The sequence below is a fragment of the Triticum aestivum genome, chromosome 1B (genome assembly GCF_018294505.1).
Source record: "Triticum aestivum cultivar Chinese Spring chromosome 1B, IWGSC CS RefSeq v2.1, whole genome shotgun sequence".
Classification (NCBI taxonomy): Eukaryota; Viridiplantae; Streptophyta; class Magnoliopsida; order Poales; family Poaceae; genus Triticum; species Triticum aestivum.
The window spans coordinates 337,350,491-337,421,811 of NC_057795.1; the positions used below are offsets into that span (position 1 = coordinate 337,350,491).

The 71,321-nt window shown below is 46.6% G+C and overlaps 3 protein-coding genes across 8 annotated transcripts; 1 reads left to right on the top strand and 2 right to left on the bottom strand.

Annotated features, from left to right (window-relative positions):
- Positions 1 to 15,899: 15,899 nt before the first annotated feature.
- LOC123122612 (protein FAR1-RELATED SEQUENCE 5) lies at positions 15,900 to 18,427 on the bottom strand. 2 transcript variants are annotated; one of them, XR_006460306.1, is made up of 5 exons: positions 18,137 to 18,427; positions 17,997 to 18,048; positions 16,427 to 17,900; positions 16,243 to 16,344; positions 15,900 to 16,165 (listed from the first exon to the last, which is right to left on the bottom strand). XR_006460306.1 is itself a non-coding variant. In XM_044542850.1 (4 exons), the coding sequence occupies exons 2-3, from the start codon at positions 18,011 to 18,013 to the stop codon at positions 16,454 to 16,456; spliced, it is 1,464 nt and encodes a 487-aa protein (XP_044398785.1). In that variant the 5' UTR covers positions 18,014 to 18,048; positions 18,137 to 18,427; the 3' UTR covers positions 16,183 to 16,344; positions 16,427 to 16,453. The 2 variants fall into 2 exon arrangements, 1 of the variants encoding a protein (XP_044398785.1); XM_044542850.1 differs by lacking the exon at positions 15,900 to 16,165 and having other exon boundaries at positions 16,183 to 16,344.
- A 70-nt stretch (positions 18,428 to 18,497) lies between these two features.
- LOC123122607 (FBD-associated F-box protein At3g52670) lies at positions 18,498 to 31,692 on the top strand. Its single transcript, XM_044542834.1, has 5 exons — positions 18,498 to 18,865; positions 19,390 to 19,490; positions 29,943 to 30,752; positions 30,830 to 30,967; positions 31,059 to 31,692. The coding sequence occupies exons 1-5, from the start codon at positions 18,826 to 18,828 to the stop codon at positions 31,515 to 31,517; spliced, it is 1,548 nt and encodes a 515-aa protein (XP_044398769.1). The 5' UTR covers positions 18,498 to 18,825; the 3' UTR covers positions 31,518 to 31,692.
- Positions 31,693 to 33,714: 2,022 nt separating this feature from the next.
- Positions 33,715 to 37,520, bottom strand: LOC123122618 (serine carboxypeptidase-like 51). Of its 5 annotated transcripts, XR_006460309.1 has the most exons (14): positions 37,280 to 37,520; positions 37,083 to 37,177; positions 36,875 to 36,982; positions 36,487 to 36,774; positions 36,340 to 36,407; positions 36,099 to 36,204; positions 35,797 to 36,020; positions 35,627 to 35,696; positions 35,445 to 35,495; positions 34,713 to 34,751; positions 34,567 to 34,619; positions 34,339 to 34,471; positions 34,064 to 34,248; positions 33,715 to 33,945 (listed from the first exon to the last, which is right to left on the bottom strand). XR_006460309.1 is itself a non-coding variant. In XM_044542881.1 (13 exons), exons 1-13 carry the CDS (start codon positions 37,425 to 37,427, stop codon positions 34,180 to 34,182), a joined length of 1,452 nt encoding a protein of 483 aa, XP_044398816.1. In that variant the 5' UTR covers positions 37,428 to 37,520; the 3' UTR covers positions 33,947 to 34,179. The 5 variants fall into 5 exon arrangements, 3 of the variants coding, with proteins under 3 accessions (XP_044398816.1, XP_044398832.1, XP_044398800.1); XR_006460308.1 differs by lacking the exon at positions 34,713 to 34,751 and having other exon boundaries at positions 34,567 to 34,638; XM_044542881.1 differs by lacking the exon at positions 33,715 to 33,945 and having other exon boundaries at positions 33,947 to 34,248.
- Between the last annotated feature and the right edge of the window lie 33,801 nt (positions 37,521 to 71,321).

Here is a 71,321-nt window from a genome sequence, read left to right on the forward strand (position 1 = left end):
TGACAATGAAGTTGATCTCCATGAAAACAATGTTGGTGATCTCGACAAATATCATTTGCAAGAGACAATGGACCATTCCATCCCTTTTTCCCGTGCATATGCATCAGACTCGGATGACGATGGTCCCAACGAACAAGTTGATGCGGAGGGGTTCACGGTGAAGGAGGCCGAAGCTTTCGAGAAGGTATTCGGTCGTGATCATCGGACTACATTGTTCAAGGATGTTAGTCTCGCAGATGAAGCCGTGGTAGATGGTGGCCAATGTATATCTGTTGGGGTTAGGCCAAGCTCTCACCGTGATTTGGGAGATGACAAGAACCGGATTGCAAAAGGGTCTAAGTTCGAAACCTTCTTGGAATTGAAGATGTGGCTCGACAACTACTCGGTTATGCATTATCGTCCACACAAGGTGGTGCACTCGGACGTCAATGTGCGCTACACGGTTGCATGTGCATGTGAAGATGAAATATGTCCGTGGATTGTGCGTGCAAGACCATGGAAAGGAGGTCCCACTTGGCACGTAGTGAGTTGTGTGCCAACTCACATGTGCCAAGGCAAAAGGGTGGATGGCAAGATTGTGTCCCAAGACCACAAACAACTCACGTCCGAGTTCATCACTTACAGGCTCTCCAACTCAATATCCACACTTCCAACAATGAGCGTCCAACATGTCATTGACCTTGTGAAAGCCATCTTTCATTACAAGGTGAAGTACAGTAAGGCATGGAAGGCGAAGCAAGCCGCATTTAAGATGTTGTATGGTACTTGGGAGGAAGCATACAACCGAATCCCTAGATTGTTGTTAGCCATGGCCGCAACAAACCCGGGTATGGTTCATGTGGTCAAGCCTGATGGGCACCAAACAACGGTTCATGAAGGAACGAAAGTCCGAGTATTTGGCCGTGCATTTTGGGTGTTCGAGCAATGCGTGAGGGCTTTCGAACACTGTAGGCCGGTCATCGCCATTGATGGCACATTCTTGTCCGGACAATACAAGGGCACCTTGTTGGTTGCGATAGCAAGTGATGCCAATAACCAGGTGTTGCCACTGGCATTTGCTTTGGTTGAGGTGGAGAACAATGACATCTGGGAGTGGTTTTTGCGTCTTTTGAGGACGAAGGTGTTACCTGCTTAGAGGGAAATTTGTGTCATATCGGATCGGAATCAAGGTATTCTTAACGCGGTGGAGATTGACATTCCCGGGCATGCTCCGTTGCACCATCGATGGTGCATGAGGCACTTTTGTTCGAACTTCTATAGGGCATGTGGCCCTAAGGAGTTGGCCGATGATCTTCGAGATTGTTGTCTCACTTTCTCTGACAAGCGCTTCACCACTTTGTACAACAAATTGCTTGCACACAAAAAACTCGATCTCGGGGGTCAAGACTTTCTCAATAGGCACATTCAATACCGAAACAAGTGGGCACGTGCTTTTGATGAAGATGGCCGGAGATACGGTCAAATGACAAGCAATATGGTCGAATGCTTCAATAGGGTGCTCAAAGGTGTACGTGGATTACCCGTGACGGCAATAGTTCAATACACATTTGACAAGATGAATGCGTACTTTGTAAAGTACTCGATGGAAATGGATGCACAGATAGCGGGTGAGAACCCGCGCAAGTACAAGTACAAGTTCCCACCCAAGGTTGATGAATGGTTGGTATTTCAATCATGGAAGGCGGACTCAGAAGAAGCTATATTATATGACAACGAAGAGTGGAAGTACAAAGTGAAAGAGCCAGGAGGAACCACAAATGATGGCCTCCAACATGGAAGTCGGGCTTTCAAGGTGTCGTTAACACAATGTGATTGCTCTTGCGGGAGGCCATTGTTGCTTCATCTCCCATGCTCACACTTGTATACCGCCCGTCGCATTAGGAATGTGGACATCAATCACCCACGCACCGTGAGGGAGTCGGAGTTCTCAATCATGACGGTCAAGAAAACATGGGCTCCCTGCTTTCACCCATATCTTGACCAATCACAATGGCCGGAGTACCATGGTTTTCAACTATGGCCGGATCTGGAGTTGAAGGTTGTTAAACGGGGTAGACATAATACAAAGCGTCTTAGAGGCGACATGGACGGATGGGGCCATGGTGGCCGCCGCGAAGCGGGCAATGACCAATTCCAAGAGCCTCGTGAGAGCTCCCGTTGTGGGGAGTGCAAAGGTCATGGCCACAACAAAACAAAATGTAAAACCAAGGAAAAGGTCCAAGAAAAATGATGCAAGCACAAGCCAGCAATGAGCTACAGAAGGAAGCCAACCAAGTGGTAGCCAACCAAGTGGTAGCCAACAAGTGCCAAGCCAACCAAGTGGTAGCCAACAAGTGCCAAGCCAACCAAGTGGTATCCAAAGAGGATCTAGGCAACAAAGAGGTCGGCAACTAGGACTTACAAGAGGGCGTGGTGGTGGTAGAGCTCGTGGTGGTGGTGTAGGCCGTGGTGGTGGTAGAGCTCGTGGTGGTGGTGTAGGCCGTGGTGGTGGTAGAGCTCGTGGTGGTGGTCTTGGCCATGGTGACGGTCTTGGCCGCGGTGATGGTCTTGGCCTTGGTGGTGGACTTGGCCGTGGTGATGGACAGGGACAAGGTCGTTATAGAGGAATGTTTGGATACCTCGATGGACCACGTATGTTGCTCACTAACTATAATGTTTCATATGTTTTTGTAGGATCGAAAGTATGTCTAGAGGGGGGTGATTAGACTACTTGACCAAATAAAAACTTATCCTTTTCCCAATTTTAGTCTTTGGCAGATTTTAGCTATCTTAGCACAAGTCAAGCAATAAAAAAAATCAAGCAAGCATGCAAAGAGTATATGAGCAGCGGAAAGTAAAGCATGCAACTTGCAAGAATGTAAAGGGAAGGGTTTGGAGAATTCAAACGCAATTGGAGACACGGATGTTTTTGTCGTGGTTCCGATAGGTGGTGCTATCGTACATCCACGTTGATGGAGACTTCAACCCACAAAGGGTAACGGTTGCGCGAGTCCAAGGAAGGCTCCACCCACGAAGGGTCCACGAAGAGGCAACCTTGTCTATCCCACCATGGCCGTCGCCCACGAAGGACTTGCTTCACTAGCGGTAGATCTTCATGAAGTAGGCGATCTCCTTGCCCTTACAAATTCCTTGGTTCAACTCCACAATCTTGTTGGAGGCTCCCAAGTGACACCTAGCCAATCTAGGAGACACCACTCTCCAAGAAGTAACAAATGGTGTGTTGATGATGAACTCCTTGCTCTTGTGCTTCAAATGATAGTCTCCCCAACACTCAACTCTCTCTCGCAGGATTTGGATTTGGTGGAAAGAAGGTTTGAGTGGAAAGCAACTTGGAGAAGGCTAGAGATCAATATTCATATGGTAGGAATGGAATATCTTTGCCTCAACACGTGAGTAGGTGGTTCTCTCTCAGAAACAGCAAGTTGGAAGTGTAGGTTTGTTCTGATGGCTCTCTCCATGAATGAAGAGGAGGTGGAGGGGTATTTATAGCCTCCACACAAAATCTAACCACTACACACAACTTGCCAAACTCGGTGGGACCGAATTGAGAAACTCGGTCGGACCGATTTAGCAAATCTAGTGACCGTTAGGATTTTCGGTGGGACCGACATGCAACTCGGTAGGACCGATATGGTTAGGGTTAGGGCATAACGTAATCTCGGTGAGACCGATTACACAAACTCGGTGAGACCAATTTTGGTAATAAGCTAACCAGAGAGTTGGTCAGGTAAACTCGGTGGGACCGGTTCGCTCATTTCGGTGAGACCGAAATGTTACAAAAAGGAAACAGGGAGTTTACATTGCAATCTCGATGGGACCGATCGCTCATCTTGGTGGTACCAAAATGTTACGAAGGGAAACAGAGAGATTACAATCCCATCTCGGTGAGACCGAGATCCCTATCGGTGAGACCGACTTGCCTAGGGTTTGTGGCAGTGGCTATGACATCTGAACTCGGTGGCGCCGGGTAGAAAGAATCGATAGGGCCGAGTTTGACTTTTGGTTTAGGTCATATGTGGATGTGAGAAAGTTGTTGAGGGTTTTGGAGCAAGGAACTCATTAAGCAACACCTCATCCCTCCTTGATAGTATTGGCTTTTCCTATAGACTCAATGTGATCTTGGATCACTAAAATATAAAATGTAGAGTCTTGAGCTTTTGAGCTTGAGCCAATCCTTTTATCCTTAGCATTTTGAGGGATCCACTTTTCTCATCCATGTCATGCCATTCATTAAGCTTTTCCTGAAATATTCATATTGGAATGATGTTAGCTCAATGAGCATATGTTGTTAGGAATTACCAAAACCACCTAGGGATAGTTGCACTTTCAATCTCCCCCTTTTTGGTAATTGATGACAACATATAGATCAAAGCTTCGACAAATGATAATAGGAGTGAAAAACATAGTCGCTTTGAGAGGTATGTGATAAGCAAGAGCTCCCCCTAAATTTGTGCATAGTTTAAGATTTGCTTTGGTCTGCAAATGCACAAAGAGTTAGGCTCATGGGTTACTCTTCCATGTCACATACATCTTGGTGGAGCGCTCAAAATGATAATGATTGAATACATGCACTCATCACCAAGCAAAGTGAATGACCATATAGAGATAAGTGGGATAATGTCATCCAACAAGCATAAATGTAGCATATGATCAAACACATGATCATCCAAGTATCACACAGACATAAAGTATCTCAAACAAGCGAATAAAGTTCAACCACCAAGGCAAGAGAGAATAAAAAGCAACACTCTCTCTCGAAGCCTATGATCTATGCATTTTTCTTCCCCTTTGGCAACAAGTTACCAAAAAGTTCATAGAAAATGCATAGCACTAGATCGACACTCAGGCTTGATCTTCAGGTGGTGGTGTAGAGATGGCTTCTTGGACGAAAACTTCAGTAGATGTGGATGGAGTTGGAGGTGTAGGTGCTGGAGCTGGTTGCACTGGAGCTGTAGCTGGTGCAGATGAAGTGGCTCTGGTGTCTGTCACTGGCACTGCAGCTGATCTCTGAGCTCTAGGCACTCTGGCAAATGCATCAGTAGTTTTCTTGCCCTTCCTCTCCTGCATATCATCCTGAAGCTGCTCAATAACAGACTGGATCTCAGTTACCTTCACATCCAAGTCATAGAACTTCTGCTCCATGATCCTCTCCAGGCTCTCCTGGTTTTGAGTCAAGGTGGCCAGCCCCTTCTCAATCCTCAGAGTGGATGCAATCAAGTAGCCTAGTTAATCTTGTTTGCTCTTCAAAAAGTACTGAGATGCCTCTTCCATTGTTGGCATCTTGGTAGCCTTCTCTGTCCTTGCCTTCTCCTTCTTTGCTTGAGCATGCACAGAAGATGGTTCATCTTCATCCATAACCACTTGGTTGTCCTCAAAGTCTGGATAGATAGGCATGTGATTCTTGTCCAACAAGTATGTGCCTATGCCCATCTTGGAGTTAATCAGCTCCTGGATCTGTGGGGCATACCCACAACTTCTCTTTTGGTCAGCTGTTGTCCTCTTGATAGTCTCAACTATGAGGCTCATGACCTTGAATTTCTGTGGCACATCAAATAAGTGTAGCAAGTTTATTGCATGGCCTCTGATCATGTTGTGGTCACCTGACTTAGGCAAGAGAGTATGCCTAAGGATCCAGTTGATGGTTGGCAGTCCTGACAGAAGGTAATGTACTGATCCAAATTTATGTGTCTCAACTGCAGCATCTGGGATCTCCTTGTACATATGTGCCATTGTGTTGTGATCCATCTTCTTCTTGGCATAGACATCCAAGTCATCTTCTTTCTCCTTAGGTGCATCGATCAGATTTTCCCATTCTTCAATTGTTGATTGGTACCTAGTACCTTCAGACATCCATACTATCCTGCCATCTGGATAGAAGTGTGCTGCGGAGTAGAATTGCATTATGAGTTCATCATTCCACTTTGTGAGCTTCTGCCCAACAAAGTCTGCAACTCCACAAGCACTGAAACTGTCATACCCACCAGGATAGTGTTCCTCATTCTCCTTCATGTAGGTCCAGTCCACCCACCTCATGTCACACACTATAGGCTTCTTGTCCAGCAATACTGTCTCATAGAAATCCTGCTGTTCCTTAGTATGGAACCTATAGTCAATAGCCTTCCTTCTCCTGATTGCATAAGGATCAGACAACCTCCACTGTCCGAGGCTTGCATCCTTTCTCAGCTCCATGTTCTTAGCCACAGGATGAGCATCATTATGATCTGGAATCTTTGGCTTCAACTTTCTCAAGACATGCTCTTCATCATCTTCCTCTTCAGCAATAGTCTCAGGCACTGGGGCCTTGTTCTTGTCAGCAGCAGATATGTTTCTGGTATTCCACTTTGGTGCAATCATGGGCGAGGCAGCTTTGGGTGCTTCTTTAGGCTTTGATGAAGCAGCCCCTGACCTAATAGCATCATCCATAAGCTTATGAGCCTTGGGTGCTGGAGCAGCAACCTCTTCTTCTTATTTCTCAGAGTCTCTCCTCATAGAGGGATTGCCAAGAACTTTGGCAGTAGTGGTTCTGACTCTCTTTTTCTTTTTGTCTTGACCAGCAGCTTCATCTTCTAACTCAATAGTAAACTTCATGGTTTCTCCAGTGGCAACCTTCCTGGGTTTGGAAGTGGGAATCCTTCTTGCAGGTGCCTTCTTCTGCACTCCTGGCTTAGTGGATGCAGCTGAGCCATACTCCTTTTTGAGCACTTTCTTCTTGGAAGTGGCCTCATCCTCAACTGCCACATAGTCTTCATCCTCAGATTCTGAGGTTTTCTTCTTTCTGGCCCTGGTGGCAGCTTTGGGTAAGTTGCTTGGGGTGCTCCTGCTACCATCATCAGAGGTGCTAAAGGGACTAGTGCCCACACTCATCTGAATTTGCTCCTCTTCCCTGTTCTGGCTGTCACTTTGATCAGACATGTTGCAAACACTGACTGCAGACCCTATGAATAGATATAGATGAGATAGAGTGGATGAGCATCACAAAATACAGAGGTTTTTTTTGCAAAAGAATGATTCAAAAACTTAGTTTTAGTTTTCCACAGAAAGCATTTCGGATCAACCGATTTACAAACTCGGTGATACCGAAGCAGCTTTTGGAACCTAAACTAGTGAACTCAGTCAGACCGAGTCACAGTTCGGTGGCATCGAGACTGCTAGGGTTGCACAAAGTCCTGAACTCGGTCACACTGATTTGCAATTCTCTGTCAGACCGAGAATCACTTGTGCAATGGCCTTAGCCGAATCGGTGGAACCGAGTTCTACAACTCAGTGGGTCCGAGATGGTTTCGGCGGAAACCTAACCCTAAATTTTCAATTCATCTCTAATCTATGGAGTGTTTTGACTGGATAGAATAGTTTCAATCGTGGCAAGATTCATGACGAACACAATGTGCTAGGAATCGGACGGGGATAGCACAGTGATCGAGTCCATACCCTAGTTCGGCGATGAACTCGCTACGGCGGCAACGGCGGGGATGATTTCCGTTGACGGTGGCGAAGACCGGCGACTGGAGGTGGCCGGCGACGAGGAGGATGATTCGGAGACCCTGGAGGCAGAGCGAGCTATGCGCGGGCGAAGGAGTTTGGAGAAAGTTTCCAAATTTTTGCCCGTGGGTATATATAGCCCGACCCTGTCGGTGTGACCGAGTGGAACAACTCGGTGGCACCGAGATGCATAACTGTTGACAGTTACAGCAACTCGGTATGACCGAAAAGTTCAAATCGGTTGCACCGAGATTGAAAACCTAGATCGACTTAGTGATCTTGGTATGACCGAAATGGAAGAATCGGTCGGACCGAGACACACAAAGAAGTTTTGGAAGTTTAAGTCTATGGCAAATCGGGGACTCCGAGTGCTCCTCACATAGAGTGGTTCAAATCTGACTTGATCAAATTTTGTGATGTAGCATGAATAGAGTTTGAGACAAGAAAAGCATAGATAGCTAGAGAAGGTTCTTAGGCATTCTTGTCCATCCACTTGGCAAAACAAAAAGAAACCAATCAATCAAAACAACAAGTGGATGTCCTCGAATGAGTGAAATATGCAACCAACATGCTCACACAATAAAATGCCAAATGAAATATGTGGCAAAGCATGCACAACCAATTCTAGCATCTATCAAACAATTGGCGATGACTAGGTCATCTATATATGGGTATACTGACTTAGGAGTCAAATGAGAACATTTGATCATAGGTCACACTCATCGTTTAAGCTCAAGTGGGGTTACCACTTTTACATAATGCATTGATGTGTTCACACCATTAGAGTTGGTTTGACTCAATTCTTAGAGTTAAGCTCCCCCTAGATGAGAGATCCCCCCTTAGAGGGATGAACTAACCTTGGGTTTTGTCGATGATGACTTCATGTAGGTGTTGAAGATGTGGATGCTCAATGTTGATGTAGATAATTTGGAGCAATCCTTTGGAGTGAGTTGCACTTTCAATACCTACACGGGTTAGTCCCACAAGGAACAAACAAGGATATCCATAGACATAGAGTGATGCACACACAAGATAATGTCTATGAAAGCATTAGGTTACCTTGTCCCTTGTCTTACCAACAAGAGGGTTTGTGACTCCTTGAACTAGTGCAAGATGTGGAAGTTGATTGCACTTGTTGTTGCCAAAATGATATGAGTGAAGTATGTTGGCGGAGTCACCCTCAAGGACTCTCTAGTTCTTCTTCTTCGGGATCCACATCATCTTGATGGGAATCCTTAGAGTTGTAGTTGTACTTGATGAAGTAGAGCTTGATGTAGTCTTGGGAACCCACTTGACCAAGCCCTTAGGAGCTTCTTCAAATGCATCAATCTCCTCTTGAAGCTTGTCCTTGCCTTTTTGCTTGTGGTCTTGTGGTGGAAGATCATCTTGAGCTTGTGTCCCCTTGAAGGAAGTAGGATCATACTTCTCTTGTTGAGGAACAAACTTCGTCTTGGGGTATTGATCTTCTTCCCACTCAACTCCATTGGCATTGAACTTTTGTTCAAAACCAACACCTTTGTTCTTCCGGTGCCTTCCTTGCTTGCGTACAATTTCCTCAAATTGCTTACTCCCGGCAAGGCTCTTGTAAACTCCTTTCTCTATAATTCCCTTCAATAAGCTATTTTCTTGCTCAAGTGTAACTTGGCTAAGAGAATCATTAGTGGAATCAAGAGAACTATTAGAAGCAACAACATTGGATTTAGCATGATTATTGTTACTACTAGAGGAAGAATCCTTCTTGTTCTTGTTAGTGGACTTGACTTGAGGCATGTAAGTAGATAAGAGTAAACGCTTGGGAATGTAAGAAGAACTTTTCTTACGGAGATCATCATTGATTGCCTTTAAGAACTCATGCTCTTGCTCAAGGTTGAGCTTTTCAAAGCGTAACTTCTCATGAGTCCTTAAAAGTTCTCGATGATCTTCTAAGATAGTTTCATGAGCTAACTTAAGAGTGTTTAGTTCTTTAGTTAGAAGCTCAATCTTCTCCTTATCATTGTCATTCGTCTTGTCTTGATTAGCATGATTAATTGACGTTTCATCATAGTATTCATCACTAGAGTTGTCAACAAGTAAATCATCATCACCTAGCAAGTCATCTTCATCACTATTGAAATCAACATACTCGGGGTGTGTTACCTTTGGGACTTTAGCCATGAAGCATCTTCCAAGTCCTTCGTTTGGTGAATCAAATATGTCGTAGGAGTTGGTTGACACAAGTGCTAGACCGGCAACACCTTCATCTTGAGTATATTTAGAGTCGGAGTGATAGCTTCTCTCGGAGTGATTGTCAGAGTCGGAGCCGGATACCCATTCACCAACATGATCTTGATGTCTTCGTTTTGTGTAGCTCCTTGATGACTTGTCCTTCCTTTCCGAATCCTTTCTTCTCCGAGATGTTCTTCGTTCATAACGATCATCTCTACTCCTCCTCTCTCTTGGTGGTGATTCTTCTCTTCTACTTCTCCTCTTGGGTGATTCTTCTCTTCTTTTGTAGGGTGTCGTACACTCATTGGAATAGTGTCCGGGTCTCCCACAATTGTAGCAATTGCGCTCTCGACTAGAAGATCTTTTGTCATTGTAGGACCTTGACTTGGAGCTTCTCTCTTTGCTCCTATTCTTGTAGAACTTGTTGAAGTTCTTCACCATTAAGCTCAATTCTTCATTGAAGGTTTGTTTCTCACTTGATGATGTAGGGGATTCACATGAGGCTTTGTAAGCACCACTTGACTTGTTGTGAAGTTCCTCCTTATCCTTGAGTGACATCTCACGAGCAACAATTCTTCCAATGACTTCTGTTGGCTTGAGATATTTGTAATTGGGCATCATTTGGATCAATGTGCACACGGTATCATATTTTCCGTCCAAAGCTCTTAGGATCTTCTTGATGATGAATTTGTCGGTCATCTCTTCACTTCCTAAGCCGGCAATCTCATTTGTGATAAGAGCAAGCCTAGAGTACATTTCAGCGACACCTTCACCATCCTTCATTTTGAACTTGTCAAGTTGACTTTGGAGCACATCCAACTTGGATTCCTTGACGGAGTCGGTACCTTCATGCATATCAATCAAAGTATCCCAAATTTTCTTTGCATTCTCAAGACGGCTGATTTTGTTGAATTCTTCGGGGCACAATCCATTGAAGAGGATATCACAAGCTTGAGCGTTGTATTGCAACATCTTCAACTCTTCCGTGCTAGCTTCACGGTTCGGTTCTCTCCCATCAAAGAATTCACCTTGCAAGCCAATACACACAATAGCCCAAACGGCGGGGTTATGTCCAAGAATATGCATTTTCATCTTATGCTTCCAACCAGCAAAATTAGTACCATCAAAGTAAGGACCTCTACGGTGATAATTTCCCTCGCTAGACGCCATACTCTCCTAGGTTGTGAAACCAAGGCTATGACCACCAAAAGCTATGGAAATCAAAGCAAATGGAGACCAAAGCTCTGATACCACTTGTAGGATCGAAAGTATGTCTAGAGGGGGGGGTGATTAAACTACTTGACCAAATAAAAACTTATCCTTTTCCCAATTTTAGTCTTTGGCAGATTTTAGCTATCTTAGCACAAGTCAAGCAATCTTAACATAATTCAAGCAAGCATGCAAAGAGTATATGAGCAGCGGAAAGTAAAGCATGCAACTTGCAAGAATGTAAAGGGAAGGGTTTGGAGAATTCAAACACATTTGGAGACACGGATGTTTTTGTCGTGGTTCCGATAGGTGGTGCTATCATACATCCACGTCGATGGAGACTTCAACCCACGAAGGGTAACGGTTGCGCGAGTCCACGGAGGGCTCCACCCACGAAGGGTCCACGAAGAAGCAACCTTGTCTATCCCACCATGGCCGTCGCCCACGAAGGACTTGCCTCACTAGCGGTAGATCTTCACGAAGTAGGCGATCTCCTTGCCCTTACAAACTCCTTGGTTCAACTCCACAATCTTGTCGGGGGCTCCCAAGTGACACCAAGCCAATCTAGGAGACACCACTCTCCAAGAAGTAACAAATGGTGTGTTGATGATGAACTTCTTGCTCTTGTGCTTCAAATGATAGTCTCTCCAACACTCAACTCTCTCTCACAGGATTTGGATTTGGTGGAAAGAAGGTTTGAGTGGAAAGCAACTTGGAGAAGGCTAGAGATCAAGATTCATATGGTAGGAATGGAATATCTTGGCCTCAACACATGAGTAGGTGGTTCTCTCTCAGAAACAGCAAGTTGGAAGTGTAGGTTTGTTCTGATGGCTCTCTCCATGAATGAAGAGGAGGTGGGGGGGTATTTATAGCCCCCACACAAAATCTAACCGTTACACACAACTTGCCAAACTCGGTGGGACCAAATTGAGAAACTCGGTCGGACCGATTCAGCAAATCTAGTGACCGTTAGGATTTTCGGTGGGACCGACATGCAACTCGGTAGGACCGATATGGTTAGGGTTAGGGCATAATGTAATCTCGGTGAGAGCGATTATGCAAACTCGATGAGACCGATTTTGGTAATAAGCTAACTAGAGAGTTGGTCAGGTAAACTCAGTGGGACCGGTTTGCTCATTTCGGTGAGACCGAAATGTTACGAAAATGAAACAGGGAGTTTACATTGCAATCTCGGTGGGACCGATCGCTCATCTCGGTGGTACCGAAATGTTACGAAGGGAAACAGAGAGATTACAATCCCATCTCGGTGAGACCGAGATCCCTATCGGTGAGACCGACTTGCCTAGGGTTTGTGGCAGTGGCTATGACATCTGAACTCGGTGGCGCCGGGTAGAAAGAATCGGTAGGGCCGAGTTTGACTTTTGGTTTAGGTCATATGTGGATGTGAGAAAGTTGTTGAGGGTTTTAGATCATACCACTAAGCACTGTGGAGCAAGAAACTCATTAAACAACACCTCATCCCTCCTTGATAGTATTGGCTTTTCCTATAGACTCAATGTGATCTTGGATCACTAAAATATAAAATGTAGAGTCTTGAGCTTTTGAGCTTGAGCCAATCCTTTTATCCTTAGCATTTTGAGGGATCCACTTTTATCATCCATGCCATGCCATTCATTGAGCTTTTCCTGAAATATTCATCATGGAATGATGTTAGCTCAATGAGCTATATGTTGTTAGGAATTACCAAAACCACCTAGGGATAGTTGCACTTTCAGTTTTGTTTTTCATATGTTCTTGTTGCACATGTTCTTCCATTTGTTTTTATTGTCTTTACTGACCATTATGTTTCACTCATTGTAGGTATGGCGGCTTCCCAACCCAACAAACCAACAATGAGGGAGGATGGCGAAGATGAGATGGTGGGATGGTGGGAGAAGGTTGCGAAGAAGCTTAGAGATGAGGATGAAGCTGCACTAAACAAGAAGAAGGAAGAGGAGCTTGAGAAGAAGAGGAAGGAAAGAGAGAGAGTGACACATGCGATGTGGGCTAGGGAGCAAGCGTTGGTGAGGAAATGTGAGGAGGCACAGAAGAAGCGTCAAAAGGATTTTGAAGAAAGAACCATGAAACTTTGGGCATTTGCAGCTGAAAAAGAGGAGAGGAAGAACAAGATATTCATGGAGAGGGTGGTTAAGGAGGCCCACCTCATAAGGAAAAGGGAGGAGGAAGGGGAAGAAGAGAGGAACAAGAAGAAGGGAAAGGGGCCTTGCTCTACGCAATAGAGCTATATCATCTTCAACTTCAACTTGCTTGTGGACGATGATCGTGTTATCCTCTAAACTATGCTCTTCGATTTGGTTGTGAACAACTATGTGTAATGACCTACTATGACTCCTCCTCGATTTGGTTGTGAACTAATATGAGTAATGACCTACTATGCCTCCTCCTCGATTTGGTTGTGAACTACTATGTGTCGTGAAGTACTATGTATTTCCTCCTAAATTTGGTTGTATGAACTACTCCTCAAGTTGAAGTACTATGTGTTATGAACTACTATGTGTAGTGAAGTACTTTGTGCATATGTTGTCTTCACAGTTCTTTGCTTGCTATGTATCAATACTACTTCACATCATCTTACTATGTCTGCATATGCAAAAAAATTCAACTGCCCGGACAAACCAAACTGGCGGTACACCCGATGTGGCAGGTGAAGCTCAACCGCCCAGTTGCATATGAGTGGGCACCACATATGCCAGAGATCCCTATCCCTAGTGCACATCGGATTCAGCCTGAACTCTATAGGGTTACCAAAACTCTCTCCTTTTCCATACGGCTCCCATTCCACCTGCAAAATGGGATAGAATGCAAAATTGATATCGAGTTACGATAGAAGCATGATAATCACTTATGCAATGTCGATTCACCTGCTCAGGCGTGATCGCGTCCAGCTCGCTCTTGTACAACTTGTACATGACCGACGGATCATCCGTCGTCTCATTTAACACATCCCACTTATAAGCCCAAGTGGGGTGCCGTAGTGGGTCGTGTTTGTCGTCCCAATCCTCGTACTTCACGGTCTTCGACCGTCCAACCGGCAAACGCTTCCAGCTCCATATGGAAAGTGCGAGCATACAACCACCAATACCTACAGATGGCCTACAACACCAGCTGAACATAAAAGAGAACATGCCAGTGTCACCAAACCCCAACTCCATTTGCTATCGAAGACGGTCAATGCCTTCAGCCACATCCATGGAGCATTCTTGCATGTGCCATTAGCAAACATAGTCCTGGATATCAGGTACCACATGTAGACACGAGCATATGTCTTCACCATGTCCTCATTAGCATCCTCAGGGCAAGTACCAAAGTTGGATGTAATCCACGTGAAAGGAGCACCAGCTGCGACTCTTTCCTTCTTCTTGTCTTCTGCTTTTGGTTCTCGAGGCTCCGGAGGAACCATACCGATAAGGGCATGCATCTGTGCGCACCACCCATCAGAATTGGTGTTCATACATAAAGGGTTCCCATCAATAGGAAGACCGGTGATCATAGCCATATCCTGGAACGTCACGGTCATCTCCCTGGTCCGAAGATGGAAAGTGTGTGTCTCCGGCCTCTAATGATCAATAAGCGCAGTGAGTGCCGCAGCATTGTTGGGTGGCGTCGTCCGACAGACCAACTGAATGAAAAGGAGAAGTCCTGTCTCCCTTACATACGGTGTGCACCGCTCATCATAGCGCATCCACCCAAGGGTGACCCCGTGAGACCGAAGCTTCAAAGGTGCAAGCTCCTACAAACAAACAAACAAATCATTACATATGGTGCATTTGTGTTTGAAATAAACATGAAATTCATAACACTGGCAACTTTCATTATTACCCGCTGTTCCACCGACATAGCATACGACCGGTGTTGTTTGTCCCAGTGATCATCGAGAAGCCAAACCATCCTAACAATTTTAAAAAAACTTTCTTGTCAAAACAATTATCTTTTGAATACAAATAAACTAAACTACGCCTACTAGATGCAAAATTCAAAGCATATGTATCCAAAGCATTCTTGTCAAAACAAATATAAGTTCAACACAAATAAACTAAACTAGGCCTACTTCATACAAATATATTTTCCATAGAAATAACATGTCAACCTATGTATCCAACCATATTTTTTCGAAAAAATAAACTAAACTAGGGTTCCCGAAATCAAACAAACAAGAGTTCTAATAGATGCAAGATTATAAACATGCAAGATTCTAATCTAATCAAATCAAACAAAGGTTCCCCAAATCTTCAAAATAGTATATTTTCTATGGATAGAAAGAATGGGATCGGAGGAGAGTACCTTCTAGGATGGATTGGTGACGAAATCCACGGACCAAATCGTCGGATTTGAAGGATTTGGGAGAGGGGATTGAGAGGGGGAGTGGATAGGGCCGCCACCGCGGCTTCTTTTGTTCTTCTGTAACTGCTGCAATGGGGTGGGTGGGGGAGGAGAGGGCCGCCGCGGCTGGATATAACTCACAGTGCAGCGTCCGACGGCTAGGTGCTGCACATTACATGTGTGGCGCCTAGCTCCGAGGCGTTGCACAACTGGGTGCGGGGCCCAGGGCGTGCAACGCCCGCGAGCTAGACGCTGCACCGGGTGTGGTGCCGGTGTGGCAGGCGCTACACAAAAGGGCCAGGGGAGTGAAGTAGTTTCACACCCAGTTCATTTTGTGAATTGATTTTGTCCGGAGGTCAAAATTGTCAAATTTGCCTCCACCGGCTCCCCTTGAGCCAAGCGGCTCAGATTCTCTAACTTGCTTATAGCAAGTCAGAGGCAGCTGGATGCCGTTTCTTCTCCATCATGTGTCCCCTGCTCTGTTTCATGTTTCCTTCCCTCACACAACACAGTTCAGCCAGGCCAGCCCACATAAGCGACAAGGGAGGCCCATTCGGGAGCAAACAGCCCAGCTGCAGCGACAAGTGCATCTATGGACAGTTAACTGAATGTAAACAGCAGAATAGAACAGAACATATTTAGACTGGATAGAAACCTGTAAAAATACTCCGTTTTCAACCAGAATTCAACCAAAATCAACCAGAATACAAACATTAGTCATGATACAAATAACCATAATAACCTCCAACAAAATATAGTACTAGAGCTGCAGGTTCTACACAAAAGAACACCATTTTGCGGTGTTTTTCACAAATTTCTTCAAGCTGAACATATTCAGGCCAAAAGAAGAAGATGGACTATCTTCTTCTTGTCATGAAATAGGAACCTAAAGAAGATCTCCAAAATCCATATCATCAATTCCATTAGAACCCTGCAAAGAAAGAGGATCAAAATGAAACGTTGGAATAGAATAGTAGTTTAGAGAAGATACAACAACATTTAAAGTACCATTAGCAAGTCTGTGTAGCTCCTGAATGCATTGCTGGCATTATTAGCATTTTCAGTTGTTGCTTGAGTTTCTCCACCAACTTGATTCTCTTTCTCTTGTTGCTGCACAAAGAAACCCAACAAATTTATATATGATGTAGTAATAAATAAGTACACTAAATTGCAAGAATTTTCAGCAACATACGCTAGATTCCTTTGGGTCTTTCTTTTTCTACTTGCATGTCTTCTCGATCCAAGGTTTATGTCTCTTTGAACTTTTCGGTTGAACCTCTTTTTTCTTGAGGCGTGCAGAACTAAGCAAACCCTCATCTTGTTGAACATTAGGCTGCACATTAGAGTATTCACTCAAAATACTTCTAGATATCCTCAGTTTTTCCCGTACTTGCTTGGCAAGGATGTCCAATGCATTGTCCACCAACAAGATACATTCCGGATCGCTTGCGGCTTCACTTGCAAAATCATGAAATTTGTGAGAAACAAACTTGTACCGCAACATAGCATCCAATTTTGGATCTTCAATTATATCCCTTCCTTTGGTATCTTGTATAGTTCCAGATTTTGCTTCTCGGGTCCATCTCTTTAAAAGATAATGGTTTGGCAATAACTTGATATTCATCAAGTCAAGAACTTTTAAAGCATGCGCACACAATACTCCGGTCCTTTTAAACTGAAAACAGCTACAAGAAGTCGTTTGCTCCAAAGGATCACCGACAACTATGCGCTCTAGTTCGGAACTCAAATCACCATTACCCCTCACAATTGTAACAGCATATGTATTATCTCCATCCAATGCTCTACTACATGCAGCCATGGATCTTCTATATTCAGATTTGAATGCTTCAAATATGGTCGGTGTGTAAGCTTCGCTTGTTTGCAACAACATAGGAGTCTCCATCCCTATTCTAGGCAGTTTTTTAGTAGCTTCAAATTCTGCATCTAGCTCCTTGTTTCTTTTTCCTTGCACAACCCTTTCAAAATGTTTTAAGAAGCGAATGATGTCAAAATCTGATTTGAGATGTTTTTTCAAATCACTATTGAAACTCTCACTTAATTGTGTGCTTCTCATTCCCAATGTGAAAACATCCCTCATGTAACATTCAGTCCACTTTTCTTTTAACTTGTAGATGCTATCTAGCCATGAGGCCTTCTTCTTATCCACCTTATTTCTCATGATGTCAAATGCCTCTTCAAAGGCTGCCTTGTCCTCAATATTATACATACAAGCGCTGAAATCTAAGAGGATATGAGGTTCTTCATCTTCCTCTTTTTTTGATTCTTCAACTTTGCTATTGCACAAGTGCTTGACGGCATTTTGCATGATGTGGTAGGTGCACAAGCCATGCCATGCTTGGGTGAAAACATCTCCAACAGCCAATCCCATTGCCGTGTCTTGATCGGTAAATATAGCTCTAGGTTGCTTTCCGTTGTGTGCCTCTACAAAAGCCTCAAATAACCATTTGAAAGAGCCACGTGTTTCATCAAACAAAAGAGCAGCACCAAAAATAACGGTCTCTCTAAAATGATTGAATCCGACGAAAACACCAAAAGACCTATATTCTTTGTTTGTGCCTCCATAGTTAACCCAAAATGACCATGCCTCAGCCAAGTCTGTGAATTTCTGACCAACTTGAGGTAAGGATGTACGAATCACATTCTCCCTGCACCAAAATAAATATATAGGTAATTCCAATGTAAGCCTAACTTGCTATAGATCTAGATGTCAGCAAAGGAATTCCAGTGTAAGCCTAACTTACTTGTTGGTTTCTGCCATTATCTCTTAATTTGAAGACGTGAACTCAATAATTACTGCAGGAATCATGAACAAATACAAGTAAGAAAATTTCCAATTTGTGAAGAAAATACAAGACTAAGAGGGGAGATTTGTGGTTGCTACCTGTAATCTAGAAGGAGGAGGAGGAGGAACGATGGCTGGAATCGATCGCCAGAAGTTTTCCTCGATCGGCCAGCTGATTTCTTTGGAGTTGCCGCAACGATCGTCCAAAGCTGAGACAGCGCGCGACAGAGCAGCGCAGCACACGTTTCCCCGCCAAAATCCTCTAGTGCTCCCGCCTGAAGTTTTGTTTTCCTGTTGAAGTAGGCCTTTAGGTGGGCTATGAAATCTGGGCTGGGCTGCTTATTTTAGGCTGAGTGAGGGATCGAAAGAAGCAGCCGACCGATCGAGAACGAGCGGCATCTGGCGTGCGCTGGGCTGCCTCTGACTTGCTATAAGCAAGTTAGAGAATCTGAGCCGTGAGCCAAGCCCCGCCGCCTTCCCTCGGGTCTCCACCCAGCAACCGTCGCGGTAGAGGACGCCGGAGGTGCGGAGGAGCTTCGCGCGGGGCTCAGCAGGATTTCTCTGGAATTTTGCGGGGATCGGATGGGCAAGAAATCACAAGGAAATTGAGCAGATTTTGATTCGGTAGGACAGTTCGGTACAAACTCGTTCGAGTTTGGGACGGGAGGACGGACGAAGACGGACTATATATACAGAAGAAGAGGAAGTAGATCGGAGAGAGAGAACGGATCGGAAGTTATTTCTTGGCAAGAAGACCCCTTGGGGGTGAGATACCGACGTCTACTACCATGGGGCAGAAGGGGCGTCGCCGCCAAAACCTAGCCCAGAGTAAGCCTCAACTCGCTCGCCCTCTCTCTGATTCGTTTCACTCAGTTGCTGTTTTCTTCAGTCATGAAAAATGGCTCTTTTTATCTGTAGTAAGTTCGGTAATCGATTGTTTAGATTAGTGTCAGATGGATACTATGTACTCCCTCCGTCCAGAATTACTTGTCGCAGAAATGAATAAAAATAGATGAATGTAGAACTAAAGTATGTCTAGATACATTCATTTCTTCGACTAGTAAATCCGGACGGAGAGAGTACATTTTAATTCGTTTGAGATTGAACTGTTGTTTGGGTAGGTTAGGTCCTAATCGAGTTCCTTTTAACCCATATCCATGTTTGTTTGTTAAAAAGAGCTCTAAAACACTTTCTTTTCCCTACGGCATACTAGGTGAGTCCACACACTTTCGCACTAAAAATTCGGTTATGGGAGGAGATTTCAAGAGATTGTTGCCTGTTTATGCTCTCTCTCTCCCTCTCTCTTATGTTAGATGCACTATTAAGTATTAACCATGCTTGTTGGGTTGCAGATGGGGTGAATAGAAGAAAGGACTCTCTCTATCAACAAGTTGGCGATGGCGATTCTCAAAATGGCGAAACATTGACATATTCAATGCCATACCTTCCAGAGGTACTGCAGCATAAAATTCTGATGATGTCTTATATTGCAAGTTTAATTTCGCTGCGACTGCTGTAACCACACTAATTCATAGGACACTGGTAGCTGCGTATTACTCCCTCTGTATCAAAATATAAGACGTTTTTAAGTCTAAATCTAGACCAAAAAACGTCTTATATTTTGATACCGAGGAAGTATTTATCTTTTACTTTGTGCTTCATTCAATTGGTCACGGTCATACGCCCCTAGTGACTTACGCCCTCCAATTATCAAGTTCGGACATCAGATCTGTAGTGCGTGCGTGCATTGGCATGTTGTCCTAACGTCATACAATGACGACTGGAGAGAGTGGTAGCTTTGCTTTGTTCTAACTTCTCTGTTCAAAGGCTGGTAATCACCATCACATTAATAATATCTATGCACATTCTGTTTTATCATCTATGAAGGGTATATTACCTCAATGTCCAACTTCTCAGATCAATACTCATTCCATTCTTCTCTTACTTGTCCTGCCATACCGAGACAGAGCATATGTACTAAGAGCATCTACAATCGGACCCCCATACTAAAAAAGGCTTTCACCCGCTTTATATATAAAGCAATACGACCGAACCGATACAAAGTGGTGAGAGAACCCTCTTACAAAGCAGATCATCAAAGATAAACATACAAACAGGAGTAGCCACACCCCAACAAGAAGCACTCCAGACTATTGACTAGACGAGGAACCGCGCGCCTCCACAAGAAACCACCGGACATCCGTTGCAACGCACACACCAAGCTGTCACTTGAGAGAGCCCCCTGCCGTCTCACTCCGGGTTGTGGAGCGCCGATCCTGCCAGCAGACACCAAGGACCGAAAACGATGCCAACGAAGTCACGTGTAAAAGATACGATGCAGCGAGACCACCCCACACCAGAGGCGAAGGAACTTCAAGCCGGGATCCAAGCTTGCCCATCGATGACGACGTGCCATGACCAGAGAGAACCCGAGCTCCACGATGACACCCCCAGGAGGGTGACGACACAATGCGCTGCTGCCGTCAAGACCGAAGGAATTGTCAAAGATTTTCACCCGGAGCCCTGGCGCAGGAAAGGGACCTTGACGACGCCCCCAAGAGGGACATGACACCCACATGCATCGTCGTCGCCGGCGCCGAAGCGCTGAACTTTCGCCCGGACCTCACCCACGCCACATCGAGGTGCCCTAGTCAACAAGTCCGCCAACACCAAATCAAGCCTCCACATCGCGATCAGGAGACGTCACTGCTGAAGCATCGCCATCACCAAGATCCCCCGCCGCCCCACTCCACACCTTCCACACAACCACAGAGAGAAGCCACCACCACTGCAACGCCGCCTGCCGCAAAGCCAAATGTGCAGTCCACCTTCTAGGGCCGCCGCCCTGGCATCTAAGTGCTCGCATACCGGCACCACCATCAGCAGCACGCCGGCAAGGGAATCAACCACCAGACGGTGATGGAAAGACACCTCTTACACATCCAGAGGGCCCTCGGCCACCCCACCATGCCACGCCAAGCCCCCAATCGAACTTGCCAGAGCCAAGGGCCAGCCACCAGCCAGCCCACGCAGCGGCGCACTGGCACCACAGGCCGCTCCGGACGTCTCCTGCCACCCTGGGTGATCTGCAGAAAGGCAAGAGCAGCGGATCTGCACCGGAGGGCAGCAGAGCGCCAACACGCGCCAGATCTGGTATGAGGGCTACCCGACCTGGCCGCCATCCACCGGAGAAGGAGCAGCCGGGAGGCCTCCCGCCGGTGGCATACCCAGAGCAGGGGATTTGGTAGGGCGCCGTTGCATGCCGGCAACAGCACCCCATGAACCGAGGATGAGGCGCGACGGGGACGCGAGCAGGCCGGATCCCGCCGGTGGCGGCGTAGGATGGACATCGGGACGCGAGCCGCGACCGAGGGGAAAGGGAGTGGGCGCCGGGCCCAGGCGAGGCACGAGCATCCGTCGTCGCCGACAACCACCAGGTGCTTTCCCCTGGTGATGCCGTCCGGCGGCGGCGAGGGGAGGAGGGTGGAGAAGGGAGGGCTAGCGGAGCGGCGGTGGGGTCGCCGCCCGAGTAACCCGTGGGGCGACGCGGGAGCACCTAGGATTGGAGTCGCGCGTGGGTTCTCCCGTGAGGAGCCCCGCAGGTTGTTATGGAATGGTCGATTATGCACAACCGACCCCCCATACCCGCCCAAACACTCGGGCGGGCTGCCCGGTCACTGCCCAGACGCAAAAGCTCCACCCAGCGTGCCGCTTCAATCCGGCCCAAACGCTTGGACTGACTGGTAGTCCCGATCAGGCCCATATCTGGGGCAGATATGGGGAGGCCTGGACGCGCCTGGGTAGAGCCGCCATGTCAGACCAGCCCGCTGTGGCTGCCCCCACCACCGCCCCAACAAAAACCCCACCCGATCGGACGAACCCTAGTCACTCTCAGTCCTCTTGCCTTTTCCGCTCCCCTCCTGTCTCTCCACTTCCTCTCCCAATCTCCCTTCCTCCTCTGCCATGGCCAAGTCCGACCATGACTCCGGCAGCGAGATGATCCCATGGACTGGGACAGCCTCATGAAGGAGGCGGACGTCGGCTCCGGTAGCGACGCCGCTGGACGATGAGGAGCTCGCGTTCCGCATCACCATCCAGCGCTCGTGGCTGGACACCGGCGACACCTTGAGCTCCGTCGCGTCTGCCGCCAGCTCCTCCGGGTCCTGCTGCCACAAAGCGCCAATGCGGGCCGCGGTTGCCCCACCTGCTGTACTCCACTCCAGATCCGGAGCAGGGCGGCCGTCTCTCCTCCTCCGGCACAAGCACCGCCCGGGCAGCGCTGGGTGCTCGTGCCCGCGGCTGCCATGCGGATGCGCATGCAGGAGTTGGATGCGAAGGCGGCCCGGTGCTAGCGGCAGCGGGCCGCGGCGGAGCCCGACTCTTCCTGCCAACGCGCATGCTCCGTCCCCGTTGACTTGGAGGTGCTCCTCCGCGAGGTCATGCGGTGCTCGTTGACCACGGTACGTGGAGTCCAATGCTAGGCGCCTCCGGTGCAAAAACAAGAAGGCGCTCCGCTCAGGCTCGAAGCTTTCGAGCGGCTCACGAGGGAGAAGGAGAGCGCCAAGGTGAAGGCGGCATGGCACGCGGGGGAGCGGGCCCACGCCATCTGCCGCCTGTCTGGCTACATCTCCTCGGCGTTGGAGAGTGGCACCACCAGCACGGATGACGACGACGACCCTCCCGCCGCGGACGCGAACACGGAGGAGATTGACCGCCGCACCGCCAACCGCAAGGGCAAGGGTCTGGACAAGAAGTGGTGAACTCCGGCCGCCCCCCATTGCTATGTTTATATTTTAGTTATTTTTATTTTCGTTTCAGGTTGAATCTGAACTCCCCTGGCCCTTTTGGATGAACTAATGCGATGTCCGATGTCCGAATTGCTAAGTTTTAATGCTATCTCCTATGATCTACGTACTTGTTATGGCGCTGCTAGAAGGAGGGCGTGAGAGGGCCGGCCGGGGGCCTTTTTGCCCACGGCCGGGCAAGAGGGAAGGGATTTCCTTCTTAATTCTTGCTTGATTAGATTGATACATCTCCTCTCCTTAAATAGAGGGGTTTACTTGACTCCTAAGCAAACGACCCTAATAACGATAAGATAATCGGGCTAAGCCCCTAATAACGATAAGATAACTTGGGCCACAACCCACTGGGCTAAGCCCCTAATATGCCGGTCATAACACTTCTCCCCGCCTGCACAAACAGCTCATCCTCGAGCTGTAAGGTGGGGAAGCGCTTGCTGAACTCCCCGAGGTGATCAACCAGCATCAAACACCTTCGCAACAGCTGGGCCGGCCAGGTCGGCGGCAACGACATCCTCCTCGATGTAGTCTGCAGCCTCCAGGTAGAAGAGTCGCGGGCAGACGTGGCCGGGCGTGTAGGGCTCGTTGCAGTTGAAGCACAACCCTTGGCGGCGATGCTCGAGTAGCTCGGCCGAGGTGAGCCGGCGGAACGGGCGCGCCGCGGTCGCGGCGAGGGGTGCCACGGAAGCCTGAGCAGGCTGACCCTGCACGGGAACCTCCGGCCAGGGTAGCGGCCCAGCGGCCCGGGACGGTGAGCCTATTGGATGGCCACCTGGCGGCGCTAGAACGCACGGGCGTAGTACATGGCCGTTTGGAGATCCTGGGGTCCCCGAAGCTCCACGTCCACGCGGATGTGATTCGGAAGTCCACCGAAGAAGAGGTCGGCCCGCTGCCGCGCCGTCACGCCCGACGCGTGGCATGCCAGGGCCTGGAAACGGTCGGAAGTCCTGAACCGTGGAGGTGAAGGGAAGGTGACCTAGCTCTGCCAGGCGGCTCCCGCGGATCGGTGGCCCAAAGCGAAGGAGGCAGAGCTCGCGGAAGCGCTCCCAAGGGGTCATGCTGCCCTCGTCCTGCTCGAAGGCGTAGTACCAGGTCTGTGCCGCGCCGCGGAGGTGGTAAGAGGCGAGCCAGGTATGCTCCGAGGCGAGGGTGCGCTGCCCGTGAAAGAACTGCTCGCACTGGTTGAGCCAGTTTAGGGGGTCCTCCGTGCCGTCGTAAGCGGCGAAGTCCAGTTTGGCAAACCGCGGCGGTGTCTGAGTCGGAGCGCCGTGTCCAACTGGCTCGGAGGTGCGAAGCAGCGAGGATTGGGGCACCCGGTCAGCATGGCCACGGCCCGTGGAGTGCCCCACCGAGCCGGAGGGATCGCCGAACTGCAGAGTGGGTGCCGGCGGGTCTCCAACCGACGTGTAGACGGGTGGCGGCGGTGATCCGGTCAGCCAGGCCTGTATTGGGGATGGTGACGGCGGGAAGCGCACTTGCTGGATCGATACGCCTCCCTGCGTGGGTGACCCGGGCCCCGTGCTGGGCGGTGGTGGGGCCAGCAGCTGCGGCGGCACGGACCCGGGTGGCGTGGCCGGTGCAACGAGGGCCAGGGCCTTCCACTGTGGCCATTGAGGCGCGGCAGCGGGCGTCGGTGGGGCCGGCAGCTGGGGCTGCGGCTGCCCGGACCCGGAAGGCGTCGGGGGCGCGGTGATTGCCGGGGCCGGCCACTACGGCCAGTGGGAGGCGGCGGCTGACCGGGCCAGTGGTGGTGTAGAGGCCCGATCGGCGCTGTGGTGGCCGCCCACCAGGGCAGAGCGGCTGGCCTGGTCGTGGCAGCCGGCAGCAAGGGCGGCGGCTGCCTGTAAGGCCCGGCTAGGTAGAGGTAGATGCCCTGGACGGCGGTGACGAGGCCATTAAGGACTCCGGTGATCTCCGTCGGGGAGTAGATGGCGGCCTACGGTGCGGGAAGAGGCGGCGACTGGCCGGTGGAGGCACCCGTGGTGGAGTCGAGCGCCGCGGTGGAAAGCGGTAGCGGCGCGGTGGAGAGCGGCGCTGTGGAGAGGGCGGCGGTGGTGGACAGCGGCGCGGTGGGCAGCGGCGGGGTGGGTGGTGGAGCAGACATGATCGGACCCAAGCTACCTGATACCAAATTGGTAGAAACTAGGATCCTACCGGGTCTAGGGCGTAGGTTGTAGGGGAAGGAGGAGGCTGGACGTGGGCGATCTCGCGGTCGCCGGTGGCTGGGCGCCGTGGCGCGATGAAGAAGAGGCGGCGGCGGCGCAAGAGGTGGCTAGGGTTAGGTCTCCCGGCTCCCTTTGGGAAGCCGAGCAAATAATGGTTGCTTCTTGCTTGATTAGATTGATACATCTCCTCTCTTGATATAGAGAGGTTTACTTGACTCCCAAGCAAGGCTTACTTGACCCCTAAGCAAGCGAGCCCTATCTCTAATTAACCCTAAGACTAACGGGCCCATTAGGCTACGTACTCTAACACTACACCCCACCTAGACATGCAGCTTGTCCTCGAGCTGCAGCCTAACCAACTTATAACCATGACTCGACGCAACACAAACCTAACACCTAAAAACAAGCCTTTTACATCTCGGCTTGTGTTATTACTCTCAACCTGAAATAGACTGGGACGCTTTATTTTGGACGTGCACGTGTACAGCCACCTGGATCCCATGGACACCACCTGGACGAAAGGAGTGCATGTGTATGGCTGTTGGTCTGCACCGCACAGGGAAGAGTGGAGGGCTTGCGATGGAGAATGACGAGGAGGGGTGCGCCCCCCCAACCACTGATGTCGCAGACTTTGGTGTCGCCGCCCACAGGGAAAACAGCATGCCCGCCGCTCGTGGGGGAAACCGCATGCCCAAGATCCCCGACGCAGCGGATGAGATCGAGGTCCTTTGTGCAGCGAAGGGCAACTTGGAGGAGCGGCAGCTGCAGACCACGCATCTCCTGCACACGCTGACGCGCTAGGAGGCCGCGGGCAGCAGCCTGCGGCCTCACCGCCGCCGACACGTGGCGGGTAGCGATCCAAGACGGAAGCGGTGACGGCGACGGCGGGGACTTGATCTGCTGGATGTGGACGCCCTGGGACGGCGGCGGCGCTGATGGGAACGAGGTCGTCGCAGTCCCGTCGTAGGGCATCCCATACTGGGCGGCAGAGCTGACCGGCGGTGGCTGCTGCAGTTGCAGCGGCTGCTGTGGTGTCGCGCCGGGCAGGGCGGAGGCCGCCAGGAGCGGCGGCTGCCACTGCAGCCAGCACGGGGCGGTGGTGGCGGTGGATGGCAGCTGCAGCGGCCCGGCGGAGGCCGCCTGATGCGGCAGCTGCCACGGCAGCCACGGCGGCGCGGTGGCGGCAAATGGGCGGCGCAGCCGGTTGCGGCCCGTTGGAGCTGACCGACGGTGGCTGTTGCAGCGGAGCGCCGGGTGCGGCGGAGGTCGCCACGAGCGGTGGCTGCCACTGCAGCCAGGGCTGGGCGGTGGTGGCGATGAATGGCAGCTGTAGCGGCGCGCCGAGCGCAGCAGAGGCCGCCTGGTGCGGCGGCTGCCACGGCAGCCATAGCGGCGCGGAGGCGGCGATGGGCGGCGCAGCCGGGTGCGGCCCGTAGGACCCGGCCAAGAACATGCGGATCTCCTGGACCGCCTGGGTTAGGTCCCGCAGCACCCTGGACACCTCCTCCAGGGTGAGGACGGCGGGGGCGGGCGCGATGGAGGATCCCGGCGCGGGCAGGAGCGGGGCGACGGTCGTGGTGGTCGCCGGAGGCGACGAGGTGCCCGGCAGCGGGAGAGACGGGCAGACATGATCGAACCGAAACTAGCTGATACAAAACTGTTATGGCGCTGCTAGAAGGAGGGCGCGAGAGGGCCGGCCGGGGCCCTTTTTGCCCACGGCCGGGCAAGAGGGAAGGGATTTCCTTCTTAATTCTTGCTTGGTTAGATTGATACATCTCCTCTCCTTAAATAGAGGGGTTTACTTGACTCCTAAGCAAACGACTCTAATAACGATAAGATAATTGGGCTAAGCCCCTAATAATGATAAGATAACTTGGGCCACAACCCACTGGGCTAAGCCCCTAATATGCCGGTCATAACAGTACTATCCATGGGTTTGTATGAAATAGGGTTCCGACTTTTGTGGTTTGTGGTTATGGAGGGAGCAAAATGGGTTCTGTCTGGGCACTGCCAGCGGACACGCCCAGATGCGCCTGCGGGTGTATAGGGCAGCAAAATAGGTAATCGTGGTTGTAGATGCTCTAACAATGACACATATGACTGCTTATGCTGTTTGATAGTAGTTGGTAAAGGTGCTGTATCTGATAAAGCATACAATATAATTATAACAGCCTATGATCTTATGTGAGCTGTCCAGCCTTGAACTAACAGCCCCACCACTCTTTCTGAAGTCAGTTATATAGCACTTGTTCTTGAACATATTGAGATTGCATTTGTCTTCTCCCCGTAAATATGCATTTAACATATATCTTTAAGCATAGAGTATGTCAAATTATTGTCAGCTGCTTCTGTATTGATGCACTTACCATTAAATCTAGCTTCCTTAAAAAATACAGCCTAGCAAGATGGTTGCACTTTTATGTTCGGCAATGGCCATAAGGCATGGCAGGCATCAATAAATTCCATTTCCCTCTTAAGTCCAACAACTGTAACATGTGATCCCTGATACAACAATTGGGAGCCATGCCAAGTATGGATGATTAGAACATAAGATTGAGCAGTCCTAATCATGTTAACCATGCATATTTGTTTGATAAGAGTATGAAAAATGGTCAGTCTTAATAGCTTAAGTATGACTAGCACATATGCCTGTGCGTTGCAATGGGACAAAAAGATTGAGGTATATTCAAATTTAAGAAAATATGTATTACACATGTGCTTCACTACGGAGCAAATGCCATTTTCTATCTACCAAAACACCCATCATGGGAACGTCCACAAGAACACCAACGACACAGCAATGGAGAACTAGAGCTGCATGCTATGGCGTGAACTAAGCTACGTCGATGTGAGATCAAGGAGAGGTGAGACGACGTCGGGGTTGGAATGAACGGAAGCATGGAGGAGGGAGCTTGCGGGGGTGTGAGCACGACTGCCTTGCAGGGCTACTGGAGGACGGCTTCCACCGCAGCCACACACTCTGCTGATCACACGGATCTACGGAACAAAGCCAGTTGCCATCTATCAGAACGCCGACCAGAGCACCTGCGACCCAGCAACGATGAAATTCACAGATGAAACATGCATCAAATTCAGAAATGCCACATGAAGTAGCGCATAATATACCCGTTGATCTTTGATGCTGCCCTGTATATTGTAGCAAAAGCAGGAGCCAACTCAAGTTGTGATCTACAGCTCATGCAATATCCAGGATTCATCTTCAAGTCAACAACATTTCTGGAAAACAATATCCCAATTTCTCAGTATCCTCATCAACCTTGGATACATGCTGAACAAAAAGAATTTCAGGTTGATGCCACCAAACTAACTAATTAGAAAATTTTGGGTTAAAACGTTGGACTTATCGGTTAATTAGTATTCTGCTCACCACTCACGTCCTAATCAAACACCAAACTGCACCACTTATGCAGTGGCCACAAATGCAAAGTATGATCTGTTAAATTGGCCTCTCTGCAATTTGGATGATGTTCGCCACATAAAGTCATATATAGTTTATAGTTGCTGAATCAACAACTTTAATTCCCTCTATTCTATCCAAAACAGGCTTCAAAATTAAAAAGAGGATGCAACTAAACACATAACAATATGCACAAGATATATGAATTTAGGTTAATAAGATAAGAGAAGAGTTATTTTGCACCTATATTAAACCAGCAAGACAACTCCAGATTCGAGGTACAAATCTTGACTGACGACTTAAGAGCACACAATAATTTTCTTTATCGATGAACAACATAATCACAACCTGCAATGCAACAAAGGGGTTACCAAACAGTGAATACAGTATTCTATTAGGTTTGGAAGCCTGCAGTAACAGCATGTTTCAGCAAGTCATAGTAATTGTTATGTATGTATTGTCACCTGCTTCCGTCTGAACCAAACTCGATGCGGGATCTCCTTGAGGCCTACATCTTGTGATAGATTCTACATAGGGGAGAGGGCCGGCTGTTCAGCCACTGCCAGCTGACAACCGCGGAAACGGCCGCCCCACGTGTTTAGGCAAGGGATCCTTACGCCGGCCGCCGCTGGTCAGAACTTGGCGTCCACCTCGCCGCTAGGAACTACCGGAGACTCATCTTTGCGGCCGACCCAAACGCCCTGTGCAACATGTCGCCCCGCCAAGCTCCAGTCCGCCGCTCGGAAATCGGCCTCCACCAAACACTCCCCTGCTGCTTCTGGCCCCTGCGAGCCCCTCGCCTTCTTCATCATGGGCTTTTCGGTATTGGGGGGGAGGGGTCCTTGAGGTAGCGGAGTCGGAGGCGCTCATGGCGGGTTGGGGCCGTGAGGGCAGCGGAGGCTTGGCAGGAGGAATGGTAAGCGGTGGTGGAGAGGGCGGCGCGGAGGACACGGAGGCGGGGAGGGGAGGGGTGGGAGAGGAGGCACCACACCGCCCGGCAGTGGCCATCTCCATTGCGGTGGGCGGGTGACGTACGGGAGGGATTGGGATCTGCTGAAGTTTTTCGTTGAACCGTTTTTGACTTAGGGGTGGCACAGGTGGTACTTGTCAGTATTATGTGATTTGGTGGAAGGGTAAAACGGTATTTTCGTGACGGACGAACAAGAAACCTTACTGCTTTTATTATTATAAGGTATAGATGATGTGTTAGTGCTGTGATGCTGAAATGTTGTGCTGTAACAAAGTTCCTGTGAACATTATTTGGCATATTAAGTCTAGATAGAAAATTTTATTCTTTGGATTCAGTATTCGTGCTAGGACATTGATTAACAAATGACTCTTTGAATTATGTGTTATTTCATGAAGTCCTTTTCTATTTAATCGTATTTAGCAAAACTTCTTGATTCTCTTTCATGGGATTCTGTTGGTTTAGGTGTTCTATTTGTACCCAATGCAGAAGTTGCATAGTTCCTCTATTTCTACTGTTTTTCTTTCTCTGATGATTGGAGTTCCATTGCATGCAGGACATCTGGCATCGTATACATTCCCTAATGCCAATGCGTGATGCTGCTCGTGCTGCTTGCCTTTCTCGCGCCTTTCTACATTCCTGGAGGTGTCATCCCAACCTCGCCTTGGACTGGCAAACGCTTTGCTCCAAGTCCAAGGGAGGTGGAGCAAATTTTAGCCGCAAAATTGACAGCATAATTAGAAACCACTCAGGATTTGGCTTGAAGAGATTGAAGCTTGATATATTTGATGATGACCGTACCTTGCCTTATATCGACAGTTGGCTCCAGTTTGCTGTCACACCAGGGATTGAGGAGCTCACCCTTGTACTATATAAAAAGTACAACTTCCCATGCTCACTTCTATCTGATGGAGTTAGAAACTCAATTCGGTATCTTGAACTTCGCCGTAGTGCCTTCCGTCCCATGGCTGAACTTGGCCCCTTGAGAAGCCTAACAAGTCTGCATCTGTGTTCCGTGCGTATTACTGGGGATGAAGTAGGGTGCTTTCTTTCCAACTCCCCTGCTTTGGAGCAGTTGGAACTTTATGATTGCAAGGAGATAATTTTTCTGAAGATACCTTGCATGCTGCAGCGGCTCAGGTGCCTGAGTGTTTTTTCATGCTGGATGCTTCAATTGATAGAGTGCAAAGCTCCAAATCTCTCCAGTATTTACGCTAGTGGAGAAAATATAAAACTCTCACTCTCAGAAGCATTGTGCATGAAGGAGTTGTGCATGTGCTTTCCCAACGTCATCAGTTATGCTCTTGCTGAGCTGCCGTCCATTATGCCAAATCTTGAGACTCTTGAAATAGGTTCAGAGGATGAGGTAATACTACTCATAAGACTTTATTTCAAATGAAATAATTGTTAATAATCTGAAGATGCCATATATTTGTTGTGCAGGTGGTTAATACACCAATGCTGCCTACCAAATTCATCCACCTCAAGCACCTGAATATTCAAATTACAGAATCCGATGATTATTTTCACCTGGCTTCTTTCTTGGATGCATCTCCTTCCTTGGAGACTTTGTTCTTGGATGTAAGTCACTGTTCGTTCATTCTGTTGGGTTGGTTACTCAGCTGGGTCCGTCCATCGATTCAATTTCCTTTTTTTTTCCATCTTCATTCAGGTATCTAAGGATAAGGAATATGTGGATCGTGAATCAGTTTTTGGAGGTTCCTCACTACATTTGAGGCAGCTGCCCGAAGACCGCCATGTCTGCCTCAAACTCAAACGTGTGGAGATCATAGGGTTCAGCTCTGCAAAGAGCTTGATTGAGCTCACACGTTGCATTGTCAAGAAGGCAGTCTCACTTGAGCTGCTTGTGTTGGACACCCTTGATGGTAGTGATAGGTGTTGTGGTGAATATAAGTGTAGGCCCATTGGCAAGACTGTTCTCGAGGAAAATAAGTGTAGGCCCATTAGCGAGACTGTTTTCAAGGAAGCCTCTAGAGCGGTCGTGGCTGTAAGAAGGTTCATTGAGGATCAAGTCCCGCCTACAGCTAAGCTGAGTGTCCTGGAGCCATGCACACGGTGTCATTCGAGTCATGAGCTTGCAGCCGGTGATATGGCGGTGGAGGGTGGTTGATAGATGTCATAAGTTATCTTATTATAATTGCGCCGTGTATGATCATTTATTGAATTCGATTTGATTTGATACCATGCTTTGTTTCTTGGATTATCGGATAAGTTATTTTGAAGGCGAAATGTGTTGTCACTTTAATCTAATTATATTACTATTATAAATGAACCATGTTTTTCTTTGATGAATTGTTCAACTTTTTTTGCACTTGGAGGGTGCGTGGATGTTAGTTTCTATAAATAGATGAAGATGATTTTCGTTCTGTTTATAAAAGAGGATCTTTTCTGTTTGTTGTTGGCTACTCAATTCAACGGATTCGTCGTTTAGACTGACGGATACAAAACAAAATTTAATTTTTTATTATTGATGCCACCAGTGCCAGAAAATAAGTTCAAGTTTCCTGCTGCCTGCGTGCCTCAGGAACCCGCTGCAGCGTCTCGGGCTATGGGCATGCAAGAAGCTGCGCCGACCGAGGAGGCGAGGAGTACTAGCCGGCCGCGCTAGTACAGCGCTGACCGAGCCGGCGAGGAGCGCTGGGCGGGCCGCGACCGCGCGCATCTCCAGCGCGGCAGAATTTTCCACAACCTTGACGAGCACGCGGTGGCGGCAGGACGTGGTGACGGCCAGTAGGCAGCGGTTCGAGGAGCGCCGGCGGGAGCGGTTCCGTGTTGAAGTTGGAGCGGCGGCGGTGGGCATGGCCAGAATCGACCTTAGCCGGTAACGGCGGCGATGAGGAAGGGAGGCATTGTAGCTGAAAGTTCCTTCCCGCCAATCATTTTTCTAGTTAAGGGAAACCATAAAATTTGCCCTCGAAACCTTAGATACGACAGGTTGCACGCTCAATTTAAGGCGCCGCCGACCCAGTTTACGGGATCTGAAATGGACATTCTTTTCCGAAATAATGTAAACTAGCGGTCATTTTAAGGTTTTGCATGTTTTAAGGGATCCGCTAGAGATGCTTTTATTTTTTGAACTTGATTTTTTTTTTTGAGTACAAAAGCTGGGGGAAGGTGTTTTAGTTTCAAAGAAAGCTGGTTTTTTCTATGTTGTATGAAAACTGATTTCTGTACAAAAACTGGGGTAGGTGATTTAGTTTCTAAGAAAGCTGTTTTTTTTCTATGGTCTATAAAAACTGTTTTCTGTACAAAAGCTGGGGGGAGGTGTTTTAGTTTCTAAGAAAGCTGGTTTTTTTTATGGTCTATAAAAACTGATTTCTGTACAAAAGCTAGGGGAAGGTGTTTGGATCCCATGACCGGCACATACGGAAACTTCCACGGCCTCCCGCCGTTGCAAACCCTCCTACGTTGCCGTTGTCCCAGCGAATCCGGTCGGATCTGGCCATCACCGCCGTCTTGCACCATCTCGCTGTCTGGATCCGCCACCCCTCTGCCTGGATCCGCCGTCTTGCACCATCCGGTCGCTTCAACGTTGAGTTTCAGTGTGATGGAGGACGGTACTTGCTCGACACCTTCGAGACAACAACATGGCCGCACGAGCCTACGCCATTGCCACATGGAGGCTCAGCCAGGTGGTGGCGAGGAGAGGGTCCTGCGACGAGGGTTCCGACATTGACTGGGATGACCTTGCGCGTGAGAGTGGTGGCGAGGAGAGTGACGAGTCCCACAACATTGACTGGGAGGTTGTCCGTAGGAGTCGATCGTGGTAATGTTTAGGGTGATCTAGTAGTTTGGATGTTCAAAACTTTGAATGTTTGAACGTTGAAGTGAATTCTACAATGTTTGAATGTTCAAAAGAAATTATTTCACTGAGCTCACTCGGGCCTCACTAGGTGGGCCAGAGTGGGTGCAAGCTGGAATTGTCATAGCTTATGGTTAGAGCAATAGGAAAGGGCCCAACAGAGAGAACAATGAGTATAAAGAGCGTGGAGCCCACTTGGCAGGCGGCAGGAGCAGCGGGCAAATGCTTGCTTGGTAGGCCGACAACCTTGTGAACCATGCGGGGCACTCGACGAAAGGGGGGCACGCTGAGCAAGTACGCAAAATTGGCCCCGCGGAGCCGAGCTATCCCCAGCCGGAGGGGCGGTGTTGACCCCCTGCCCAACTTTTCCGCGATTTTGTGATTTCATTAGACTAACGTATGACGCCTTGGAGGTTCTCTCCTCCGAACGCGAAGGACTTTCATTTTCCGGCTCCGTTCCTCCCAGGGGAGCACAACGCTCCCCCAAGAAGGCCTCTACCATTTGTAGTATAAACATTGCATGTTTGAAGTGTCCTATTTTAGGGCAGTTGTTGGAGATGAACATTTTCGAATGCCCTAAAATTCACCTTTTGGTGCCTCTAAATTTTACTGCAACAGCTTTTTGGTGCCCTAAAATAGGGCTGTTGTTGGAGATGTTCTTTCCATTTTGATGTTATACCTTTTCGCCTTTTGTACCGCTGTGTGAGATGTTTGAACATCGCATTTCTACAAATGTCTGCCAAAAAACGAAACATAAATTTCATACTAAAACCGTGAAAGAAGCTCTAAAAGGTGTAATCTTTATTCGGAGAATAAAACGGACGAGCTTTAACCCCACTCACACACCAACGCACCTTACAATCAATTTCATCGCCCTTTAAAGTACACACAACCTTTCTTTCTATACTTCTATCTTCAGTTTCCTTTTCCTACCCGGCAGACAGGATCTGATCCGGGTCCTCCTCCTCACCTAGCCGGCTGGAGAGTGGGTTATGCCAGCGATCATGCTCAGCGCAATGCAAGGCTGGTCGGCAGGCACCTGCAAAGCACCACAGATCACACGAGAAATGAGCAAAACACATTCTGTTCGCCAGCAGCGGCGAGTGGCATGTGTTGTGCCGCGACTTACGAAGTGGCCAGCGCCGAGGATCCAGTAGAAATGCAGGTTCTTGTAGGACCTGACGAAGGCCTTGGTGACCTTGGATGATCCGCAGGACAGAGGCTGCCGCGGCAGGCTCAGGAAGTTCTTCAGCCCGTCCCATCTAAAAAGTAGGACATTGTATAATTTAGAGGCACAAGCCGAGTCTAAATATTGCAAGAATCTAGAGAAAGTGGTCAGGGAGAAAGGCTTGATTACTTGAGCTTTTGCACCCATGCCTCCGCGCCCTTGGTCGAGCAAATCACGTCGAGCTTCATAAAGTTGGGTCATCTATTTTAGAATGGAGGGAGTACAATACAAGTAAAGAAAATAAAATTCCACTAAGCTCAGTCTGAAGAACATACAACATTAAGAGCGCCCTCTAACCACACACAGACGATGCCCTAAGTAAATTATATGTGTGTTAAAGCTATATACAGTGGAATAAATAAATAAAATAAAATAGCTGAAAAGAGCATCTGCAGTTTAAGCAACATGCACGTTTCAGCTGAAGTGGCTTGCTTCACTCCACTGTGTTGTTGACCATGTACATGTGAGACGAGTAGATCGATGGCCGATCGCTGATGCGATCTGAGCATCTGACGATCTGTTCCGACCAATACAATCTGGGGAAAGACAGAGTTGTCACTTGCGCGACAAACTGTATACTATTCTGAACTTTTGGAGTTCTTTTGGCATGGACCCGCGGGAGTGGTTGTCATTCAGCTTAAAAAATGGAAGGTTCTCTCAAGGACGGCGGTTTTTCTGAACAACAGCCTGTCCGCGTCGTCACTAACACGAATTTGTTCTCTCCTAATCGCGGTTGCTTACTCCTCACGGTGCTTCCGTTTGCAGATGTGTTTCAGAGTAGGGCTATTCTAGTAAGCATGAGTGCATGTGGATACGCCCATTAGTCGTTAGGACTTGTGCCAAACAACCAGTGAGCTCATTATGGCATTCTAAATGTGTTTCTAGTAAGTATCCTAAGCAACTGTCGAGGCTTTTTATGAGCTGGAAAAGAGTAAAAACAACGATGCAGATCGATGCAGTGGAAGAGAGTAAAAGCAATGCAGATTGCAGAGAAGCAGTCACCTCACCTGGCCATTATAAACCGTGACATCTACACCGTAAGACAGCAGCTCGTCAACCTGGATGATCAAGCAGAAAGCAGAGAGTAAATCAGTCACAACCCAGAAGCCATCGTTTGCATCGATATGTACAGTTTAACATCTTGAAGATCCATCCATCCTTTCATGGGATCCCGCGCTGGATCACTCGCCTCGTCGATCCGTGGCTTCATGAAGTCGTTGACCAGCGCGTTGTAGACGGGATCGGACAGCTCGTGCCACCTGCAGTTTGGGACAGGGACGTCACATCATATCATGTGCTGGGTGTAACTGTAAACTAGAGCATGAAAGCGAGCTGTTGCTAATGGCGACGCAGGCTCACTCGTGGTCTTTGGGGATGATCTTGAGCTTCTCCTTGATGACCCCGTTCATGATGCCGCCGAGGGTGTTGGTGGTGTTGGAGCCGGCTTCCTCATGGCTGCCGCCGAGGTACGTCGAGTACTTCATCACTTGCGCGTTGCTCGACGTCGTCGGAGCCGACGAGGTCGCCGGTAGGTCCGCCGCCACCGGGTCCATGCCGGCGTCGAGCAGGAAATTGTACATGTCCTGCAAATTGAAATTGCATTATTGCTATCCGTCAGCAAAGGAAATGACAAGCACAAGGGTCAAAGAGTCAACACTCACGACGCTGGCGCTCTTGGAGTCAATGAAATCCAACAGCTCCGACCACGACCCCTGCGAGTCGGCCAGCCGCCCGGCCGCGATTTGCTCCTTCACCGTCGCCGCCTTCCTGAGGCCACAATTCGCGCGCGCATGTGACCGGGCAGTTTGTTTTCAATTTAATTTTTTCTTCCGAAAAGAAAGCCCCGGGAAGCATGCAATGCAACAACTGAGAAATTTAAGAGGACGGTGCAGTCGTGTTTACTTCTTGGCGGCGTCGCCGGCGTTGTCGTCGAGCCTCGAAACCTCCAGGAGCAGCGGCGCGTAAGCGAGCTGCACCGATCCAATTAAACCACCAATCAGTTCCACACACTAGATCGTGCGCTCTCCAGCAAATGACCGATTTGCTCACCGTGAAATCCTCCGGCGAGACCCAGCTATCCCCGAGCGCGACGCCTGCGAGCTTGATCTTGAGGTCGCCGGCACGGACGGCCCTTGCGACGGAGACGCCGAGTGTGGCCGCGTACTTTCCGCCGTAGGACTCGGCGACAAGGAAGAGGGGGCTCCCCTGCTGCAGGGTGGGCAGCTCCTTGACGAGCGCCTTGAGCAGCGTGGTGGCGTCCGTGGCCGCCTGCCAGTCAGTCGTCACCAGCAGGCTGTCGTCCTCAACGTAACTGTACCCGACCCCCACAGGGTTGTCCTGCCATTGACGCACGTACTCGGTTGGTAAGGTATCGCAGCCAAAAAACAGCGAGGCGAGAGAAAGAAGACGAGGGCGTCAAGGTGTGTGGTAGGGATACCACGAAGATGAGGTCGGCCTTCTGCAGCCACGTCGAGTTTCGAGGCTTCAGGTTGACGTCGAGGGGCCCGATCTCCATGAAGTTGCCGATGCCCACCCCCGACGCTCCCTGAGACCAATAATAAGATGAAAGACCGAGATGATTAGCTCTTGCTGAAGCCAGAATTCTTGCATGAGAAGCTGGCAGAGGGGAGGAAGATGGACCGTACGGGACCGCCCTGTAGCCAGAGGACGGTCGGCCATGGCCTGGACGGCGTCGACACCCTCTGGGGGCTCTTGTAGTACCACCAGAACAGGTGGGCCTCTGCAGCGCAGAAACAGAGTTTCAGAAGAATTCTCGCGTAAAAGATGAGAGAAAATTGGGATCGAGATGCTGCAAAATGCAAGCGACAGAGTAGGCCGTTACTTGGTCGGACTTCGACGAATCCCCAGAGCTCCGTGCCGTCGGGGTTGCCGGCGGTGACGGAAGCCGCCGAGCTGGCCCGGAGCAGGGAGATGCAGAGGAGTAGCGAAAGCAGAGCAAGCAGAGGTCGACCGTGCTTGTCCATTTCCATGTGGCGAGTGGCTTGTGGTTTCTGAGTGCGAGTGGCACGTACTGTGGCCAGCAACAGTCTAAATAGGCGGCGCCTCACCGTCCCATCCCGTTATCCCACGCGTGGGCGACGAGGTATACCCGTATAGACAACCCACTGTTGTATGGAATATCAACGAATCATTGATCTCGTGTTGTTTCTCACTGTGATTTTTTACATTTGCTGTTCATCACCCAGCTAGTGGCAACATTCCAGCACGTTTGTCGATTGGTTATCGCATGAAGGACTGGTCTTTATATATATATATATATATATATATATATATATATATATATATATATATATATATATATATATATTCCAGCACGTTTGTCAATTCATCAAACATCATGGCAATATAAAGAATACCGAAAATACAATAAATTACATTTATATCCATAGACCACCTACCGATGACTACAAGCACTCGAGCCAGATAAAGTCACGTTGCCGTCGTCGCCCCTCCCTTATTGGAGCCGGGCAAACCTTGTTTTAGTAGACACTCGGAAAGTTGTCGTGCTAAGGTCCAAAGGACCAGCGCACTAGAACAACAACCGGCACCGATGAAGAGAAGCGAGATCAAAAGGATCAAACATATAGACACAAGTACGCAGACGAACAAAAATCAGACCAAAGCAGATCCATCGAAGACAAACACCAAGTAATTTTCGTGAGATCCACCGAAGACACACCTCCACACACTTTCTGATGATGCTAGACGCTCCATCGGAACGGCTAGGCGGGGAGAATCTCATTCCATTTTCAGTGAGCCGCCATCGTCTTGCTTTCCTGAGCAGGACACAAACCCTAGATAAACTAAAAAAAACTAAAAAAGATCAGGAGGCCTACCGCCGGCAAGGGACGCGATCCACCACACCTTCATGGCCCAAAACCACAGAAGACGAGACGGATCGGCGACGGCGCCAAGAAGAGGTGGGAAATCCTAATTGGAACCACTCTAGTACATGAGGTATTTCGGGACAGACTCTATGAATGGTTATCGGAGGCACAAAAGACCAGCCGCCCCCAGGGCGCCTTTTTTTTTCCGCCGGGCGAACGAAAATCTCCCAGCCGCGCCCCTAAATCCTCGTTTTCCGCCGGATCGGGCCGAAATTATATCCGGCGAACCCAAGCTGAAACCAACGCATCGGCGGGTGCCTGGCTGAAGCGAAAAGGCACGTTGACCCGCACTGTCGGCGACACCGTTCGATTTTCCCGCCGTTTTTTCACCTTTCCCTCCTTTTTCGTCCCACCAACCCCCATCTCCCCCGCAGCTCCCGCCATTCTCCCCAGATCTGCTCGCCATGCTGCCGAAGAAGTACGCGATCCCTCGCCTAGCCACCGATCCCACCCAGCCAAAGCCGACGAACGCCCAGTAGGGTGCCGACGTTGATCGCCGGGCGATGGTCGCCAACGATCGGCAAAACAGGCTCAACATGAAGAAGGCCAGGGACGTGGCGGCGGAACGAGAGGAGGCGTCTCGCGTGGCCATGGTGAACGAGAGCCAACAACTTCTGCCTCAACAGGCAGGCCAGTACACACAAGGAGCGTGGGGTAGCCTGCAGAGCGTTGCGTCGCCGGACAACCGATGTCTACTACGCAATCTTCTTCTTATAGACTGTTGTTGGGCTCAAAGCGCAGAGTTTTGTAGGAAAGTTAGCAATTATCCCTTAGGTGGATGACCTAAGGTTTATCAATCCTTGGGAGGCATAGGATGAAGATGGTCTCTCTGGAACAACCCTGCAACCAAATACAAGAAATCTCTTGTGTCCTCAACACACCCAATACAATGGCAAATTGTATAGGTGCACTAGTTCGGCGAAGAGATGGTGATACAAGTGTAGTATGGATAGTAGACATAGGTTTTTGTAATCTGAAAATATAAAAACAGCAAGGCTAGTAACAAAAGTGAGCAAAAACGGTATTGCAATGCTTGAAAACAGGGTCTAGGGTTCATACTTTCACTAGTGCAAAATCTCTCAACAGGATAACATAATTGGATCATATAACAATCCCTCAACGTGCAATAAAGAATCACTCCAAAGTTTCTATCGGAGAACATAGGACGAAAATGTGCATCAACCCCAATGCATAGATTACCCCAATGTCACCTCGGGAATCCGAGAGTTGAGTGCCAAAACATACATCAAGTGAATCAATAGAACATCCCACTGTCACCCCAGATATCCCATCGCAAGACATACATCAAGTGTTCCCAAATCCAATACTCAATCCAACATAAGAAACCTCAAAGAGCAAGACTCAATTCATCACAAGAAGGTAGAGAGGGAAAAACACCATAAGATCCAAATATATTAACAAAGCTCACGGTACATAGAGATCGTGCCAAATCAAGAACACGAGAGGCAGAGAGACCAAACACATAGATACTGGTACATACCCTCAGCCACGAGGGTGAACTACTCCCTCCTCGTCATGAAGACCGCCGGGATGATGAAGATGGCCTCCGGTGAAGATTTCCCCCTCCGGCAGGGTGCCAGAACGGGCTCCCGATTGGTTTTTCGTGGCTGCGGAGGCTTGCGGCGGCGGAACTTCCAATCTAGGGTTGTTTTTGGAGGTTTCTATATTTATAAGAATTTTTGGCGTTGGAAACAAGTCAGGGGGGTGCCCGAGGGGCCCACAAGCTTGGGAGGCGCGCCCCCAGGCTTGTGGCCTCCTGGTCACTTCCTGGCCCAGTTCTGGTACTTCGGGGGCCTCTTTTGGTCCATAAAAAATCAACGTAAATTTTCAGCCCATTCCTAAAACTTTTATTTTTGCACAAAAAACGACACCATGGTAGTTCTGCTGAAAACAACGTTAGTCCGGGTTAGTTCTAATAAAATCATACCAAAACCATATAAAATTGTTGCAAACATGGCATGAATACTTCATAAATTATAGATACATTGGAGACGTATCAGCATCCCCAAGCTTAATTCCTGCTCGTCCTTGAGTAGGTAAATGATAAAAGAAAGAATTTATGAAGTGTGAATGCTACCTAACATATTTATCAATGTAATCTTCTTTATTGTGGCATGCATGTTGAGATCCATAAGATTCAAAACAAAAGTTTAATATTGACATAAAACCAATCATACTTCAAGCATACTAATAAAGCAATCATGTCTTCTCAAAATATCATGGCCAAAGAAAGTTATCCCTACAAAATTATATAGTCTGGCTATGCTCTATCTTCATGACACAAAATATCTCATCATGCACAACCCTGATGACAAGCCAAGCAATTGTTTTATACTTTTAATATTCTCAAGCCTTTTCAACTTTCACGCAATACACGAGTGTGAGCCATGGATATAACACTATAGGTGGAATAGAGTATGGTGGTTATGGAGAAGACAAAAAGAAGGAGAAAGTCTCACATCAACTAGGCAAATTAATGAGCTATGGAGATGCTCGTCAACCGATATCGATGCAAGTGAGTAGGGATTGCCATGCAACGGATGCACTAGAGCTATAAGTGTATGAAAGCTCAAAACAAAACTAAGTGGGTGTGCATCCAACTTGCTTCCTCACGAAGACCTAGGGCAATTTGAGGAAGCCCATCATTGGAATATACAAGCCAAGTTCTATAATGAAAAATTCTCAGTAGTAATATATGAAAGTGACAACATAGGAGACTCTCTATCATGAAGAACATGGTGGTACTTTGAAGCACAAGTGTGGAAAAATGATAGTAGCATTGCCCCTTCTCTCTTTTTCTCTCATTTTTTTGTTTTCTCTTCTTTTGGGGCTCTTTGGCCACTTTTTTTAATTTTGGGCTCTTTGGCCTCCTTTTATTTATTAAATCTTGAGTCTCATCCCGACTTGTGGGGGAATCATTCTCCATCATCCTTTCCTCCCATGGGACAATGCTCTAATAGTGATGATCATCACACTTTTATTTACTTACAAGTCAATACTAGAACAAAATATGACTCTATATGAATGCCTCTGGCGGTGTACCGGGATGTGCAATGATCAAGAGTGACATGTATAAAAAATATGAACGTTGGCTTTGCCACAAATACTATGCCATACATGGTCATGCAAAGCAATATGACAATGATGGTGTATGTCATAATAAACGGAACGGTGGAAGTTGCATGACAGTATATCTCGGAATGGCTACAGAAATGCCATAATAGGTAGGTATGGTGGCTATTTTGAGGAATGACATATGGTGGGTTTAATGCAACATCGAAAGATGCGCGGTACTAGAGAGGCTAGCAATGGTGGAAGGGTGAGAGTGCGTATAATCCATGGACTCAACATTAGTCATAAAGAACTCACATACTTATTGCAAAAATTTATTAGCCATCAAAGCAAAGTACTACATGCATGCTCCTAGGGGGATAGATTGGTAGGAAAAGATCATCGCTCGTCCCCGATAGCCAGTCATAAGGAAGACAATCAAAAAATAAATCATGCTCCGACTTCAGCACATAACGGTTCACCATACGTGCATGCTATGGGAATCACAAACTTTAACACAAGTATTTCTATCAATCCACAATTACCCACTAGCATGATTCTAATATCACCATATTTATATCTCAAAACAAATGCAAGGAATCAAACTTCTCATAATATTCAATGCTCTTATATGAAAGTTTTTATTATATCCCTCTTGGATGCCCATCATAATAGGACTAAATTCGTAACCTAAGCAAATTACCATGCTGTTTAAAGACTCTCAAAATAATATAAGTGAAGCATGAGAGTTCATCAATTTCTATAAAATAAAACCACTGCCGTGCTCTAAAAAGATATAAGTGAAGCACTAAAGCAACTACCTAGCTCAAAAGATATAAGTGAAGCACATAGCGTATTCTAATAAATTCACGATTAATGTGTGTCACTCTCAAAAGGTGTGTACAGCAAGGATGATTGTGGAAAACTAAAAAGAAAAGACTCATATCTTACAATACGCTCCAAGCAAAACACATATCATGTGGTGAATAAAAATATAGTCTCAAGTAAATTTATCGATGGATTGAAGACAAAAGAGGGGATGCCATCCGGGGCATCCTCAAGCTTAGATGCTTGGTTGTCCTTGAATATTACCTTGGGGTTCCTTGGGCATCCCCAAGCTTAGGCACTTGTCACTCCTTATCATGTAGTCCATCGAAACTTCACCTAAAACTTGAAAACTTCACAACACAAAACTCAATAGAAAACTCATAAGCTCCGTTAGTACAATAAACCAAATCACCACTTAGGTACTGTTGTGAACTCATCCTAAATTTATATTGGTGTTATATCTACTGTATTCCAACTTCTCCATGATACATACCCTTCGATACTACTCATAGATTCATCAAAATAAGCAAACAACACATAAAAAACAGAACAGTCTGTAGTAATCTGGAATTTTCGTATACTTCTGTAACTCTTAAAATTCTGAAAATTTAGGACAACGTAGGGAATTTGTATATCAATATTCAAGGAGACTCAAGCGTCTAAGCTTGGGGATGCCCCGGAAGGCATCCCCTCTTTCTTCAACAAGTATCGGTATGTTTTCGGATTCGTTTTGTTCATGCGATATGTGCAAGTCTTGGAGCGTCTTTTGCATTTAGTTTTCACTTTTCTTTTATGCACCATGCTGGTATGAGATAGTCCTTGGTTGATTTATAGAATGCTCATTGCACTTCACTTATTATATCTTTTGAGTATGAATTTATAGAATGCTTCATGTGCTTCACTTATATCATTTGAAGTTTGGATTGCCTGTTTCTCTTCACATAGAAAACCGCCATTTGTAGAATGCTCTTTTGCTTCACTTATATTTGTTAGAGCGCATGCATATCTTTTGTAGAAAGAATTAAGCTCTCTTGCTTCACTTATATCTATTTAGATAGATGACAGGAATTGGTCATTCACATGGTTAGTCATAAAATCCTACATAAACTTGAAGATCGCTGAATATGATATGTTTGATTCCTGCAATAGTTTTGCGGTATAAAGATGGTGATATTAGAGTCATGCTAGTGGGTAGTTGTGGATTGTAGAAATACTTGTGTTGAAGTTTGTGATTCCCGTAGCATGCACGTATGGTGAACCGTTGTGTAACGAAGTTGGAGCATGAGGTATTTATTGATTGTCTTCCATATGAGTGGCGGTCGGGGACGAGCGATGGTCTTTTCCTACCAATCTATCCCCCTAGGAGCATGCGCGTAGTACTTTGTTTCGATGACTAATAGTTTTTTGCAATAAGTATGTGAGTTCTTTATGACTAATGTTGAGTCCATGGATTATACGCACTCTCACGCTACCATCATTGCTAGCCTCTTCGGTACCGTGCATTGCCCTTTCTCACCTCAAGAGTTGGTGCAAACTTCGCCGGTGCATCCAAACCTCGTGATATGATACGCTCTATCACACATAAGCCTCCTTATATCTTCCTCAAAACAGCCACCATACCTACCTATTATGGTATTTCCATAGCCATTCCGAGATATATTGCCATGCAACTTCCATCATCATATACATGAGTTGAGCATTCATTGTCATATTGCCTTGCATGATCGTAAGATAGCTAGCATGATGTTTTCATCGCTTGTCCGTTTTTTGATATCTTTGCTATGCTAGATCATTGCACATCCCGGTACACCGCCGGATGCATTCATATAGAGTCATATCTTTGTTCCAGTATCGAGTTGTAAGTAAATAAAAGTGTGATGATCATCATTATAGAGCATTGCCCCATAAAAAAAGGAGAGGCCAAAGAAGCCTAAATAAAAAAGGGGGCCAAAGAAGCCCGCCCAAAAAAAGAAAAAAAGGGCAATGTTACTATCCTTTTACCACACTTGTGCTTCAAAGTGGCACCATGTTCTTCATATACATAGTCTCTTGAGTTATCACTTTCATATACTAGTGGGAATTTTCATTATAGAACTTGGCTTGTATATTCCAACGATGGGCTTCCTCAAATGCCCTAGGTCCTGATGAGCAAGCAAGTTGGATGCACACCCACTTAGTTTCTAGTTTGAGCTTTCATACACTTATAGCTCATAGTGCATCCGTTGCATGGCAATCCCTACTCCTCGCATTGACACCAATTGATGGGCATCTCCATACCCCGTTGCTATGTCTTGAGCTTGCGTTGGTTTTCCCTGAAGAGGAAAGGGTGATGCAGCAATAGTAGCGTAAGTATTTCCCTCAGTTTTTGAGAACCAAGGTATCAATCCAGTAGGAGGCTCCTCAAAAGTCCCACACACCTACACAAACAAACAAAGAACTCGCAATCAACACAATAAAGGGGTTGTCAATCCCTTCACGACCACTTGTGAAAGTGAGATCTGATAGAGATAGTATGATAAGATAAATATATTTTTGGTATTTTATAATATAGTTTGGAAAAGTAAAGATGCAAATAAAAGTAAATTGAAAGCTTATATGATAAAAGATAGACCCGGGGGCCATAGGTTTCACTAGTGGCTTCTCTCAAGATAGCATAAGTATTACGGTGGGTGAACAAATTACTGTCGAGCAATTGATAGAAAAGCAAATAATTATGAGATTATCTAGGCATGATCATGTATATAGGCATCACGTCCGTGACAAGTAGACCGACTCCTGCCTGCATCTACTACTATTACTCCACACATCGACCGCTATTCAGCATGCATCTAGAGTATTAAGTTCATAAGAACAGAGTAACGCATTAAGAAAGATGATATGATGTAGAGGGATAAACTCATGCAATATGATATAAACCCCATCTTTTTATCCTCGATGGCAACAATACAATACGTGCCTTGCAACCCTTATTGTCATTGGGTAAGGATACCGCAAGATTGAACCCAAAGCTAAGCACTTCTCCCATTGCAAGAAAGATCAATCTAGTAGGCCAAACCAAACTGATAATTCGAAGAGACTTGCAAAGATAACTCAATCATACATAAAAGAATTCAGAGGAGATTCAAATATTTCTCATAGATAAACTTGATCATAAACCCACAATTCATCGGATCTCGAAAAACAAACCGCAAAAAGAGTTACATCAAATAGATCTCCACAAGAGAGGGGGAGAACATGGTATTGAGATCCAAAAAGAGAGAAGAAGCCATCTAGCTAATAACTATGGACCCGAAGGTCTGTGGTAAACTACTCACAACTCATCGGAGGGGCTATGGTGTTGATGTAGAAGCCCTCTGTGGTCGATTCCCCCTCCAGTGGAGCGCCGTCGAAGGCTCCAAGATGGGATCTCGCGGATACAGAAGGTTACGGCAGTGGAAATTGTTTTTCGTTGGATCCCTGGATGTTTTCGGGGTACGTGGGTATATATAGGAGGAAGAAGTAGGTCGGTGGTTGCCCGAGGGGCCCATGAGATAGGGGGGCGCGCCCTGTAGGGGTGGGCGCACCCTCCACCCTCGTGGCCGCCTCAGCTACTTCTTGGCTTGAACTCCAAGTCCTCTGGATCACGTTCGTTCCAAAAATCACGCTCCCAAAGGTTTCATTCCGTTTGGACTCCGTTTGATATTCCTTTTCTTTGAAATACTAAAATAGGCAAAAAAAACAGCAATATAGGCTGGGCCTCATGTTAGTAGGTTAGTCCCAAAAATGATATAAATGTGTAAAATAAAGACCATAAACATCTAAAAGGGGCAATATAATAGCATGGAACAATCAAAAATTATAGATACGTTGGAGACGTATCAAGCATCCCCAAGCTTAATTCCTGCTTGTCCCCGAGTAGGTAAATGATGAAAACAGAATTTTTGATGTGGAATGCTACCTAGCATAATTCTCAATGTAATTTTCTTTATTGTGGAATGAATGTTCAGATCCAAATGATTCAAAATAAAAGTTCATATTGACATAAGAAATAGTAATACTTCAAGCATACTAATAAAAGCAATCATGTCTTCTCAAAATAACATGGCTAAAGAAAGTTCATCCCTACAAAATCATATATTTAGGCTATGCTTCATTTTCGTCACACAAAAATGTTCCCAAATTCTACACCCCCGATGACAAGCCAAGCAATTGTTTCGTACTTAAATAATCTCAAACTTTTTCAACTTTCATGCAATACATGAGCGTGAGCCATGGATATAGCACTATGGGTGGAATAGAATATGATGATGGGGATTGTGTGGAGAAGACAAAAAAGGAGAAAGCCTCACATTGACGAGGATAATCAACGGGCTATGGAGATGCCCATCAATTGATGTCAACATGAGAAGTAGGGATTGCAATGCAACGAATGCACTAGAGCTATAAATGAATGAAAGCTCAACAAAAGAAAACTAGTGGGTGTGCATCCAACTTGCTTGCTCACGAAGACCTAGGGCATTTGAGGAAGCCCATCGTAGGAATATACAAGCCAAGTTCTATAATGAAAAATTCCCACTAGTATATGAAAGCGACAACATATGAGACTCTCTATATGAAGAACATGGTGCTACTTTGAAGCACAATATATGGGACTCGCTATATGAAGGACATGGTGCTACTTTGAATCACAAGTGTGGAAAAAGAGATAGTAACATTGCCCCTTTTATTTTCTTTTTTTTCTTTTTTTCTTTTTTCTTCTTTTTTGGGCCTTTTTTCTTTTGGCCTTTCTTTCTTTTTTTCTTTGGCCTTTCTTTTTTCTTTTTATTTTTGGGGACAATGCTCTAATAATGATGATCATCACACTTTTATTGATTCACAACACATGAATTACAACTCAAAACTAGAACAAGATATGGCTCTATATGAATGCCTCCGGCGATGTACCGGGATGGTGCAATGAATCAGGTGACATGTATGAAAAATTATGCATGGTGGTTTAGCCACAAATATGATGTCAACTACATGATCATGCAATGGCAATATGACAATAGTAATGCGTGTCATGATGATAAACGGAACGGTGGAAAGTTGCATGGCAATATATCTCGGAATGGCTATGGAAATGCCATAATAGGTAGGTATGGTGGCTGTTTTGAGGAAGATATAAGGAGGTTTATGTGTGATAGAGTGTATCATATCACGGGGTTTGGATGCATCGGCGAAGTTTGCACCAACTCTCAAGGTGAGAAAGGGAAATGCACGGTACCAAAGAGGCTAGCAATGATGGAAATGTAAAAGTGCGTATAATCCATGGACTCAACATTAGTTAAAAGAACTCATATACTTATTACAAAAATTTAGAAGTCATCAAAAACCAAGCACTACGCGCATGCTCCTAGAGGGATAGATTGGTAGGAAAAGACCATCGCTCGTCCCCGACCGCCACTCATAAGGATGCACAATCCAAGGACACTTCATGTTTCAAATTTGTTACACAACTTTAACCATACGTGCATGCCACGGGACTTGCTAACTTCAACACAAGCATTCTTTAAATTCATAATCACCCAACTAGCATGACTTTAATATCACTACCTCCATATCGCAAAACAATTATCAAGTATCTAATTGATCATAGCATCCAGTTCACTTCATATGATAGTTTTTATTATACCCAACTTGGATGCCTACCATTCTAGGACCAATTTTATAACCATAGAAAATACGATGCTGTTCTAAGAGACTCTCAAAATAATATAAGTGAAGCATGAGAGACTAGCAATTTCTACAAAATTAAGCCATCGCCGTGCTCTAAAAGATATAAGTGAAGCACTAGAGCAAAAACTATCTAGCTCAAAAGATATAAGTGAAGCACATAGAGTATTCTAATAAATTTCAATCAAGTAGGTTTCTCCCAAAAGGTGTGTACAGCAAGGATGACTGTGGTAAACTAAAAAGCAAATACTAATATCATACACGACGCTCCAAGCAAAACACATATCATGTGGTGAATAAAAATATAGCTCCAAGTAAAGTTACCAATGAACAAAGACGAAAGAGGGGATGCCTTCCCGGGGCATCCCCAAGCTTAGGCTTTTGGCTATTCTTGAATATCTTGGGGTGCCATGGGCATCCCCAAGCTTAGGCTTTTTCCACTCCTTATTCCATAGTCCATCAAATTTTTACCCAAAACTTGAAAACTTCACAACACAAAACTCAACAGGGAATCTCATAAGCTCCATTAGAGAAAGAAAGCAAAACCACCACATAAGGTACTGTAATGAACTCATTCTTTATTTATATTGGTGTTAAACCTACTGTATTTCAAGTTCTCTATAGTTCATACCACTTAATACTAGCCATAGATGCATCAAAATAAGCAAACAACACACGAAAAACAGAATCTGTCAAAAATAGAACAGTCTGTAGCAATATGTAACTAATGCAGACTTGTGGAATTCTAAAAATCCTACCAAACTAGTAAGTCCTGGACAATTTGTCTATTGATCTACAGCAAAAATAATCAACGCAAAAGCACGTTTCCGTGATTTAACAAAACTAATTTTGTGCGCGCAAAGTTTCTGTTTTTCAGCAGAATCAAATCAACTATCACCATAGGTTATCCTACAGGTTCTACTTGGCACAAACACTAATTAAAACATAAAAACACATCTAAACAGAAGGTAGATGCAAAATTTATTACTAAACATAAACGAAAACAAAAAACACAAATAAAATTGGGTTGCCTCGCAACTAACGCTATCGTTTAACGCCCCTAGCTAGGCATAAAAGCGAAGATAGATCTAAGTAGTGCCATCTTTGGCACTCAATTCATAAGTAGCTCGCATAATTGATTCATCAGGTAATTTATTTTTCTTTCTTGGAAAGTGCTCCATGCCTTTCCTTAATGGAAATTGGAATCTAATATTCCCTTCCTTCATATCAATATTCGCACCAATCGTTCTAAGGAAAGGTCTACCAAGAATAATAGGGCAAGAAAGATTGTAATCTATATCAAGAACGATAAAATCTACGGGCACCAAATTTCTATTTGCAACAATGAGAACATCATTGATCCTTCCCATTGGCTTTTTAATGGTGGAATCCGCAAGGTGCAAATTTAAAGAGCAATCATCAAAATCATGGAAACCTAGAATATCACATAAAGTTTTCGGAATCGTGGAAACACTAGCACTCAAATCACAAAAGCAAAACACTCATGATCTTTAATTTTAATCTTTATAGTAGGTTCCCACTCATCTTTAAGTTTTCTAGGTATAGAAACTTCCAAATTAAGTTTTTCATCATAAGATTGTGTCAAGGCATCAACGATATGTTTGGTAAAAGCTTTATTTTGACTATAAGCATGAGGAGAATTAACAAAGGATTGTAACAAGGAAATACAACCTTCTAAAGAACAATTATCATAATCAAATTCCTTGAAATCCGAGATAGTGGGTTCAATGCTATTTAAAGTCATGACCTCTCCAATCCTACTTTTACCAAATTTAGCATCAAGATCTAAAAACTCCAAATTATTGGGACACCTTCTATCTAAAGTTGACTCATCTCTAGTCCCATTATTATTAAGATTCATATTGCAAAACAAAGATATAATAGGGGACACAACAATAACTTTAAGATCTTCATCATTATTTTCACGAAAACTAGAAGAACACGCCTTTACAAAGCAATCTTTCTTAGCATGCAATCTAGCGGTTCTTTCCTTGCACTCATCAATGGAAATTATCATGGCTTTAAGAGACTCATTGATATCATGCTTAGGAGGAGTAGATCTAAGTTTAAGAGAATCAACATCAAGCGAAAGTCTATCAACGTTCCTAGCCAAATTCATCAACTTTGAGCAATTTTTCTTCAAGCAAAGCATTAAAATTCTTTTGAGAGATCATAAATTCTTTCACACTATTCTAAAAATCAGAGGGCATCTTATTGAAATTACCATAAGGATTATTGTAGGAATTTCCATAATTACTAGAGGAATTACTAGGGAACGGTCTAGGATTAAAGTTTCCTCTATAAGCATTGTTTCCAAAACTATTCCTACCAACAAAATTCACATCCATAGATTCATTATTATTCTCAATCAAAGTAGACAAAGGCATATCATTGGGATCAAGAGGAGCATTCTTAGTAGCAAACAATTTCATAAGTTCATCCATCTTTCCACTCAAAACATTAATTTCTTCTATAGCATGCACTTTTTTACTAGTAGATCTTTCGGTGTGCCATTGAGAATAATTAGCCATAATATTATCAAGAAGTTTTGTAGCATCTCCTAACGTGATTTCCATAAATGTGCCTCCCGCGGCGGAATCTAAAAGATTTCTAGAAGCAAAGTTCAATCCGGCATAAAAATTTTGTATGATCATCCATAAATTCAAACCATGAGTAGGGCAATTGTGAATCATCAATTTCATTCTTTCCCAAGATTGGGCAACATGCTCATGATCTAGTTGTTTAAAATTCACGATATCGTTCCTAAGAGTGATGATCTTAGCAGGAGGAAAATAATTAGAGATAAAAGCATCTTTGCACTTATTCCAAGAATCAATACTATTTTTAGGCAAAGACGAAAACCAAACTTTAGCACGATCTCTAAGTGAAAACGGAAATAACTTCAATTTAACAATATCGTTATCCATATCTTTCTTCTTTTGCATATCACACAAATCAACAAAGTTGTTTAGATGGGTAGTGGCATCTTCACTTGGAAGGCCGGTGAATTGATCTTCCATAACAAGATTCAGCAAAGCAGTATTGATTTCACAAGACTCAACATCATTCAGAGGAGCAATCGGAGTACTAAGGAAATCATTATTATTGGTATTGGAGAAATCACACAATTTGGTATTATCTTGCGCCATGGCGACAAGTAATCCAACACACCAGCAAACAGAAAAAGGCAAGCGAAAAAGAGAGGAGAAGTTGGGAAAGAGAGGGCGAATAAAACGGCAAGGGTGAAGTGGGGGAGAGGAAAACGAGAGGCAAATGGCAAATAATGTAAATGCGAGGGAGATGAGTTTGTGATGGGTACTTGGTATGTCTTGACTTGAACGAAGACCTCCCCGGCAACGGCGCCAGAAATCCTTCTTGCTACGTCTTGAGCTTGCGTTGGTTTTCCTTGAAGAGGAAAGGGTGATGCAACAATAGTAGCGTAAGTATTTCCCTCAGTTTTTGAGAACCAAGGTACCAATCCAGTAGGAGGCTCCTCAAAAGTCCCACGCACCTACACAAACAAACAAACAACTCGCAACCAACGCAATAAAGGGGTTGTCAATCCCTTCACGGCCACTTGCGAAAGTGAGATCTGATAGAGATAGTATGATAAGATAAATATATTTTTGGTATTTTATAATATAGATTGGAAAAGTAAAGATGCAAATAAAAGTAAGCTGAAAGCTTATATGATAAAAGATATACCCGGGGGCCATATGTTTCACTAGTGGCTTCTCTCAAGATAGCATAAGTATTACAGTGGGTGAACAAGTTACTGTCGAACAATTGATAGAAAAGCGAATAATTATGAGATTATCTAGGCATGATCATGTATATAGGCATCACGTCCGTGACAAGTAGACCGACTCCTGCCTGCATCTACTACTATTACTCCACACATCGACCGCTATCCAGCATGCATCTAGAGTATTAAGTTCATAAGAACAGAGTAACGCATTAAGAAAGATGACATGATGTAGAGGGATAAACTCATGCAATATGCTATAAACCCCATCTTTTTATCCTCGATGGCAACAATACAATACGTGCCTTGCAACCCTTATTGTCACTGGGTAAGGACACCAGAAGATTGAACCCAAAGCTAAGCACTTCTCCCATTGCAAGAAAGATCAATCTAGTAGGCCAAACCAAACTGATAATTCGAAGAGACTTGCAAAGATAACTCAATCATACATAAAAGAATTCAGAGGAGATTCAAATATTTCTCATAGATAAACTTGATCATAAACCCACAATTCATCGGATCTCGACAAACACACCGCAAAAAGAGTTACATCAAATAGATCTCCACAAGAGAGAGGGAGAACATGGTATTGAGATCCAAAAAGAGAGAAGAAGCCATCTAGCTAATAACTATGGACCTGAAGGTCTGTGGTAAACTACTCACAACTCATCGAAGGGGCTATGGTGTTGATGTAGAAGCCCTCCGTGGTCGATTCCCCCCTCCGGCGGAGCGTCGGCGAAGGCTCCAAGATGGGATCTCGCGGATACAGAAGGTTACGGCGGTGGAAATTGTTTTTCGTTGGCTCCCTGGATGTTTTCAGGGTACGTGGGTATATATAGAAGGAAGAAGTAGGTCGGTGTCCGCTCGAGGGGCCCACGAGATAGGGGGGGCGCGCCCTGTAGGGGTGGGCGCGCCTTCCACCCTCGTGGCCGCCTCAGCTACTTCTTGGCTTGCACTCCAAGTCCTCTAGATCACGTTCATTCCAAAAATCACGCCCCCGAAGGTTTCATTCCATTTGGACTCCGTTTGATATTCCTTTTCTTCGAAATACTGAAATAGGCAAAAAACCAGCAATACGGGCTGGGCCTCCGGTTAGTAGGTTTGTCCCAACAATGATATTAATGTGTAAAATAAAGCCCATAAACATCCAAAAGGGGTAATATAATAGCATGGAACAATCAAAAATTATAGATGCGTTGGAGACGTATCACCCGTTGATTAGCCGCATTGATGTGAGACTTTCTCCCTTTTTGTCTTCTCCACACAACCTCCACCATCATACTCTATTCCACCTATAGTGCTATACCCATGGCTCATGCTCATGTATTGCGTGAAAGTTGAAAAGGTTTGAGAACGTCAAAAGTATGAAACAATTGCTTGGCTTGTCATCGGGGTTGTGCATGATTTGAATATTTTGTGTGATGAAGATGGAGCATAGCCAGACTATATGACTTTGTAGGGATAACTTTCTTTGGCCATGTCATTTTGAAAAGACATGATCGCTTTATTAGTACGCTTGAAGTATTATTGTTCTTATGTCAAATGATAGACTATTGCTTTGAATCACCCGTGTCTTAATATTCATGCCATGATTAGACATATGATCAAGATTATGCTAGGTAGCATTCCACATCAAAAATTATCTTTTTATCATTTACCTACTCAAGGACGAGCAGGAATTAAGCTTGGGGATGCTGGTATGTCTCCGTCGTATCTATAATTTTTGATTGTTCCATGCCAATATTCTACAACTTTCATATACTTTTGGCAACTTTTTATATTATTGTTGGGACTAACATATTGATCCAGTGCCCAGTGCCAGTTCCTGTTTGTTGCATGTTTTATGTTTCACAGAAACCCAATATGAAACGGAGTCCAAACGGGATAAAAACGGACGGAGATCATTTTTGGAATATTTATGATTTTTGGGAAGAAAAACCAACGCGAGACGAAGCCCAAGGGGGCCACGAGGCAGGGGGCGTGCCCCAGGGGGGCAGGTGCGCCCCTTACCCTCGTGGGCACCCCATAAGGCGGTTGACACTCTTCTTTTGCCGCAAGAAAGCTAATTTTCGGAGAAAAATCTGGGCGAAAGTTTCAATCCAATCGGAGCTACGGATCTCTGGATATATATGAAACGGTGAAAGGGCAGAATCGGAGAACACAAAAACAGAGAGAGACAGATCCAATCTCGGAGGGGCTCTCGCCCCTGCCAAGCCATGGAGGCCATGGACCAGAGGGGAAACCCTTCTCCCATCTAGGGAGAAGGTCAAGGAAGAAGAAGAAGAAGGGGGGCTCTCTCCCCCTTGCTTCCGGTGGCGCCGGAACGCCGCCGGGGGCCATCATCATCACCGCGATCTACACCAACAACTTCACCGCCCTCATCACCAACTCTTCCCCCCTCTATGCAGCGGTGTAACCTCTCTTTTACCTGTTGTAATCTCCACTTAAACATGGTGCTCAATGCTATATATTATTTCCCAATGATGTATGGCTATCCTATGATGTTTGAGTAGATCCGTTTTGTCCTATGGGTTAATTGATGATCGTGATTGGTTTGAGTTGTATGTTTTATTATTGGTGCGGTCCTATTGTGCCCTCCGTGTCGCGCAAGCTTGAGGGATTCTCGGTGTAGGGTGTTGCAATATGTTCGTGATTCGCTTATAGTGGGTTGCTTGAGTGACAAAAGCATAAACCCGAGTAAGGGGGTTGTGGCGTATGGGATAAAGGGGACTTGATGCTTTAGTGCTATGGTTGGGTTTTACCTTAATGATCTTTTGTAGTTGCGGATGCTTGCTAGAGTTCCAATCATAAGTGCATATGAGCCAATAAGAGAAAGTATGTTAGCTTATGCCTCTCCCTCAAATAAAATTGCAATAGTGATTACCGGTCTAGTTATCGATTGCCTAGGGACAAATAACTTTCTCGTGACAAAAAGCTCTCTACTAAAACTAACTTAGTTGTGTCTTCATCTAAACAGCCCCTACTTTTTATTTACATGCTCTTTATTATATTGCAAACCTATCCAACAACACCTACAAAGTCCTTCTAGTTTCATACCTGTTTTAGGTAAAGCGAACGTTAAGCGTGCGTAGAGTTGTATCGGTGGTCGATAGAACTTCAAGGAATATTTGTTCTACCTTTAGCTCCTCGTTGGGTTCGACACTCTTACTTATCGAAAGAGGCTACAATTGACCCCCTATACTTGTGGGTTATCAAACACCGATGCTTTTCAGAAGTTTAGCACTAAATATGGACTTGACTCTGAGATAGTAGCCTCTTTCTGTGAATCATTTGCTACTCATGTTGATCTCCCTAAGGATAAGTGGTTTAAATATCACCCACCTATTAAAGAATAAATTAAAGAACCGGTCATAGTTAAAGATGAAACTATTATTTACAATGTTGACCCAGTTGTTCCTACTGCCTATATTGAAAACCGCATTTCCCTATTAGGATAAATGAACATGCTAAGGTTTCAACTGTGGTTCACAAAAGTAATATTAAAGCACCTAAACCTTCTGAGCAAATTAAAGTAGAACCTAGTGTTGCTATGGTTAATGACCTCCTGGTAGAAAATATTGATGGGCATGTTATTTACTTCTGTGATGAAGCTGCTAGATTGTTAAGCCGGATGAAAAATATAAACATAGACCTGTTGTTGGCATGCCCGTTGTCTTAGTTAAAATAGGAGATCATTATTATAATGGCTTATGTGATCTATGTGCTTGCGTGAGTGCTATTCCTTTTACCTTGTACCAAGAAATTATGGATGACATAACACCCGCTGAAATAGAAGACATAGATGTTACTATTAAACTTGCAAATAGGGACACCATCACACCACTTCGGATTGTTAGAGATGTTGAAGTCTTGTGTGGGAAAATAAAATACCCTACTGATTTTCTAGTTCTTGGTTCCCCACAAGATGACGTTTGTCCCGTTATCTTTGGTAGACCTTTCTTGAACATTGTCAATGCTACTATAGATTGTCAAAAACGAACTGCTAGTGTTCGCTTTGGTGATGAGTCTCATGAATTTAATTTTTTTTCAAGTTTAATAGACAACCTCATAAGAAATAATTACCTAGTAGGTATGAAATAATTGGTCTTTCTTCTATTGTCGTGCTTCCTATAGATCCACTACAACAATATTTGCTAGACCATGAAAATGATGTGCATATGCATGAAAGAAATGAAATAGAAAAAAATTCTTTGAACAACGATCTTTTATCAAACACAATTTGCTTATTGAAACTCTTGGAGGTCCTCCTCCACCTAAAGGCGATCCTGTGTTTGAATTAAAGCAATTGCCTGATACTTTGAAATATGCTTATCTTGATGAGAAAAAGATATATCCTGTTGTTATTAGTGCTAACCTTTCAGAACATGAAGAAGAAAGATTATAAAAAACTCTGAGGAAGCACCGTGCTGCTATTGGATATACTCTTGATGATCTTAAGGGCATTGGTCCCGCTCTCTGTCAGCAGAAGATTAATATGGAACCTGATGCTAAACTCGTTGTTGATCATCAATGACGTTTTAATCCTAAGATGAAAGAAGTGGTAAGAATTGAAATATTAAAGCTTCTGGAAGCAGGTATAATCTATACCATAGCTGATAGTAGATGGGTAAGTCCCGTTCATTGTGTCCCTAAGATGGGAGGTATTACTGTTGTTCCTGATGATAAAAAATGAACTTATCCTATAAAGAATTGTTACTGGCTATAGAATGGTAATTGATGTTAGAAAGCTAAATAAAGCAACTAGAAAAGATAATTACCCTTTACCTTTTATTGATCAAATGTTGGAAAGATTATCTAAGAACACACACTTTTGCTTTCTCGATGGATATTCAGGTTTCTCTCAAATACCTATTTCACAACCTGATCAAGAGAAAACCACCTTTACTTGCCCTTTTGATACTTATGCTTATAGATGTATGCCTTTTGGTTTATGCAATGCACCTGCTACCTTTCAAAGATGTATGACTGCTATATTCTTTGATTTTTGTGAAAAGATTGTTGAGGTTTTCATGGATGATTTTTCTGTTTATGGAACTTCTTTTGACGATTGCTTAAGCAACCTTGATCGAGTTTTGCAGAGATGTGAGCAAACTTATCCTTTCTTGAATTGGGAGAAGTGCCACTTTATGGTTAATGAAGGTATTGTCTTGGGGCATAAAATTTCTGAACAAGGTATTGAGGTGGATAAAGCCAAAGTTGATGCAATTGAGAAAATGCCATGTCTTAGAGATATTAAAGGTATTCATAGCTTCCTTGGTCATGCTGGTTTCTATAGGAGGTTTATTAAAGACTTCTCTAAAATTTCTAGGCCTCTTACAAATCTTTTACAAAAGGATGTTCCATTTATTTTTGATGATGACTGTGTAGAAGCCTTTGAAACACTTAAGAAAGCCTTAACTTCTGCACCCATTGTTCAACCACTTGATTGGAACTTGCCTTTCAAAATCTTGTGTGATTCTAGTGATTATGCTGTTGGTGTTGTTCTAGGACAAAGAGTTGATAAGAAATTGAATGTTATTCATTATGCTAGCAAAACTCTAGACAATGCTCAAAGATATTATGCTACTACTGAAAAGGAATTTTTAGCAATTGTGTTTGCTTGTGATAAATTCAAATCTTACATTGTTGATTCCGAAGTAATTGTTCACACTGATCATGCTGCTATAAAATATCTTATGGATAAGAAAGATGTAAACCTAGACTCATTAGGTGGGTACTCTTGCTACAAGAATTATATTTACATATCACTGATAGGAAAGGAGCTGAGAACCCCGTAGTTGATAACTTGTCTATGTTAGAGAATATTCTTGATGACCCACTACCTATTGATGAGCTTTCCTAATGAACAACTAGCTACAATAAACGTTTCTCATAATACTCCTTGGTATGCTCATTATGCTAATTATATTGTTGCTAAATGCATACCACCTAGTTTCACATACCAACAAAAGAAAAAAAATCTTCTATGATTTAAGACATTACTTTTGGGATGACCCACATCTTTATAAAGAAGGAGTTGATGGTATTATTAGACGTTGTGTACCTGAGCATGAACAGGAACAAATCCTATGGAAATGTCACTCCAAAGCATATGGAGGGCATCATTCGGGAGATAGAACTGGTCACAAGGTATTGCAATCTAGTTTTTATTGGCCTACTCTCTTCAAGGATGCCCGTAAGTTTGTTTTATCTTGTGATGAATGTCAAAGAATTGGTAATATTGGTAAGCGTCAAGATATGCCTATGAATTATTCACTTGCTATTGAACCATTTGATGTTTGGGGTTTTGATTATATGGGACTTTTTCCTTCCTCTAATGGGTATACACATATTTTGGTTGTTGTTGATTATGTTACTAAGTTGGTAGAAGCTATTCCAACTAGTAGTGCCAATCATAACACTTCCATTAAAATGCTCAAAGAAGTTATTTTCCCAAGGTTTGGAGTCCCTAGATATTTAATGACTGATGGTGGTTCACACTTTATTCATGGTGCTTTCGTAAAATGCTTGCTAAATATGATGCTAACCATAGGATTGCATCACCCTATCATCCTCTATCCAGTGGTCAAGTTGAACTTAGCAATAGAGAAATAAAACTAATATTACAAAAAACTGTTAATAGGTCCCAAAAGAATTGGTCTAAGAAATTGGACGATGCACTTTGGGCCTACAGAACAGCTTATAAAAATCCTATGGGTATGTCTCCCTATAAAATGGTTTATGGAAAAGCTTGTCATTTGCCTCTTGAGTTAGAACATAAAGCATACTGGGCAATTAAAGAACTTAACTATGATTTCAAACTTGCCGGTGAAAAGAGGTTATTTGATATTAGCTCATTAGATGAATGGAGAACCCAAGCTTGCGAAAATGCAGAATTATTGAAATAAGAAGTTAAAAGATGGCATGAAGAATCCAAAAGCGGGAATTCAAAGTGGGAGAATATGTTCTCTTGTACAACTCTCATTTTAGATTCTTTGTAGGAAAAATTCTCTTTAAATGGGAAGGACCATATATCATCGAGGAGATTTATCGCTCTGGAGCTATCAAGATGAATAATGCCGAAGGTACTAACCCGAAGGTGGTCAATGGGTAAAGAAGTAAACACTATATCTTAGGTACGCCTATTAATGTTGAAAGCAATATTATTCAAACCATGACACCAGAGGAACACATAAAGGAAACCTTCTGGAACACGCTAGAATACGAAAAAAGGAGGAGGTACGTGATACGGTAAGTAAACCGACTCCAAAAATTCCGCAAAAATATTTTCGGTCAGTTTTGGATTATTACAAACAACAAGAAAATAAGAAACAACCATGATGGCAACCGAGGAGGGCACAAGACACCAGGGTGCGCCTGCCTTGCCTGGCGCACCCAGGTGGGTTGTGCCCACCTCGGGAACCTTACCGATTCTGTTTTCCTCCCATTTTCTTGTTTCCTTAGATAAAAATCTTTATATATGTGACGCCCCCAATTCAATCGTACACTAATCATGCACGCAAACGTGTACGACCAAGATCAGGGACTCATGGGAAGATATCACAACACAACTCTAAAAACATAAATAAGTCATACAAGCATCATATTACAAGCCAGGGGCCTCGAGGGCTCGAATACAAGTGCTTGATCATAGACGAGTCAGCGGAAGCAACAATATCTGAGTACAAACATAAGTTAAACAAGTTGCCATAAGATGGCTAGCACAAACCGAGATACAGATCGAAAGAGGCGTAGCCTCCTGATGGAGTCATGTACCTAGGGTAGGGTCACAGACCTGATCTAAGTACCCTGCCCAAGGACACCCTTAGAAGAAATCACCTTGCAGTCGACCTACGAGGGACTCACTCGACTGACTTGAAGGACTCGACCACGAAGACTCACTCGACCACCAGAAGGTCAAGAGGCACTCGCACTGCAACGGTCTGTAATTAAGTAGACTTTATGATAGTAAAGACACTTTATGTGGGGCGTTACCAGTAACGCACCGGACTTAATGTACCTTAAACCCTTCATTACGTGGGCTGGCTGGGGTCCTGGCGCACTCTATATAAGCCACCCCCCTCCACAGGCAGAAGGGTTCGGCACCCTGTAACTCATATACACGTAATCCACTCGACCGCTTCCGGGCTCCGAGACGTAGGGCTTTTACTTCCTCCGAGAAGGGCCTGAACTCGTACATCTCTTGTGTTTACAACCTCTCCATAGCTAGGACCTTGCCTCTCCATACCTACCCCCCACTCTACTGTCAGACTTAGATCCACGACAGTTGGCGCCCACCGTGGGGCAGGTGTTTTAGCGATTTTGTGGAGAAGTTGCTATTCTTCCGAGTACTTTCATCATGGTGGCTGTTGGAGTTTTGGTCGAGGGTCGAGAGATCCGTCTCGGTGCTCTCACCTTCGTCGCCGACGACTCCGCCTGGCTCCAGGAGGCTCCACTCGACGTCGATGCGCTCCCCGTCCGCGGTGCGACGCATTTTCGCACATGTGTCCGCGGCGTTCTGCTGCGGCAACCGTCGGCCCCGTATCGGTCGACTCCCCCATCGGCCACCCTCCCGGTCTCCCGCCAGCGCAAGCGCTTGGGCCGGTCGAGGCTTCAGCGGTGGGTGAGGCACGCGGTGGCTCGCCAGACGGCCACCACCCAAGTTGCGGCAATCGAGCCCGACGAATCCCTCTACGGCCTGTTCGATCTGTCGACTGGCTCCGTAGAGACTGCATCCGAGTGCGATAGCAGTGATCCAGCGGCGGAAATCCTGATGGTCGACGGGCCCCGCAGTCCCCCTGGCTTCGCCCGTGATGGTGGGGCAGGCGACGGAGGCGACCCCGCACGAGACCACGAAGAGTACCAGCCCGAGCCACTCGACTCTCTGCAAAGAGAGGAACTTCGCCGCAGGAACGCGGATGCCCTGCATACTCCCATCGCAGGAGAAACCCCCGAGGCTTGCGCCTTGGAGGAGGCACGTTTGGCCAACTTGGCCGAACGCACTCGCCTGGAGAATCTTCAGCGAGCACTCGACGAGCGCGCGCGGCAACGAGTTCCCGACACCAGTCGACGTCAACTCTTCCCGCCGACTCAGGTATATCGAACCCCAATCCAGAATTTAGCAGCTGCGACCCGTATTGCAGAGTCCATCCAGCCCTCTCAGTCGGAAGCTGGCAGAGGCTTGATGCAGATCAGGGATCTGCTCCGGGCAGCAGGTGATCAGAATTCGGCCGTGTCGCAGTCGCGCAACAGAATTCACAGTCGATCCGTCGCTGCGAATACGGTTCAGTCGGCTCACAGCCCCAGATCGCCTCCGCGGCGTGAAGGGCGCGAGAATCGGCGAGACCAATATGGAGACCGACACGACCGAGATGATAGGCGTCGAGTGCCCAATTCCCCTCCGAGGGGTGGGTCTTACGCTCCTCGGCAGCAAGATGACAGACGTCAGCTCAGTGCGGGGCGAAGAGTTCCAGTCGACCCCAGAGAACCAGGCTTCGACGCGCGATCCATTATCGTGCAAGGCTTGGTCGACCGGAACAGAGCCCATCGAGGTGGACTCGACAGAGATGCGCCCACGAGCAGTCGAGTGCATGTTTCTGGTCCGGAATGTTTCAGCAGAGCTATCAGAGCCGCAGTGATCCCTCCCAATTTCAGGTTGGCAACAGGAGTCAGCAAGTTCACTGGTGAGTCTAAGCCTGAAACTTGGCTTGAGGACTACCGAGTGGCGGTTCAGATTGGTGGTGGGAATGACGAGGTGGCCATGAAACATCTGCCCCTCATGTTGGAAGGTTCTGCCAGAGCATGGTTGACTCAGTTACCTCCTAGCAGCATTTACACTTGGGAAGATCTGTCCCGAGTGTTCGTCAGAACGTTTGAAGGAACTTGCAAGCGACCGGCTGGATTGACGGAGCTGCAAGTCTGCGTGCAGAAGACCAATGAGACTCTCAGGGAGTATATTCAGAGGTGGATCACTTTGCACCATACTGTGGAGAATGTGTCTGATCATCAGGCAGTCTGCGCCTTCAAGGATGGTGTCAAGAACAGAGAATTGAGTTTGAAATTTGGTCGAACCGGTGACATGACCTTGAGTCGGATGATGGAAATTGCTACCAAGTACGCCAACGGCGAAGAAGAAGACCGACTCCGAAGCGGCAAGCACAAGCCGAGTCAGTCGGAGAAGGGAAACACCAGTCGGAAACAGAAGCGGAAGGCTGAACCGGCAGCTCCTGGAGAGGCTCTGGCCGTGACTCAGGGAAAGTTTAAAGGGAAACCAAAAGGATCCTGGAACCCTAAGAAGGTAAAGGATAAAGAAGGGAATGACGTGATGGATATGCCGTGTCACATCCACACGAAGAAAGACGAAGAGGGGAATATCATTTACCCAAAGCATACCACTCGCCAATGTCGACTCCTGATCCAGCAGTTTCAAGGAAAACAGTCTAAAGACAAGGAAAAGGAGTCGGACAAGGCCGAAGACAAGGAGGACAGTGAGGAAGGATATCCGCATATCAACTCCACTCTGATGATCTTTGCAGATGCGGAAAGCAAGAGTCGATTGAAAGTCATTAACCGTGAGGTGAACATGGTTACCCCAGCAAAAGCAAATTATTTGAGATGGTCCCAAACACCCATCACATTCGACCAATCTGATCACCCGACTCATATTGCCACCCCTGGGAGGCAAGCTTTGGTGGTCGATCCAGTTGTCGAAGGCACTCGACTGACAAAAGTGCTGATGGACGGTGGTAGTGGGCTGAATTTGTTGTATGCAGACACACTGAAAGGAATGGGCATTCCGATGTCCCGACTGAGCACCAGTAACATGAGCTTTCATGGAGTTATACCAGGGAAGAAAGCCGAGTCACTCGGCCAAATAGCTCTGGACGTGGTGTTTGGTGATTCGAAACATTTTCGCAAAGAGAAGTTGACGTTTGAGGTCGTGGATTTTCAGAGTGCATATCATGCCATTTTGGGGAGACCAGCTTATGCACGGTTCATGGCTCGACCATGTTACGTGTACCTCAAATTGAAGATGCCCGGCCCCAAAGGAGTGATCACTGTCACCGGTGATCGGAAAAAGGCAGAAGAGTGCTTTCAGAAGGGCTCAAAGATTGCCGATTCCCAGGTGACAGCGGTCGAGTTCGAAGAATACAAGCAAAATGCAGATCCGAGTGATTTGCTGCGATCCAAGAAACCCGCCACAGAATCTGCATTTCAGTCGTCCGGTGAGACGAAGCCTGTTCACATTCACCCGACCGACCCCGATGCAGCTCCGACCCACATCTCCACAACACTCGACCCGAAATAGGAAGAAGCGCTCATCCAGTTCCTCCGTGAGAACTGGGACATTTTTGCATGGAAGCCCGCTGACATGCCAGGTGTTCCCAGGGGACTGGCTGAGCATCGCCTAAGAGTCGACTCATCAGCAAAACCAGTCAAAGAGCATCTTCGGCGGTCCGCCGTCCAGAAGAGAAAAGCCATTGGTGAGGAAGTGGCTCGACTGTTGGCGGCAGGATTTATCCGAGAGATATACCACTCCGAGTGGCTCGCTAATGTCGTCATGGTTCCTAAGAAGGACAAATCACTCCGAATGTGCATTGATTTCAAGCACATCAACCGGGCCTGCCCGAAAGATCATTTTCCTCTCCCTCGCATAGATCAAATTGTTGACTCGACCGCGGGATGCGAGAGATTGTCTTTTCTAGACGCCTACTCCGGGTACCACCAGATCCGTCTGTACGGACCCGACGAGGTAAAAACAGCTTTCATCACTCCATTCGGGTGCTTCTGCTATATCACCATGCCATTCGGCCTCAAGAATGCCGGAGCCACATTTATGCGAATGATTCAGAAGTGTCTACTCACTCAAATCAGTCGGAATGTGGAAGCGTATATGGATGATATCGTCGTCAAGTCACGAAAAGGTTCCGACCTGCTCGCTGACCTCGCCGAAACATTTGCCAACCTCAGAAGGTATGATATCAAGCTCAATCCATCAAAGTGCACATTCGGAGTTCCTGGTGGCAAGTTACTCGGTTTTCTCGTTTCCGAGCGAGGGATCGACGCTAATCCAGAGAAGATCGGCACTATTCTCCGAATGAAACGCCCTGTGCGAGTGCACGATGTCCAGAAGCTTACTGGATGCTTGGCCGCATTAAGTCGATTCATCTCACGACTCGGTGAAAAGGCATTGCCTCTTTACCGACTGATGAAGAAGGCAGACAAGTTCGAGTGGACTCCAGAAGCTGATGCAGCGTTTGCCGAGCTAAAAGCTCTGCTCTCCACCCAGCCGGTGCTTGCTGCTCCAATCAGCAAAGAGCCTCTGTTGCTTTATATCGCAGCCACAGGACAAGTCGTCAGTACTGTGCTTACGGTCGAGCGGGAAGAAGAAGGAAAAGCTTTCAAAGTTCAGCGCCCAGTGTATTATTTGTCTGAAGTCTTGACTCCATCCAAGCAAAGATATCCTCATTATCAGAAGCTTGTGTATGGAATATACATGACCACAAAGAAGGTTGCTCATTATTTCTCTGATCATTCCATCACAGTCGTCAGCGACGCTCCACTATCAGAGATTTTGCACAACAGAGATGCAACTGGTCGAGTGGCTAAATGGGCGATTGAACTTCTTCCCCTTGATATCAAGTTTGAGGCAAAGAAAGCCATTAAGTCCCAGGCAATAGCAGATTTCCTCGCCGAGTGGATTGAACAGCAGCAGCCGACTGAAGTTCACTCGGAGCATTGGACCATGTTTTTTGATGGCTCTAAGATGTTGAATGGTTCCGGTGCTGGGGTTGTCCTGGTTTCCCCCAGAGGAGATAAGCTCAGATATGTGCTCCAGATTCACTTTGATTCCTCCAACAATGAGGCAGAGTATGAGGCCCTCTTATACGGATTGCGCATGGCCATTTCACTCGGCGTCCGTCGCCTGATGGTCTATGGCGACTCAGATTTAGTGGTCAACCAAGTGATGAAGGAGTGAGACGTGAGAAGCCCAGCCATGACTGGATACTGCAGTGCAGTGAGGAAGCTGGAAAAGAAGTTCGAGGGGTTGGAGCTCCATCATATACCCCGACTGAAAAATCAAGCAGCTGATGATCTAGCAAAGATAGGTTCCAAGAGAGGAGCCATTCCGAGTGGTGTGTTCTTGGAGCATATACACACTCCGTCAGTCAAAGAAGATCCTTTCACCGAAGAAGCTCCACAGCCCAAGAGTGCCACAGATCCGACTGAGGTTGAAGTCCCAGCAGTGGTCGACTTGGTCATGGAGGTCTTGGTAGTCATTCCCGACTGGACAGTTCCGTATGTCGCGTATATCCTGAGAAAAGAGCTTCCGGAGGATGAGGAAGAGGCTCGACAGATCGTCCGTCGATCTAAAGCCTTTACCGTAATCAAAGGACAGTTATATAGAGAAAGCGCGACTGGAGTTGGTCAGAAGTGCATAACACCAGAAGAAGGTCGAATCATCCTCAATGATATCCACTCGGGAACCTGTGGTCATCATGCGTCCTCTCGGACCATCGTGGCCAAAGCATACCGAGCCGGATTTTACTGGCCAAAGGCGAATGAGATGGCAAAGGAAATAGTGGATAAGTGCGAGGGATGTCAGTTCTACTCGAATATGTCGCACAAGCCTGCATCAGCTCTGAAGACCATTCCACTCGTCTGGCCTTTCGCAGTATGGGGGTTGGACATGGTCGGTCCTTTGAGAACAGGGCGAAGTGGCTTCACGCATGTACTGGTGGCAGTCGACAAGTTCACCAAGTGGATTGAGGCTAAACCAATCAAGAACCTTGACGCCGGTGCTGCTGTTAGCTTCATCAGGGAACTGATATTCAGATATGGAGTCCCGCACAGCATCATTACGGATAATGGGTCGAACTTTGACTCGGAGGAATTCAGGGATTTCTGCAACTCTCAAGGCACACGAGTCGACTACGCTTCAGTCGCCCATCCGCAGTCGAATGGACAAGCAGAGCGAGCCAATGGTCTGATTCTCAAGGGATTGAAACCCCGACTGATGCGTGATCTCAAGCATGCAGCTGGAGCTTGGGTCGACGAACTTCCCTCGGTGCTTTGGGGACTGCGGACCACACCTAATCGGTCGACCGGAAGAACTCCATTCTTCTTGGTCTACGGAGCTGAAGCAGTCTTGCCGAGTGATCTTCTCCACAATGCTCCTCGAGTTGAGATCTACAACGAAGCAGAAGCTGAACAAGCGCGGCAGGACGCAGTCGACCTTTTAGAGGAAGAAAGGGAGATGGCTCTGATCCGATCGACCATCTACCAACAAGATTTGCGTCGTTTCCACGCCAGAAATGTGAGGGGTCGAGCCTTCCAGGAAGGAGATTTAGTTCTCCGAGTGGATCAGAAGAAACCACACAAGCTTGCTCCTTCTTGGGAAGGACCCTTCATCGTCACCAAAGTTCTCCACAACGGGGCGTACCGTCTTTACAACGTCGAACATAATATCGACGAGCCCCGAGCTTGGAACGCGGAACTACTCCGCCCATTTTACACTTAAGTTTATCACTCGGATGAGTTGCAATGAAGTACTTCTGTAGTTCATGGATCTCAAAATAATAGTGTCATAGTTCCTCCATAATTTTTGTCACTTTTTATTTTTGTCCAATAAAATTTTCCCCCTCAGTGGGTGACTTAGCCGCGAATCCGTTTCGCCTAAGTTTGTAAAAATCCTACCGAGTGGTGAGCCAGACTCCCACTCGGAGGCTTAGCTGCGAATCCGTTTCGCCTAACATTAAATAAAATCCTACCGAGTGGTAAGCCAGACTTCCACTCGGGGGCTTAGCTGCAGTCCAAGGACTCGCCTAAGTTACCAAAATCCTACCGAGTGGTAAGCCAGACTTCCACTCGGAGGCTTAGCTGCAGTCCAAGTACTCGCCTAAGATTAAATAAAATCCTACCGAGTGGTAAGCCAGACTTCCACTCGGGGGCTTAGCTGCAGTCCAAGTACTCGCCTAAGTTATAAAAATCCTACCGAGTGGTAAGCCAGACTTCCACTCGGAGGCTTAGCTGCAGTCCAAGTACTCGCCTAAGTCATCAAAATCCTACCGAGTGAAGAGCAAACCTCTCACTCGGGGGCTTAGCTGCAGCCCAGTGCTCGCCTAAGTTATCAAAATCCTACCGAGTGAAGAGCAAACCTCTCACTCGGGGGCTTAGCTGCAGCCCAGTGCTCGCCTAAGTTATCAAAATCCTACCGAGTGAAGAGCAAACCTCTCACTCGGGGGCTTAGCTGCAGCCCAGTGCTCGCCTAAGTTATCAAAATCCTACCGAGTGAAGAGCAAACCTCTCACTCGGGAGCTTAGCTGCAGCCCAGTGCTCGCCTAAGTTATCAAAATCCTACCGAGTGAAGAGCAAACCTCTCACTCGGGGGCTTAGCTGCAGCCCAGTGCTCGCCTAAGTTATCAAAGTCCTACCGAGTGAAGAGCAAACCTCTCACTCGGGGGCTTAGCTGCAGCCCAGTGCTCGCCTAAGTTATCAAAATCCTACCGAGTGAAGAGCAAACCTCTCACTCGGGGGCTTAGCTGCAGCCCAGTGCTCGCCTAAGTTATCAAAATCCTACCGAGTGAAGAGCAAACCTCTCACTCGGGGGCTTAGCTGCAGCCCAGCGCTCGCCTAAGTTATCAAAATCCTACCGAGTGAAGAGCAAACCTCTCACTCGGGAGGCTTAGCTGCAGCCCATCGCTCGCCTAAGTGGATTAAGGAATAAGTCGACTGCAGTGAGCGTCTTGCTTTGAACCTGCAAAAGACATTTCGAGCCGAAAGCAATCATACTCAAACACCAAATTCAAGTTCAGATCGATACCTAAAGGAACCCAAAGTGCTCAGGCGCTAAACCTGTTAAGGTTTATCAGTTACAACTCCACTCGGCATACCGAGGCAAATTTAAAGCGTCGAGCTTAGAAGAAGTTTTTTACCCCTCCTGTGGAGGGCTGGAAGGTGCAACAAACTCATCAAGATCAATTCCATCTGCGATCCGAGTGGCAGCAGCAAGGAAAGTTTCCATAAAGGACCTGAAGTCGTGTTTCTTGGTGTTGGCCACTCGAAGGGCAGCCAGCTTGTCTTCTCGCGCATCTTTGCAGTGGACTCGGGCCAGACACAGAGCAACATCTGCACCACACCGAGCCGAGGACTTTTTCCACTCCTGCACTCGACCAGGGACAGCGGTCAAACGAGCCATCAGCGACTCGAGGTCGTTCTGGAGTGTCTCCCCGGGCCTGAGCATTGAGTCGATGCGAGATGTGGCGACCTTCAGCCTTGCAAGATAGTCCACGACAGCTGCAACACGGGACTCCAGTCGGAAAACATTCATGGCAACTTCGTCGTTCACCGGAGAATTGACGGGGTCAAGGTTTGGTTCCAGCCGGCTAGTCTCTTCTTCAAAGTTTTGACAAAATTCTGCAAGGATGATCATCGAGTCAAAGCAATGGTCGAATGAAAAAACCACAGTTGAAAATGATTGTTGAAGGTTTACCTTCAAGCATAAGAAACAGCTTCTTGGCAAGACCACTCAGGAAGGCCTCCAGATCATTTTTCTTCTCAAGAGCAGCTTTCAGATTGGTATTTTCTTGTTCAAGCTTGGTAACTGAAGCTAACTTCTCGTCGGCAAGCTTGATCCTCTCAGCTAGTTCAAGGTCTTTTTTCCTTTGGGCCTCCCTCACCTTACCTGCAAGTTACAGCAAGATCAGATTTTGAAACAAATGAAGGGAAAAAGCAGTCGTCGAGGTCTCACCAAACATACCTTCGGTCTCCTCCTTTGCCTTCGTCAGATTCTCCTGAACCAGCTTCAAATTCAGCTCGAGCTGAATGTGCTTGTTTTCTAGTTCAGTGTAGCGAGCCGCAAGGTCACAGGAGTTCTGCGAAGAACCAATCGACTAAATGTCAAAGATAATTCACTTCCGAGTGGAAAAGGAAAAATCACGCGTTTCTAAGACTACAGCCGAATCCAAGCATTCGACCGTAGTCTCGGGGACTACACCCAGTGGGTGCACTCAGCGTGCCCCCACTAATTCTATTGAAGACAGAGTCGACCAGTCGACCGGTTTGCGAAATCCAGTCGCCATAGTCGAATGACGGAAAGACTGAAATTATAAAGCCTAAGGCCGACTGCCAGCAGTCGACCTTAGCCTTGGGGACTACACCCAGTGGGTGCACTCAGCGTGCCCCCACTAATCCTATTGAAGACAGAGTCGACCAGTCGACCTCAAAAAAAAACAAGATGTATTCTTTAAGACTGTAACCGACTGCAAGCAGTCGACCACAGTCTCGGGGACTACACCCAGTGGGTGCACTCAGCGTGCCCCCACCGGTTTTCGAAATCAATTCGCCATAGTCGAATGACGGAAAGACTGAACTTATAAAGCCTAAGGCCGACTGCCAGCAGTCAACCTTAGCCTTGGGGACTACACCCAGCGGGTGCACTCAGCGTGCCCCCGCTAACACGGAGTTTAAATCGACACACCCAGTGGGTGATTACTATAAATTCTGGAAGGAAAAGTTTTTGATAGCGTATCTTAACAGAACAAGTGGTGGTCGACTGACCTGAACATTCCTTTGAAGGGCGGAACTGGCGTCGTAAGCTACCTGGCTCGCATCCCGGATGGTCTTCAACTGCTCCATCATGATCCCTGCCTGGCGTATCGCCTCCTTCGCGGCGCCAGCTTGGTCCTCTAGGACGTGGTGCGTCGTGAAGAGGGAGGGCTGTGGAGCACTCGTCAGCGGATCTGCGAAGGACACAGTGTGTCGAGTGGTGTTCTCTTCCTCCGCGACCAGGGTCTCAGGCACCGTCACATCCTGGGGCACCCTGCTGGCAGACACTTTCCTACTCCTTCTGGGCTTCAGCGGTTCCTCATCTTCATCATCGTCAGGGAGAGTGATAACAACATTGGATGGAGCTACAGAAAAGAATCAGAATTAGAGATCATGAGTCAGTCGACTAGAAACGGTGTTAAGAGTATAGTACCAGGTTTTGAGGTTGCTGCATCCTCCATCTCATTATCGTCAGCCCGGGCTGAGGTCTCAGAAGTAGCAGCACTGCAACTCCAAAGAGTCAGTCGACTAACTCCAGCACCAACCAGAGATAAAGTTCACACAAAACAAGAAGACTTAAGCAACATGATTACCCTGATATGGTGGGGATGGACACCTTCATCTTCGGCAGGAGCTTGGTCGGCTTTGACGGGGCCGCCCTGGGCTGCTTCGACGCCTTTTCAGTCGGCGCCGGAGAGGTGGTCCGAGGGCGCTTGGTCGACTGTGTGACAGTCGCAACCCCCTTGCCACGTTCAGTCGCAGGGTCATGGACAAGTTTCGACCGCCTTTCCGAGCGCGGTGGTGCAACCTCCTCCTCCTCCTCTTCCTCGTCCTCACCTTCATCATCATCATCATCGTCATCATCATCATCATCATCATCATCATCATCCTCAGCGGCGTCCGAGTCCCACTCGTCCTCCTGGCTCTCGCCCCCGCTCGCTTCTCCCTCCTCAGTCGGAGCCTGTGCTCCATTGGGCATCGAGTACAGCTCAGTGAGGGCCTGATAGACGTCAAGACAAAGATCAGTCGACCGATCGGCAGAGAAAACAGAAATAAATGTGACGAGAATACAATGGGAAGTGGAGCAGACATACCTTGTTTGGATCACTGTGGCAGTCGAGTGGAGGAATCCTTCTGGCTCCGCGAGGGTTATCCTTGTTCCCAGTAACAGCGGCCATCCACCTTTCCAGAGTGGCATCGTCGACTGTTTCTGGATTGACCCGAGTCACATCCTCAGTCCCGCAGTACAACCACATGCAATGGCTCCGGAACTGAAGAGGCTGGATACGACGCCTAAGGAAAACTTCCAGGAGGTCCATACCCGTCACTCCCTCCCGAACCAACTAAACTACACGCTCCATCAACATCTTCACGTCAGCTTTCTCCTCCGGAATCACCTTCAGAGAGGAGGGCTTGTTCACTCGGCCCATGGTGAACTGAGGGAGTCCACTCGACTGCCCCGGCGTCGACTGATCCTGGCAGTAGAACCAGGTCGACTGCCAGCCTCTGACTGACTCAGTAAATGTCATGGCTGGGAAGGTGCTCTTGGTCCTCACCTGGATCCCCAGACCCCCACACATTTGGAAAACTCGGGTTTTTTCGTCTCCTGGGCTCCCCTTCTTCACGGTCTGAGAGCGACACGTGAATATGTGCTTGAACAAACCCCAATGCGGTCGACAACCCAGGAAACTCTCACACATGGACACAAATGCGGCAAGATAGGCGATAGAATTCAGGGTGAAGTGGTGGAGTTGCGCTCCAAAGAAGTTCAAGAAACCACGGAAGAAAACGCTCGGCGGCAAAGAAAATCCGCGGTCGACATGGGTAGCCAGAAGCACACACTCACCCTCTTCCGGTTGGGGCTGCCACTCTTTCCCCGGAAGCCTCGCAGCTCCATGAGGGATCAGGCCCTCGTTGGCCATGTCGAGGAGATCCTTCTCCGTGATGGTCAACTGGATCCAATCTCCCTGGACCCAGCCTTTCGGCAGGCGAGATCTAGATGAAGACCCGCCGCGGCTGGTGGATCTCCCCTTCGCCTTCTCCGTCGCCGACGCCTTCTTCGTGCGTTC

Bases quoted from the DNA above. Each gene is read 5' to 3' on its own strand.
- LOC123122618 (XM_044542865.1), bottom strand. From the start codon at position 37,427: ATGGAAATGGACAAGCACGGTCGACCTCTGCTTGCTCTGCTTTCGCTA. The intron at 36,775-36,874 runs GTATCCCTACCA...CGTCAATGGCAG, and splicing joins AGGCCGACCTCATCTTCGTG to GACAACCCTGTGGGGGTCGG. The intron at 35,697-35,796 runs GTGAGCCTGCGT...CCCAAACTGCAG, and splicing joins ATCATCCCCAAAGACCACGA to GTGGCACGAGCTGTCCGATC.
- LOC123122607 (XM_044542834.1), top strand. From the start codon at position 18,826: ATGGGGCAGAAGGGGCGTCGCCGCCAAAACCTAGCCCAGA. The intron at 18,866-19,389 runs GTAAGCCTCAAC...GTTGGGTTGCAG, and splicing joins CCGCCAAAACCTAGCCCAGA to ATGGGGTGAATAGAAGAAAG. The intron at 30,753-30,829 runs GTAATACTACTC...TTTGTTGTGCAG, and splicing joins AAATAGGTTCAGAGGATGAG to GTGGTTAATACACCAATGCT.